At 41.9% G+C, this 72089-nt stretch overlaps 2 protein-coding genes across 2 annotated transcripts; one reads left to right on the top strand and one right to left on the bottom strand.

The window, feature by feature from the left end:
• Positions 1-23644: 23644 nt before the first annotated feature.
• On the bottom strand, positions 23645-35486 carry LOC149751431 (uncharacterized). Its single transcript, XM_089927032.1, has 3 exons — positions 33996-35486; positions 33089-33286; positions 23645-23662 (listed from the first exon to the last, which is right to left on the bottom strand). Exons 1-3 carry the CDS (start codon positions 35079-35081, stop codon positions 23645-23647), a joined length of 1302 nt encoding a protein of 433 aa, XP_089783158.1. The 5' UTR covers positions 35082-35486.
• Positions 35487-56996: 21510 nt separating this feature from the next.
• LOC103697856 (glycerophosphodiester phosphodiesterase GDPD1, chloroplastic-like) lies at positions 56997-60710 on the top strand. Its single transcript, XM_008779796.6, has 7 exons — positions 56997-57361; positions 57494-57675; positions 59292-59351; positions 59462-59743; positions 59860-59955; positions 60052-60248; positions 60336-60710. Exons 1-7 carry the CDS (start codon positions 57265-57267, stop codon positions 60571-60573), a joined length of 1152 nt encoding a protein of 383 aa, XP_008778018.4. The 5' UTR covers positions 56997-57264; the 3' UTR covers positions 60574-60710.
• The last annotated feature ends 11379 nt before the right edge of the window (positions 60711-72089 follow it).

Below are 72089 nucleotides of genomic sequence, written 5' to 3'. Positions count from 1 at the left end.
GACGCCGAGGAGGCGGCCGCCCACCGGAGCAAGGAGGCCACCGAGATCCCTCCAAAGCTTGGGAAGAAAAGGCGAAAAGAGGCACGCCAGAGGAGGAGCCCGACGCCCCAGCGTCGGCGCAGAAGCCCGTCGCCGGCGAGGAACCACGGCCCCCCACGCCCTCGTTCTCCGCCTCGACGTTTCAACCGGTACACCCCTCTCCTAACTCCCCGGGCCCAGATCCTTATGGAGATCAAGGGGCGGGAGGACCTCCCGTCCCCGAGACAGATGCGGAAGATCCCTGGGAGGAGGCCCTCCCGGGCGTACTGTGAGTACCACCGGGACCACGGCCACGACACCGAAGACTGCTTCCAGCTTCGGGATGAGATCGAGGCTCTCATCCGCCGGGGGCGTCTCGGACGATATGTGAACGACCGACGTCCCCCCGCGGACCCGCGTCCAGCCGACCCGGCTCCTCCGGAGCCTCGGGAGCAGAATCGACCCGTTGCGGGCGTGATCCACACTATCACTGGGGGCTGCTCACGGCCCGTGAGGAACGCAGGGGGCTCGGCGGAAGCGTCAGGGACGGCCATCGTAAAGAGGCAGAGGGTCGGTAATGTAATCACCTTTTCTGATGAGGACGTAAAGGGGGTTCAGACCCCCCACGATGACGCCATGGTGATCTCCCTCACTATGGCAAACTATGATGTAAGGCGTGTTCTTGTTGATAGTGGAAGCTCAGCTGATATTTTGTTTTACGAGGCCCCCCGGTCGTTCCGATGCGGGTGGCTCCAATAAAGGCGGGCGCACCGAATCCGGAGCCGTTCCGGCTCTCGAGGCGTATCCTCCCACGATCTCCTAAGCGTCGTTCTCCTTAATTGCATTCTTTGTGCAGGACACTCCGGGCGGCATGTATCCCTCGGTCCACGTATCTCCGCTCGCGCCCAGGCCGCATCCGCCTCGAAGAACGCGCGTATCGCGGCCGCTTAACTGACACTCCTTGCAAGCAGCAACTGGCGGTCCGATTTTCCAGGTAACGCTTCAATTAGCATTTAATGCCCTTCTGGTGTTCCCCAGGCGACGCTTGGAGAGGAGGAGAAACACGATCGTAGCTGGACACGGAGAAATCCTGTCGAGTGGCAAGCGACAGGCGCGTGGCCAACGAGCGAAATTTTCCGAGGCTCGGCCCTCGGACGCCAGGCTAACCCGATGATCATCTCGGGAGCAGACTAGCCTGAAGCCCCGACCGGTCGCCTCGGCTTGCGCCAGCCTTGGCCGACCAACGAGCGGAATTTCCCGAGGCTCGGCCCTCGGATGCCAGGCTAACCCGATGATCATCCCGGGAGCAGACTAGCCTGAAGCCCCGACCGGTCGCCTCGGCTTGCGCCAGCCTTGGCCGACCAACGAGCGGAATTTTTCGAGGCTCGGCCCTCGGATGCCAGGCTAACCCGATGACCATCCCGGGAGCAGACTAGCCTGAAGCCCCGACCGGTCGCCTCGGCTTGCGCCAGCCTTGGCCGACCAACGAGCGGAATTTCTCGAGGCTCGGCCCTCGGATGCCAGGCTAACCCGATGATCATCCCGGGAGCAGACTAGCCTGAAGCCCCGACCGGTCGCCTCGGCTTGCGCCAGCCTTGGCCGACCAACGAGCGGAATTTCCTGAGGCCTAACCCTCGGATGCCTGGCTTAGCGCCGGAAGAATTTCCTGAGGCCTAACCCTCGGATGCCTGGCCTAGCGCCGGACGAATTTCCTGAGGCCTAACCCTCGGATGCCTGGCTTAGCGCCGGAAGAATTTCCTGAGGCCTAACCCTTGGATGCCTGGCTTAGCGCCGGAAGAATTTTCTGAGGCCTAACCCTCGGATGCCTGGCCTAGCGTCGGAAGAATTTCCTGAGGCCTAACCCTCGGATGCCTGGCTTAGCGCCGGAAGAATTTCCTGAGGCCTAACCCTCGGATGCCTGGCTTAGCGCCGGAAGAATCTCCTGGGGCCTAACCCTCGGATGCCTGGCTTAGCGCCGGAAGAATTTCCTGAGGCCTAACCCTCGGATGCCTGGCCTAGCGCCGGACGAATTTCCTGTGGCCTAACCCTCGGATGCCTGGCTTAGCGCCGGAAGAATTTCCTGAGGCCTAACCCTCGGATGCCTGGCCTAGCGCCGGACGAATTTCCTGAGGCCTAACCCTCGGATGCCTGGCTTAGCGCCGGAAGAATTTCCTGAGGCCTAACCCTCGGATGCCTGGCTTAGCGCCGGAAGAATTTTCTGAGGCCTAACCCTCAGATGCCTGGCTTAGCGCCGGAAGAATTTCCTGAGGCCTAACCCTCGGATGCCTGGCCTAGCGCCGGACGAATTTTCTGAGGCCTAACCCTCGGATGCCTGGCTTAGCGCCGGAAGAATTTCCTGAGGCCTAACCCTCGGATGCCTGGCCTAGCGTCGGAAGAATTTCCTGAGGCCTAACCCTCGGATGCCTGGCTTAGCGCCGGAAGAATTTTCTGAGGCCTAACCCTCGGATGCCTGGCTTAGCGCCGAAAGAATCTCCTGGGGCCTAACCCTCGGATGCCTGGCTTAGCGTCGGAAGAATTTCCTGAGGCCTAACCCTCGGATGCCTGGCCTAGCGCCGGAAGAACTTCGAGAGTCAGGAGTCGGCGAGACGCTACCAAGAGTTAAAAAGAGGAAGGATGTCCGCCGAAATCCGCAGACTGCCAGATCAGCGACAACCGCTATACGCCATAAAGGAGGCGGGGAGCTCGAAGCGCGCGCACCTTTCCGAGGGATGGCGGCAATCTCGAAGCATCACTCCCTTCACCCGTTCCCCTCCTGGTTCCAGGCTCGGAAGTGGGGGGCTACTGTTACGGGGGAACTTAGCCGCCACGCCCCACGTGACCGGCACGCGCACCCAGGAAGACTACGGCAGTCCCTTGATCCAGTAATCCGACCCCGAGTCGGATATCTTCGGCTCCGCAGCCTGACCCCGAGTCGGCTGCCCCTAGATCCAGCTGTCCGACCCCAAGTCGGATATCTTCGGCTTCGCAGCCCGACCCCGAGTCGGCTGCCCCTAGATCCAGCTGTCCGACCCCGAGTCGGATATCTTCGGCTTCGCAGCCCGACCCCGAGTCGGCTTCCCCTAGATCCAGCTGTCCGACCCCGAGTCGGTAATCTCTCGACAACGACAGGCTGTTCCCCTGAAGCACGCCGCGGCCCTCTGCTCCACTACTCTCTGCAACGGTCGTATCCGGCGCTGCTCCACGATCCCCTATAACAGCCGTACAAAGCGGAGCTCCACTACGCCCTGTCATGGCCGTACCCAGCGCTGCCCCACGACGCCCTGTAACGGCCATGTCAGTGGCAGCTCCATCGTGCTACACGATGACCAACCCCCCAGAAGGACCCCCCAGCCTGGTATATATGCGGCTGGGGGGAGAAGGGGGGAGGTAAGAAAAGGTTTTCCAGAGCATCCTCTTACCTGCTACTGCTATCTCTCCTTCTCCTTCAATCCTCTCTGACTTGATCGTCGGAGGGCCCCCACTACCCCAGTGGTGGTGCGAGGCTTGCTTGCAGGTTTCCCAGTGGAAGGTGGAGCGCAACCAACCCAACTCCAAGGGAACCCCGTTCACACCGCTGTGCCAATCGTTCTCGGTTTGGACCACCAGCAACACCTGTCAAATCTTTTTTTTTCCTGGGTATTACATACTCTCCCCCTTAAAAAAATTTCGTCCTCGAAATTAACTTACTTGAAGCCTCAAACTTTAAAAAAATATACATCCATCATATTATCCCTGAGATCTCAAATAGTCTCCCTCTTGGAGTACCTACTCACAAGATTTTGACATACAAAAATCACAGCATCTCAAAACTTGATCCTTTCTATTTACCACACGTAGTAAGTTCTTTTGATGTCCTTCAAAAGAATTTCAAACTCCCAACCTTGGATTAAAATGCCATAATTATATCTCAAAGAAATTAATTTCTCTTGATTCTACACCGAGATCATAATTGGCTTGACCGAAATAGGAGAAATCTTTAGTGTCAAATGCTCTTAATATTCTATAATCATTTTTCTTTTCTTAACTTTGCCTGTGATTAAATGATCAATCTTTATCCTAGGAAAACCGCAAACCTGTTCAAATAGGTATATTAACAATGTCAGAGCTAGGAGTCGAACAACTATGTTAAATCATTCCAGGCCCAAGCTTAATCACAGAGCTATCAATCCGTTAACGCTAAATTTGAGATGCCCCAAAATTCTTCTTAGAATTATAAAAAATAGAAGAGCCCATAACTACTTCCAGTAGGCAAAGAATCAACGACATTCCCCTCTACTAGAAAACTAACTCAAGTCTTCTATAATAATACCTTTCAGATCAAGGTATTATCATTATTTTTTTTTCTAATCGGTTTCAAAATAACTCAAACCACTACACTTCTGCAGCGCACTCTGACCTAACTCATCAAATTCTTTAAAGTCACAAAATGATTTCTGACCAAAGCATCACTTTGCACCGAGACTAAGAAAATCCAAATTTTAAATTTTCAAGTAGAACTAGAGCAAAACCTCTAGACCTTTTTGTCCTCGGTTTATATAGAGTATACTTACCATAACTAACCCCCAATCCTTTAGTCAAGTTTAAGGTCACTACGTGATCTCCACACCTTTTTAGAATCCAGAATATCTAGGTTTAATTTAATGGGGGTAATTCTTGTATTCCTTTAGCAATTTAATTAGAAAATCTATATTGATTTTCCTTCCAACCGAATTTACTTCAGATTCAATGGGTTAGAACTGTTGAGCCAATATCACTATGAGTAGGAATTAACTCTATCGACCTCCAAATCCTTCTTCACCAAAATTCTTAATGTCTATGATCAATGCTACACATAATAACTTACATAAGCATCTCAAAATCGAAATCTCTACTCAATATTGTATTTTACAATGACAAAGATTTCTGGTTAGATCATAAACCTAGACTTGAGTTCAAGTTAACACATCCAATAGTCTCCAACAATTATAAGAAAAATTCAGTAGCCCAATCCAAATATACAAATTTAAATAATTAAAATACTCCACCAATTTGCATACCATATGGCCTTAAGAATTTAATCTACTAATAGAAATACGCCAATTTACAATATTCAAACATGTCAATTCCAAATATAATCCACATACAGATTTAACCTCGAAAAACATTCTGCACTAATACTACGAAAAATCTTTCTTAGCCCACTCCAATAATACGGAAGATGTATGTATAAATCACACTCTAATAATTAGTAACAAAACCAAAAGTACGATCATATCACAACCCATATCAAGTTTGAACTTCCAAGTCATTTAAATAATATCTGAACATGGTATAACCGGTATGCCATTGTTAATCTTCCTACACTTATCTTAGGTCAAACCTCTCTTATCATGATCAAAGACAATTTATACTTTTCTTCCACACTCATCGAAAATCAAACCTGATGCATACATTTTATCCCAATGCCCAGGTATCTTACACCGTAAGCACTGAATTTAATTATCACGTTTCAAGTAATCATAACCTTAAGCTATGATATATTTCTTTCACAATACCTAGTGATCTTAAACATATGCTCATATTCCAATTTTGTCACTATCCCCGGTGATCTTAAACCTCAAACTCTAATGCCACTAAGCCCACAGTCTCTAGTGGTCTTAAACCGTAGATTATAATATCATTCCTGTTACAATCTCAAGTGATTATAAACCAAGGCTCTGATAGTTTTTTTTTTCTATCATAATTTTCCACTCATACTCACCTGAACCTAAACCTTAGGATACCTTAACCTTAAGCTCTGATACCAAATCTGTCACGCCCCGAACCCATCACCCGGGTCCGGTACGTGACCGGCCGCATGAGCCCTAGAGTAGTGCCCTAAAGATCATGCAAGGCCTAAGATAAACAAATAATTTCAATAATTTCATAAATGCCAAAATTAATGATTAATGAAATTAAATCAAATCCAACCAAAATGTACGGAATTATTACATAATTTTCCAATGTCCATAAACAAAAGATAAATTAACTTCTATCTATCTAGGAGTCCGACTCCATGCTGATCTCATTTCTCGTCCCACCCAATGGACCCTACAAATCCAGTGCCTCTAAAAAAGAAAGTGTTGACCCCCGAATGGATTTTGATGAATACAAAACACTAGAGTATAATTCTCTTTATATTGACAAATTACTTGAGCATTTCAGGTGTTTAACTAAGAATATTGTTAAGTATTGTCAAGGCATGTTCCCGTATTTTTTGGTGGATTTATTGAAGATTTTTGAGATGAAGAAAATGGATCAGGGACAGCCGAGACGTCTCCGGCTTGTTCCAGAGACGTCTCCGGTACGCAGAGAAGAAGCTGGGACGTCTGGAGACGTCCCCAGCACTTGCCGAGGCGTCTCGCAGGGTCGGAGTCGACTCTCGGCTTTCCAGAGTCGACTCTCTCAAAGACGGCAGAAAGGCCGTTTTCAAGGGATGCGCGCGAGTCGTCTCCGAAGGACGCGGAGCCGACTCTCTCAGGGATTCCAGAGGACCCGTTTTTCTTTGAGAAAACGTCGGAGCCGTCTCCGACATCGCGGAGTCGTCCCCACGCATAAAGCACAAAAATCCCGAGACGTCCCCCGAGGAATGCGAGCCGACTCTCTCAGAAAAATAGAAAAACAAGAAATCGGGCTGTTCTTCTTCGGAGTCATCCCCAGAAAGCGCCGAGTCGACTCCGACATTGTCGAAAGATTTTTTATGCAGCCGAGACGTCTCTCGTTCAAGCGGAGACGTCTCCGGAATGCCTGGAATGCGACTGACACATTTTTGCAGGTTTTGTTTGAAATCCTAACGACTCTATTTTTGTTTCTAACGGATCTATTACTTGCAGAAGTATAAAAAGGAGTTTTTAAGTGCATGAAAATATCTTCTCACTGACCCAACACTAAAGCATTCAAGAGAGAAGAAAGAGAGAGAGTCTCAAGGGAGTTGGTGCTTTCAAGAGGAGAAATCAAGTATATTCAAGCCTTCTTCATCAGATTTCGTGCTCATCTACTCGCTCCCACTCGGCAATCAAAGCTCGCATTCAAGCCGACGTGATCCACATCGGAAGAACCACCATCATCTAAGCTTTCAACGGCAAAGAGGGTTCTTCCGATTTTGTTGTTCTTTATTGATTTATTTGCTTTCATAGAAGCTTTTAAATTCTTGTAAAACTCTTAAACATTGTGCTTGTTCCAGTCAAGGGACTTGAAACAAGGGTTAGGCGTCCCAAGCCTAGTTTAAATTGGGGGATTGTAGGGTTCGTTGTTAGCCCGGGTTAAAACAACGAGTTGGGTAGTTCACTCGAAAAACTACCGGACTGTAATCGCCGATTATAGTGGAAAATTTCCAAAGGTGTTTGGGGAGTGGATGTGGGAGCAGTGGAAGCTCCGAACCACTATAAACCTCTGTGTTTGCGATTGATTGTGCTTACCGCTTTATTTTCATTCTTGCACCTACACTTGTGTGTATTGTTTAATTAGACTAAAAATTTTAAGACACCCAATTCACCCCCCTCTTGGGTGACCATCTCTGGGCAACAAGTGGTATTAGAGCAGGTGCTCTGTGTATTCTTGAAGACCTAACCGTCTTTGCCAAAGATCAAGATGGCAACACCCTTCAACAATATTCCTGCTGAGGGGCAGGCTACCAATAGACCTCCACTTTTCAATGGGACAAATTATTCCTATTGGAAAACTAGAATGAGAATTTTTGTTCAAGCACAAGATTATGCCTTGTGGAGGGCTATAATCAAAGGACCACACGAACCATCTCACATAGTTAATGGCGTTCAGGTTCCCAAACCTGAGGAGGATTGGGATGAGAATGATAGCAAGATGGTTCAACTCAATGCTAGAGCCATGAATACATTGTTTTGTGCTCTAGATGTAAATGAGTTTAATAGAGTCTCCACCTGTAGTTCCGCCAAGGAAATATGGGATAGGCTTGAAGTTACCCACGAGGGTACTAATCAAGTCAAGGAGTCTAAAGTGAACATTCTAGTTCACAAATATGAATTATTTAAGATGGAACCCAATGAAACTATTTCATGCATGTTCACACGCTTCACTGATATAACTAATGGTCTAAAGAATTTGGGTAAATCTTACACTAATTCAGAACTTGTGAGAAAAATTCTCAGGTCCTTGCCAAAGACTTGGGAAGCGAAGGTCACGGCAATTGTAGAAGCCAAAGACCTCAACACCTTGGCACTTGAAGAACTATTGGGCTCATTGATGACGCATGAGCTCACAATGAAGCAACATGAAGAAGATGTGCCAAAGAAGAAGACAATCGCCCTCAAGGCCATTTCAAGTAATTGTGAAGAAGAAAGCAGTGGGAGTGAAGAGGGAAGTGAAGATGAAGACTTGGCCTTAATAGCAAGGAAGTTCAAAAAATTCATAAGAAGAAAGAAGGCCTTCCCAAGAAAGAAGTTTGGAGGGAGAAATGATTGGAAAAAGGAAAAAGAAAAAGAAAGAGACCCAATCATATGTTATGATTGCAAGAGACCGAGACACATCCGCTCTGAATGCCCTCAACAGAAGAAGCACTATGGAAAGAAGAAGAAGAAGGCGTTGAAAGCGACTTGGGATGATAGTGACACATCCTCCTCCGAGGAAGAGAAGGAAGAGACTGCCAACTTGTGCTTCATGGCATTCGACGACGATGAGGTATGTCAAAGCTCAATTACAGATTTTACTTTAGAAGAATTATATGAAGCTTTTCAAGAACTCATGAATGATTGTAGTATGTTAGGAGTAAAGAATAAAGAACTAAAGGCCTCCAATCAAAAACTGAAGGATGACATTAAAAACCTATTGATTGAAAAGGATAATTATGAAAATGATAGCATTATTGACCTAAAGGATAAAATTTCAGAACTTAGCATTGAGTATGAAACTGCAAATACACTCATTAGGGAATTAAATCTAAGAGTCAAATTCCTACTCAATAGTAATACTTCACTTGCACAAAATGTCAAATCCCTTAAAAATGATAAGGAAGTATTAGCTAAAGAAAATTTGGACCTTAAGGATGAGCTACACAAGTATAAACCAATTGTGCAGAAATTTACACATAGCTCGAAAAAATTAAATCTTATTCTATCCAATCAAAGAGCTGTTTTTAATAAAGCCGGATTAGGATACAAAACTAGTAAACAACAAAAATATCTAAAGAACTTTTTTGTAAAAGCAAAAGATGTTAAAACTGAAAAACCTACATGCTTTTGTTGTGAGAAAAATGGACATAAAGCTTATTCTTGCATTCAAAGAAAGATTCAAACTAATAAGAACACATTTGTAAAGGGTAAAAACACAACCAAAATATAGGTTCCTAAGGGAACCAACTACACTAACCAAGATGGACCCAAAAAAACTTGGGTACCTAAGAGCTTCACATGATTATTTTGTAGGTATGCCTTGCAGCCGGGAGCAAAAAGAGAATGTGGTATCTTGATAGCGGTTGCTCAAGGCATATGACCGGTGACAAGAGCCACTTCGTCACCTTAGAATCAAAAGAAGAAGGAGTAGTCACATTTGGAGACAATGCTAAAGGCCAAATCATTGGCGTTGGTAAAATCTCTATATCACCCTCCTCATTTATTGACAATGTATTGTTAGTTAATGGATTAAAACATAATTTACTAAGTATAAGTCAATTTTGTGACAAGGGCTTTAAAGTGTCATTTGAATCTTCCCTATGCATAATTAGTAGTCCAATTGACAATGGGATCATACTTATGGGACATAGGCTTGGAAATGTTTACATGGTAGATCTTGATGATCTCACCATGAAAGATGGCCAATGTCTTGTAGCCATGGATGCCAAGGTCAATGAGACTAGCTGGTTATGGCATCGTAGGTTAGGACATGCTAGCATGGATTTAATTTCTAAATTGATTAGAAAAGATCTAGTTAAAGGACTACCAAAAATAGATTTTGAAAAGAACAAAATTTGTGCTGCATGTCAACTAGGGAAACAAACAAGAAGCTCTTTCAAACCTAAGAACATAGTTTCAACATCAAAACCCTTAGAACTAATTCACATGGATTTATTTGAACCCACTAGAACTGCTAGTCTAGGGGGTAAGAAGTTTGGTCTTGTAATTGTTGATGATTTTTCACGTTTTATATGGGTTTCATTCCTTGCCCACAAAGATGAGTCCTTTTCCGCTTTTATCAAGTTTCATAATAGGATTTCAAATGAACTTAACCTTAAACTAAAAGCAATTAGGAGTGATCATGGTACCGAGTTTGAAAATCAGCATTTTGAAAAATTTTGTGAAGAAAACGGGATCAATTACAATTTTTCGGCCCCTATGACACCCCAACAAAATGGGGTGGTAGAAAGGAAGAATCGCGCACTAGCAGATATGGCTCATACCATGTTGTGCGAATCGGATCTACCAAAGTATTTTTGGGCTGAAGCAATCAATACTGCTTGCCATATTTTAAACCGTGCTTTAGTTAGATCTATTTTAAAGAAAACACCTTATGAGTTGTTGAAAAATAAGAAGCCCAATATAAGTTATTTTCATGTTTTCGGTTGTCGCTGCTTTATTTTAAACAATGGAAAGGACAATCTAAGTAAATTTAGTGCTAAATCAGATGAGGAGATCTTTTTAGGTTATTCCTCATCTAGTAGAGCATACAGAGTCTTCAACAAGAGAACTCTCATTGTTGAAGAATCCATTCATGTTGTTTTTGATGAAGCTAATGGAGATTCTTCTAGAAAAGAAGAAGATGGTAATGCAGGTATAATTGAAGACAGAATGAAGGAGTTCTCCATACAAGACAAACAACATGAGGATGAAATCAAGGAAGATACAATTCAGCAAGATGAAGAAGATCAACCCCAAGCAAGAAATCAAGATCTTCCGAGGGAATGGAGGTATGCACATGGTCATCCAAGAGATCTAATCCTTGGTGACCCTTCACAAGGGGTAAGGACAAGATCCTCTTTAAGAAATACTAATAATTATCTTGCATTCGTTTCACAAATAGAGCCTAAATCACTAGAAGAAGCCGAAAAAGATGAAAATTGAATAAATGCTATGCAAGAAGAATTAAACCAATTTGAAAGAAATCAAGTTTGGACTCTAATGAAAAGACCCCCTAATATTTCAAGTGGGTATATAGAAATAAACTAGATGAAGATGGAGTAGTAATAAGAAACAAAGCTAGGTTGGTAGCCAAAGGCTACAATCAGGAAGAAGGGATAGATTTTGATGAAACCTTCGCTCCTGTTGCTAGGTTAGAGGCTATTAGACTACTTTTGGCATATGCATGCTTCATGGATTTCAAACTCTATCAAATGGATGTAAAAAGTGCATTTTTAAATGGTTATATAATGGAGGAAGTTTATGTAGAACAACCTCCAAGTTTTGAAAACCACTTACATCTAGATTATGTTTTTAAATTGCATAAAGCATTGTACGGACTTAAGCAAATCCCTAGGGCTTGGTATGAAAGATTAAGCAATTTTCTAATTGAAAATGAGTTTAAAAGAGGAAACGTATATAAAACACTCTTCATTAAAAGAAAAGGGAATGACTTATTGCTTGTGCAAATTTATGTGGATGATATAATTTTTGGTGCTACTAATGATAATCTTTGTCAAGAGTTTGCTAAGCTTATGTAGGGAGAATTCGAAATGAGCATGATGGGTGAGCTCAACTTCTTCCTTGGGCTACAAATAAAACAATCAGAGGAAGGCATCTTCATCAGTCAGTCCAAGTACATCAAGGAAATGTTGGAGAAGTACAAGATGAAGGATGCAAAAGAAATCAGCACACCCATGGGCTCAAGTTGCAAGCTTGACAAAGATGAAAAAGGTAAATGTGTAGACTGCAAATTGTACAGAGGTATGATAGGGTCTTTACTTTACCTTACTGCTAGTAGACCAGACATATTATTCAGTGTTTGCATGTGTGCTAGATACCAAGCATATCCTAAGGAATCACACTTACAAGCTGTTAAAAGAATATTCAAATACCTAGTAGGGACATCTAATGCAGGTTTATGGTATTCTAAATAATCTGATTTAAATTTAATTGCTTATTCCGATGCTGATTTTGCCGGGTGCAAACTCGACAGAAAAAGCACAAGTGGCACCTGTCAATTCTTGGGTGCTAACTTGGTTTCTTGGTTTAGCAAGAAACAGAATTCAGTTGCCTTGTCCACAACTGAGGCTGAGTACATTGCAGCCGGAAGCTGTTGCGCCCAAGTTCTTTGGATTAAGCAACAACTTGAAGATTTTGGTATCAAAATGGACAATATTCCAATTAGATGTGATAATACAAGTGCAATCAATTTAACAAAAAATCCTATCCAACACTCTAAATCAAAATACATAGAGATTAGGCATCACTTTATAAGAGATTATGTGTTGAAAAATGATGTATTGATTGAGTATGTATGCACTGAAAATTAATTGGCTGACATCTTTACAAAGCCCCTTTGTAAAGATAGGTTTAATTTTTTAAGGAATGCCTTGTGCTTGTATGATCCTAGCAAGTAGATTGAATTTGTAATGCAAGCATGATTTGACTTCAATGCTATAGCTTAAATGATTTAACTCCTCAAACATATGCAATGCTTTGTATGCTCTAGAGGTACATATGAATGCTACTCAAACTCATAATACACTTCAAGGTCACATATAGCAAACCTAGTGCCTAATAAGTGAAAATATGAATCTATCAAATTAGATGACGAATTGTTTGACTTTCCGGAGGATAGTTATCCCCCTTGGACTCTTCATAGAGATATTTTCAGAGCCTATTCCATAGGCATTCGAAATTTGATCAAACATTCCTCATTTCAATATTGATAATTCAAAAATCATTGTCAAGCTTTTATAGGATGAATTATTAAGGGGGAGGATCACAAGCAAGCTCACTTAATAATCGCCAAAAGAAATTAAACTGATCATTGAGGTTGGATAAAACGAATTGGGAGAAGATTGGAAACGTTCTGAAATTTTTTCAGTACCGGAGACATCTCTGGCAAATCGCAGAGACGTCCCCCCGGCGAGACGTCTCGCATTAGTCGCGGAGACGTCTCGGGGACAGAATGAATTTTTTTTTAACAGGCCGAAATAGCACCAGCCGTCCCGAGCTGTTTTTCATCGTCCCCAACAAAATCCTAAACCCTCGCATCCATCTTCTCTCCACCACCAATCGAACCAAAATCACTGCCCATTTCCCTAGATTTCCGGTCGATGGCACCTAAGAAAGCTAGGCGTAGCGGTGGGAGGCATCCTAGGGTGGCGAACGACGAGGAACGGTGGAAAGAGCCCTCCGCGCCGTCTCCTCCAGTTGCTCCGCCAACCGTGACTCCCTCCTGTGTGAATCGCACAGTAACAACAGGTAGGCATATAGATTTTCAATTCTTAGCGGGTGAGGGGTTCTCTATTGGAGAGAGACTCCGTGCCCAAGGTTGGGAACACCTATGTTCCCTAAACGTGTCTACCTACCCTGGCTTAGTGAGAGAAGTTTTTGGTAATTTGGCCTTAGGGAGCTCGGGGTGCACAGGGTATGTCCGAGGCACATTTGTAGAAGTCAATGAGGATATCTTGTCTAGTTTATTGCAAATACCTAAGTACGGTGAGGCTCCGACCTCACATCCCCAAAGAGAGATTGCTCTAAACTTAATTCTAGGTAGAGAGAACTGCGGTCCTCTTGACATTGTTAAGTCCCAAGACCTCAATGCTGAAATGAGATTGTTTTTGAGCATAATCAACAGGGTCTTGTTCCCAAAAACCGGTCGCTTCGACTTCGTTTCGGAGCAAGATTTGGCCATTATGCACCACATCCTGTTAGGGATTCCCCTAAATCTTCCTAGGCTCATGTTAAACTATATTTTAATCTGTCATAGGTACTCTAGATTCAGCATCCCATATGGGATGGTCTTTACCCTACTTTTCAAGCATTTTAAGGTTCCTATCCCTGAAAATGAGCCGGAGAGACCCTTGAGAAACACTGACTTCTATAACGAGAGCACACTACATAGGATGGATTTTTACAAGAAAGACGGGTCTTGGGTTAAGGTTTGTAAAAGAAAATCCCAAACTGTAGAGCCTGAGATCCATCATCAGGAGCCTGTCCACCTCTCTCCTCCACATAGCCCTATACCCTTTACTGATTATATGGAGAGCTTTCCTTTTCCTGATGTACCTTCCAGCTTGGCTGGACCATCCACTTCCATGCCTCCTCCTCCAGTTGTTGGATCGACTCTCTTGTCGGATGAGCAGATGCACACCTTAGCATCCATGGTATGCCAGCAAATGAGGGAAGAAATTAGGTCAGTGGTTTCTGCTGAGATAGCTCCTATCCGTACTTTACATGAAGCACTTTTGGAAGAGTTGAAAGCAATTAGAACTCAAATGGAAGCTATAGGGTCAGAGTTGGTTTGTGTGGCATCAAACCAAACTAGAAGATCAATTGAGATACAAGCTGAATTAAAGATCATATCAGATAGTCTTCAAGAGCCGACGAGCCCTGAAGGCAATTTGGGCAGTGTGGCTGCCCAGCTTAGAGGGAGGATTGATAAAGCATCCCATGAAATTGAAGCATTAATGAAAGCGCTCAATCAGTCTCAGGGAGATAACTTTAGAAGATTAATGCTAGCAATTCATAAGTTTGTGGAAGCTGCTACTGGGGCTCTTGAGGGTGCTGGCCGGTGAGGCACATTTTGTAGACATCTAGGGTTCATCTTTTTGTAAAGCCCTAGGCTTATATGAAACTCTTTCTTTTGTGTTTGCAATCAATCCTTGTAATGGCATCAAATGTTGTAATGCTATATGAATGTCATATCCTCTCTTTTTGAATCTTGAAGTATGTTTTTTTTTAATATTGTGATGTGCTATGGATGTTAAAATGTCATAATATACCTTGAATGTTCAAACTTGACAATGTGCAACCATTTCATTATTTTGCCAACTTGACAATGCATATGAAACAGGGGGAGCACAACTTGTAATAATTGAATTTAAATGGTTTGAAATGAATTCCAAAACAAAGGGGGAGTAAAATTCACTTTCCCAAATCATTGAATGTTTCATCTTAATTAGATATAAATGCTGAATTCTAATCTAAAAAGCAACATGGATGCTGAAATCTTATTTGCAAATCTGAAAAAGGAAGTAGAACCATTCCAATAGGCATCCTGAAAATTGGCACTAATTTGTCCCCTTCATTGTTGATGACAAAAAGGGGGAGTAGAACCAATATGGAATGCAAAATGCAAAATTTTTATGTTTATCACACTCATACTTGAAAGTTTAATTAGAATCAACTAAATGAAAAGATAAAATTGAAGAATATTGGCTTAAAGACAATTGTCCTTCTGGAAAAGAAAGGGGGAGTCAAAAACATTTGGCTTTTGATTGTCTTTAGCATCAATATTTCATCAATTTACACTTTAATTCGATTCAAATCTAAAAGTGATAGATGATATGCCAAAATTGCTCAAAAGAGCTACTAAGATCAATGCTTATGCATAAGTATAGAACTGACAATTGACTATACTGAATTATGCATACTGTATCTAGCTCTAACCAAAACACAATACTTGTACATCTGATCAAATACTGTGTATATGTTTAATTTTAAAATTTTGCATATACTCAGTGTTTTGTCATCATCAAAAAGGGAGAGATTGTTGACCCCCTAATGGATTTTGATGAATACAAAACACTAGAGTATAATTCCCTTTATATTGACAAATTACTTGAGCATTTCAGGTGTTTAACTAAGAATATTGTTAAGTATTGTCAAGGCATGTTCCCGTATTTTTCGGTGGATTTATTGAAAATTTTTGAGATGAAGAAAACGGATCAGGGGCAGCCGAGACGTCTTCGGCTTGTTCCAGAGACGTCTCCGGTACGCAGAGAAGAAGCTGGGATGTCTGGAGACGTCCCCAGCACTTGCCGAGGCGTCTCGCAGGGTCGGAGTCGACTCCCGGCTTTCCAGAGTCGACTCTCTCAGAGACGGCAGAAAGGCCGTTTTCAAGGGATGCGCGCGAGTCGTCTCCGAAGGACGCGGAGCCGACTCTCTCAGGGATTCCAAAGGACCCGTTTTTCTTTGCGAAGACGTCGGAGCCGTCTCCGACATCACGGAGTCGTCCCCACGCATAAAGCACAAAAATCTCGAGACGTCCCCCGAGGCATGCGAGCCGGCTCTCTCAGAAAAACAGAAAAACAAGAAATCGGACTGTTCTTCTTCGGAGTCGTCCCCAGAAAGCGCCGAGTCGACTCCGACAGTGTCGAAAGATTTTTTATGCAGCCGAGACGTCTCTCGTTCAAGCGGAGACGTCTCCGAAATGCCTGGAATGCAACTGACATATTTTTGCAGGTTTTGTTTGAAATCCTAACGGCTCTATTTTTGTTTCTAACGGATCTATTACTTGCAGAAGTATAAAAAGGAGTTTTTAAGTGCATGAAAATATCTTCTCACTGACCCAACACTAAAGCATTCAAGAGAGAAGAAAGAGAGAGAGTCTCAAGGGAGTTGGTGCTTTCAAGAGGAGAAATCAAGTGTATTCAAGCCTTCTTCATCTGATTTCGTGCTCATCTACTCGCTCCCACTCGGCAATCAAAGCTCGCATCCAAGCCGATGTGATCCACATCGGAAGAACCACCATCATCCAAGCTTTCAACGGCAAAGAGGGTTCTTCCGGTTTTGTTGTTCTTTATTGATTTATTTGCTTTCATAGAAGCTTTTAAATTCTTGTAAAACTCTTAAACATTGTGCTTGTTCCAGTCAAGGAACTTGGAACAAGGGTTAGGCGTCCCAAGCTTAGTTTAAATTGGGGGATTGTAGGATTCGTTGTTAGCCCGGGTTAAAACAACGAGTTGGGTAGTTCACTCGAAAAACTACCGGACTGTAATCGCCGATTATAGTGAAAAATTCCCAAAGGTGTTTGGGGAGTGGATGTAGGAGCAGTGGAAGCTCCGAACCACTATAAACCTCTGTGTTTGCGATTGATTGTGCTTACCACTTTATTTTCATTCTTGCACCTACACTTGTGTGTATTGTTTAATTAGACTAAAAATTTTAAGACACCCAATTCACCCCCCTCTTGGGTGACCATCTCTGGGCAACAGAAAGTAAGAGTAGTATGAGCTTTTCCAGCCCAGTAAGAATCCCAATAGCCCCACACAGTAATAATAATAAAATAATCAAAGCATCAAATAAATGTCATTTCATCTTTTCAAAAGCTCAACAAACAACAAATATATATAACCATTTCATATACATAATTCCTTTTTCACATTATGTGATCCATTCACGTAATACTCTGATTCCCAAGTTTTCAGACTTTTCACTTCTGGCTTTGGACTAACCAAGTTCATGTCCCAGTCCAAGACTGCACAAATCCCATGCATAAGCTCGTGGCAGCTATCCCACACGTAAGCCCGTGGAGGCTATCCTACGCATAAGCTCGTAGAGGCTATCCCACGCATAAGCTCGTGGCAGCTATCCTACGCATAAGCTCGTAGAGGCTATCTCATGACAAGGTTAGTCCAACCCATTTTACATGTCTAGTTTTATATGTTTAATCACATTTCCATCACATCACATGTTTTCATAAATTCTCAAAAATGAGTACTCTTCCCAATTGAATTATTTTAAAATTTCCATAGCAATCAACATGCACATCTCATATGTGTCATATCAGCCCAAAAACTAAATAACCACATAATTATAAAAATAAACCCAACGGTAAATCAAATATATGCATAGAGGTGCTCAGATGTAGGGATTCTTACAGAAATTGTAGACTGACTCAAACACGGATCCGAATCACAACCTACGCGCTGGGGTGCTGAGTCCCCTGATCAAAATCTCCTAGCACCGCTGACTCTTCCCCTACAACATCAATTATAAATCACAACTAAATTATTTAATATTTAAATATTCTAAACTATAATTCACATCTACTATAGGGTCCATCACCAGGTCTCCAAACATCTCAATCCCTCCAGATCTAGGGCAGTCGGGGTGGCCCGACTCCCATCTTGTACCACCGGCCTATGTCGTCGCCAGCCATGGCCGCCGCCATGCCGGCGACGGTGGCCGGTCTCGGTGAAAATACCAAAAGAAAGGAAGGTCCATCTCTCTTCATGGTTGGGAGTACATCTCCCCTTCCTCCATTTCTTTGGTCCAAGGCAGCAGCCATGATAGCTGTGCCCTCTCCTTCCCTAACCCGACAACACCACTGGCCGAACCATCGCCGGCCGCCACTGTTGCAGTCGCTGGCGATGATGGCCGGCCAAGAGAGAGAGAAAGAGGTGGTCTCTTCCTCTTCTTCTCCCAAGAACCGGCATGACCTCTTTCCTCCCTTCCCCCCTCCTCCATCATCAACGGCAGACCACCCTGATGGTGGCTCGGCTCCCCCACCCGACGGCAGCCACAGTGGTTCTCACCGTCGTCACCGGCCGGCGGCCAACCGACGAGAGGAAGAGGGAAAGGGGATGGGATCATGAGGGAGAAAGCCTCGGATCCACACTTCCCATCTTCAGTTAACCCTAGAAATGCCTCACCAAAACCTCCCACAGTCCCGATTCAACCCAGCTTCCATGGATCCGGCCAACCCGGCGGCCGACGGCGGCGGCAAGATCCGAAAAAAAGAAGCCAAGGGGTTCCCTATTTCGAACTCTTCTCCGGCGATCTCACCGGCCAAACTCCTCCAACGTCTCCCCAAATCTAGGAAATGAAGCACAAGGGGCTTACCTCAGTCCAACGGGATGCTCCGGCGACCCTTCCGGCGAGAAATCGGTGGAGAAATTCGTGAGTAAACCCATGGATCCGATGCCTCTTCGTGCGATTGGTGGGGATCCTCGTTATCCTCCTTGACCGGCCGGCTCACGAGATCTGCCGCCTTCCCCCACGATCGCCCTCTTCTCCGGCGGTCAACCTCCCCCGTCGACCGGCCTCCCCTCACGCCACCCCCCTGCAACGCTCCTCTTCCACGATCGTGCCTAGGGCACGATCGTAAAAAGGGAATGGGCCCGATCTTTTCGGGCTAGCCTGTCAAATCTTTTTTTTTTCCTGGGTATTACACATATATATATACATATATATACATACATATATATATATACATATATATATATATATATACATACATACATATATATATACATACATATATATATACATATATATATATGCATACATATACATATATATATACGTACATATACATATCTATATACATACATATATATATACACACATACATACATACATACATACATACATATATATACATGCACATACATATACGTATATATATACACATATACATATATATATACATATACATATACATATATACACATATATATACATTTGCATACACACACACATACACACACACACACACACACACACACATATATATATATATATACACATATATATTGAAGCTCCTAGAAATGGCCTATGATGATGTTGCTAACTAATGGTGAAGCATTGCCACCATTCAAGAAGCTAAATATCTGTATGATTCTGCAGAATAATTTGTCTAGATTAGCTTGCTACCACATTTGAAAATAATTTTTACCTCTATATTTTAATTTCTGAAATTATCTCATCTTTGCGCATCATTTTCTTAGTTTTTGTTCTCAATCTTGATCAAACTTTTATCTTTACAATGATACACAAGAAATTATTGGTTGGACTGAATCCACCAGCTCGGTGGTGGACTCGTCCAACCATAAAGGGATGCGTTTGTATTGCTCTCTTTTTTTTTTTTTTTTTTTTTCTTTTTTTTTTTTTTTTTTTTTTTTTTTTTTTGTGTTCGTGTGTGTCTCTCTCTCTCTCTCTCTCTGCGGTTTGATTGGTTCACTACCAGCTGATAAATCTGGTACGATCAATAATATTCCGATAAAAGTGGTCCATTTAATCAGTCTTCTGGCGGACCCACAACTTGCCCTTCAAAGTACCAGTCATATTGAGTAGTACTTAGCATGCCTTCTTGCGATAACTTCTTTACTCCACACCATCACCGGCATATAAGGTCATTATGGCACGGGAATGTTGTCTACCTTCTTAAGGATGTACCATTTGGTGTTGGAAGAAGAATCGCACAAGTAGTATAATGAGCTAGGTAGCTTAGTAACTAAATATCACTTTAGCTAAATAAATTAGATAATCAAATAGATAATAATTTACAAAAAATTAAGCATATATGCAGTGGTAATATATGAATCAAATTCTTTTTAAAATATTAAATTCTATTCAAAAATTTAAATTTTTTTAAATATTCAATTCATCTTATCGAATCTGAGCTATGATCACATCATCTTATGGCAGGATCAAAACACCGACAAATCTTCTTGCGATGAACTGTGCATCATCTTGTAGCAAAGTTCTTCAAAACCGCTAGTTTGCTGGCAATATGTCACTAATCGTCTTGAGCACAACCTTCAGGATAAATTATGTGCCAATATATCAGCCCTTATTGGTACACTCCTCAATGTAGCCTGGTCGAACTTCAAATAATTATAGGTCTCATATTTAAGTTCTAAAATGATGAGGTGTCAAAATTAATCAATCAAATCCATAATAAGATCATATATTGTCATAATTTTTCAAATTAATATATTACATAATAATATACTATCCTTCAAATTCATGCATCATGAGTAATACCACTCAAAGTCATGAATATAATAATTTAATGAATGTTGATCAAAGTAAAATTCATCGAATCTTGCTTGGACTAGGTTATCGAGCGTTCAACATAGATTGGAGCGATCAATTCTAACAATATTTGGCAGGGGTCAGGGTAGAGGCTGACATATCGCCCGACAATCCTAAATCAGTACCCCTCACCAAAGTTGAACCAGGATCACACAGAAAGGTACCATTCTAGATCCAATATCTTTAGAGAGAGTAGAAAGAGAGAGAAGAACAAGAGAGAGAAAGGACGAAGAAGAGAGCAAATCTCAATCTGGGCTCAAATGGAGATCTAGGATTGGTTGTCGATGGCACGGGTCAACCTGGATCAATCAACATGTCTGGCCCCTGAGTCAAAAAAGAGAAGTTTTGCAGGGAGAGAAATAAGAAAGAGAATAAGAAAGAGAAAGTGGAGAAAGGAGAGAAAGAAAAGAGGAAGAGAGAACAAAGTCTCTCTCTTTAGCCAAGGGAAGAAGAAGGAAGAGAGAAAGCATGAATATTGTAGTGTCGGGGTTAGAGGACCCATGGTCACCATTGTGGATGGTGACCAATGATGGCCAGCGGCCAGCAACGAGGAAAAATAGACCGAAATAGGGCTCCTCTATTTCGGATGGTTTTTCGGCAATTTGCTGGCCCAAAATAAGGCGAATCCAAGCTACAACGATAGGTAAGAGAGAAGAAGAAGAAGAGCACATACCTCCGTCTAGTGAGGCGGTCCGTCGGCTCCCTCCGACGAGAAATTGAGAAAGAAGAAGAGCCGAAAGAGGAGTTTGGGATCGGTAGCTCGACCTCGGGTGAACTCAAAGGAGGAGGAGGAGATCTTTAAAAAAATGATCCCATCCTTATTCGGTTGGCAATGGTGGCTAGGGTTCTTTATGTATGGAAGGGACGAGGAAGAAGGCGGATTGCTGGTTGAATCAAATTGGGCTCAATGATGAATGGCCGAATGAATGAAATTGGACTTCAATTGGAGGTGGCGGCTGAATTTGGGTTGGACCCAAAGGCTGATTGGGTTGGACATGAGGTTTGTTAGAGTTTCAATAGGAGAATGACTCTAAGGAGGGCATGAAGGGTTTGGTGCGTGAGCTTTATGGATAAGGATGAGAAGTTAGAAGGGGTTAACGTGGCAAATCCAAAAGAGGCGTGAATATGGATAAGCGTGAAATATGGGAAGATAAATATGGAGTCGTTTGAGAGAATCTCACCCTCAAACAATCCAACAGACGGGAGAAGGGAAAATGGCGTCTCACCTGTCTTCCTTCAATCCCTCTTGGCGTCGCACCAAAGGAAGAAAAGGATTCTCTCCTTTTCATGGAAGAAAACTCAAGCTTGGGAAACAAATTCTGAACTCCTTTTTTTCCTTATGTTCACCTCCTTAAATAGATGAGGCGTTGGATTATAAGAGATGGTTTTTTTGTTATGACTAAATTCTAGGATTAAGGACTAAGTAAAACTCCTAAGCCGCCTAGGATTGGACCAAATCAAAACACACAAAGCCCCTCCACGGCATGAAGTCCTAAGGAGAATGGGATTTCTCCTTTGCAGATGGAACCTTGACCAAGACAAGGTTCTCATCCTCTCACATGTGAAGGAATTAAGCCCTGTTTTGACTAGGTCAATTCTCCTCATAACATGGACTCTATTGATGCCACTTCGCATTCAATTACATGGACTCAATTTAAGGACTCTATTCAGCGAATCTCGAACCAATTTAGGACTCAATCTAGAACCCAATGTGGATTAAACCACTTATCATATGGACTCAATCTCACACACATAGACTCAATCCTTTCACACATGGACTCAATCATCTCGCACAAGGACTCAATTCTCTCACACATGGACTCAATCACACAACTTCTAAATTAAATCAAGACCCTTCAATGCCTTAGACTTAATTAAATCAGGCGTTGGGACAACTAAACCCAATATGACTTGATGCTAAAAATTTTGAACCTACTGTAATTTGTTGCTAGAACTTTGTGGACTCAATGTGATTTGGTGCTCACTCAAGGAAGGAACTCAATCACCATGCGCGCCTCCAGCTTGGGCTAATGCTCCTGCATCAACATGCATTGCATGTGCAGCCCGAGGCAAAAATGGCTAGGCCTGTCAAGTAGACCGGGCCCAGTCCCTGGGTTTCACAAGTTGACACCTTGTAAACATCTTTTTCATAAATTTTTACTTCTATATAAGCTCTGCAACCAATCCTTTCATCCAACTGCTAATATTTTAGTGGGCTACGATGATTTGTTGTTCTTATAGTACCCTCCTTGTAATAAGAATAGATTCTACATATTAAAATATCTGAATTATTCTTTAAAAGCATATTTTTCAGAATACTAAAATCATCATCATATGATTAACTATTACAAAAGTTATATTCCTTGTGCTCACTCTCGAGTTCCACTCTAAACTCCTATAAAAATGTGGTAATTGAATCACTAATATGGAAAGCTGACAAATCTAACTGGGCTCTTAATTTAATTTTCTTCTTCTCCTAATCAGAACTGCGGCCTTTCCAATTTTAAACAAAAACAACACACAAAGAAGTGTCTAGATGCTTTATTGCTTAAGTGATGGATCTGCCCACAAAGCATACACTTAAGATGCTAATGTGCTATTCCTTTGTATTTTGATGGAGACCTTACATAGAGCAGGGAGATGAATAGGCTGATAAGGACCGGTTTGGATGCTTGTTGCCACATTCGATGGTTGAAATGTAGCTCCTTTTCTTCCATTGTGTCTCTGTGTCTCTGACATTATTCCATATGGTGATCACCATCTGAATTGTAAGAATGCTTGCACTTTGTTCGAAAGCTTTTTAAAGATTACATTTGTAACAAGATTATTTTACACCATAGATTGTTAGATAATAATTATTAGATCCATTCTATTATCATTATTTGTTATTATAATAGAAATAGCGGCCATCATTCACCCAGATATGCCTAGACAGAAAATAATTGAAACAGACAATTTACAACAATCATTTTTTTACTGTTGTAATGAAAAATAAAAAAAGATAATATCATTTACTTGAATCACCATTTGCAGCACAAAAAATATTTCTACTTGCTGGAAAAGAAATTTAAATTTACAAGTTATCTTATTTAGTTAATTATTAACTTGTAAAAATGATAAATAGTAAATTTGCTCTTCTTGTTATTTTACAGCCACTATAGTAAAATAATAATCATTTGTTAAAGTCCGATTATTGATATATGCTAAGATTAGGAGGAATCTATGGTATTTTAGTGGTCATCATTTTAAACCTTTACGCAATCCTCAAAATTTATTTTTTTACTTTTCTTGTATTATAGAGGTCCTTGTATGTCATTTTGTCATAGTTTAAAAATATTGGAGTAATACATATGCACTATAAGCTCGTGCAAAGCACGTTTGAAATAATAGTATTGTAACCATTATATCAGTTTCGACAACCCATCATTATATTATTAAGATAAATAATGTAAAAAATGTAATTATTTTATTTTTATTATAATGTACCATTACAATATAAATAATGACTCTTATTTTTAATTATACTTTTATTGAATAAAATAATAATATCAAAATTCAAATATTTATTTCCAAATTCTCCCTAAAAGTGAATGTATGGTTCAAAAAAATAATGTTATTTTATGTAACAAAAATGAAAGGAAAGATAACATGACTGTTCTGCTATTAACCATTATTTTGTATTATAATAATATTATTTTGTAACTATTTTAATATTAAAATTTAAAAGTTGATTTTGAGATAAATTTTAGTCACTATAACCATTGTAACAATCAATACAATTTTCAATGAGGTTCTATTATGATCGGATAAGTGTTATAAAATATCTGGGTCGTAGGAGTGTGCTTAGTCCTAGAAAGTGCTAGAGAGAACTTGAATATAATACAGGAATAAAAAATTAAAATAATATCTTATAACTAGCTTTATTAAATGTGATGCTAAGTTATTAAAATAGTATCAAAGTAAACTTAGTCTATGATCTTTGAGGACTAGGACAGAGCAGTGCAAGCTTATTGAGGCTAATCATGAACTAATTATAGTATTTATGATTGAATATGAATAGGTTTAGACTTTGAACCTATTGAGGATGCTAGGGGCTTAAACGAGGGTGTGTAAAAATCCGTATAGATGTGTGTTCAGTGCTACATTAATTATATGATCGGAAGATGTTACATGCTTTTATAGAACAAAAAAATCTAAATGAAGTTACTTTTAGAGCAGAAAATTAATTTATGAATAATTTTGATCCACTAATTTATTTATTATTTATAGAAATATTTTAATACTTTATATATGGGTCATTTAGGTCGGGTCGAGTCTGAATTCAGTAAATCCAGACCCGATCCGAAAATAGAACGTGTCAAATTTTAGGACCTGACTTGGTCCTGCGAGTCCTCCAATTCGGATCCGAGCCGGATCTAACCGGAGCAGGTCTGGTCGAGTCATAAGTCAATCCGACCCTTTTCAACCTTAGAAATTATGGATAATTTTGTTCCACTAACTAGTTAAAAAAAAAAAAAGTTGACTGAGATGACATTCTTTAAATTTTATCAATTTTATCATAAGAAAAGTCATATTGTTGCCCAGATAGACAACCCAAGAGGGGGGGGTGAATTGGGTTTTAAAATAATTTGAATAATTAAAACGATGTGGTTGACTAATTAAAAACTATTGCAAGTTATCTAATTAATGCTAAGTGCTGTGAGTGATGTGAGGGGAAGAAGAATAGAGACAATCCAACACAAACACAAGGTTTTATAGTGGTTCGGAGCTAACCCTTGCTCCTACGTCCACTCCCCAAGTCTCACTTGGGAATTCACTATAACCCCCTTGGATTACAGCCGGTTGTTTTCCAAGCTCACAACCAAACTTGTTATTTTACGAGCTCACAACGAACTCGGTCGGTTTTTCCAGGCTCACCGACTAAATCCGCCCCGATTGTTTTCCCGGGATCACAATCAAACCCTTACACACGTTGGTTTTAACTCGGCTCACCAACCAACCTCAATCCCCTTGATTCAATCCCCGATTGAACTAAGTAAATACAAGTTGTAGAAAGAAAATAGAAAATGAGCTTCTCAAAAAGCAGATGAAAACAATATGAACAATGAATGAAGTTAAGAAGCCTCAAACGCTTTTAGATTGGAGATGAGGAATGGCTTCTTAAACTTCTGGTCTCCTCTTGAAAGAGTAGTCGACTTGAATGCAGGAGAAGGAGGCTTTAATTGCTGGGAAGATGTAGTTGGAAGCAGTAAATGCAGATCTTCCTCTTTTTCGTTGAAGAGCACGTTGCAGAGCTTGAGTGATTGATTAGTTGGAGTGGAATGGTTGTTCTCTACTTTGCTACAGTCTTCTGTGGCTATTTAAATCAACCCCCACGGAAACTAGCCGTTAGACACCTTTTTCTGCCCGTTCTGCACACTCTGCACAGCCTGACAATGTATCCGTTGGTGGGTTGGAGTCGACTCGCGCGATCAGGAGTCGACTCGGCTGTAGCAGGAGTCGACTCGAGCTTTTCCGGAGTCGACTCGGCAACTGTTCCCAGTTTGAATTAAAGTTGCTGTCTTGACTGGGAGTCGACTCGTCTTGACCCGGAGTCGACTCGCCAACTTCTGGCGCTGACCTGGCAATTTTGGAGTCGGCTCATCCTCTGTAGTCCGTGGATCCAAATTTGAATTTTGTCCACTCGAGTCGACTCGACTGTCCTGGGAGTCGACTCGAATCTCAGAGCCCGAACTCCCGATTCTCTGTCTTTTGGCTCATCCAGTCTTGGAGTCGACTCGAACTTCCTTGGAGTCGACTCGGCTCTCAGTTTCCGAAAGTTGGTCTTCTGCCTTTTGACGTGAAGCTTGTCTTGGAGTCGACTCGAGCTGTCTGGGAGTCGACTCGAATCTCAGAGGCAGTAACTTGGTTTTCTGTCTGTCTTGGGGTCGCGGTGTCTTGGAGTCGACTCGCGTATTGCGGGAGTCGACTCGAATCTCAGAGTCCATAAAATGCTCTCTGACTTTTTCTTTGTGTACCGCTGAGAGTCGACTCTTGCTTTCTCTGGAGTCGACTTGCCACCTATCGGAGTCGACTCGCGTTCCACTGGAGTCGACTCGAATCTCAGACCCGAAAACTGTTCTCTGACTTTTCTGCCTGCGACTGCTTGGAGTCGACTCTTATTTCCTTGGAGTCGACTCGGTGAACATCGGAGTCGACTCGCGCACTTCGGGAGTCGACTCGCTGACAGGTTCTGAGTTAAAGCTTTCTTTTCTTCTGTCTGTTCTCAGTCGGAGTCGACTCGTACTTATCTGGAGTCGACTCGAGCTCGTGCCAGTGAACTTGATACGCTTGGAGTCGACTCGTGATACTCGGGAGTCGACTCGAGTCTCAGACATTGGTTCAAACAGACTCCTTAACTTATCCAAAAATTATGAACCAAGTCTTGGGACACTTAGACAGGATTTTCACTGAAACACTCAATTGAATTCATTAGTAATCAAAAGATATACTCAAATGCTTTGAGCTCATCAAAATCAAATGGGGTTTTAATCAATCACTCCACAATCTCCCCCTTTTTGATGATGACAAAACTTTGAGTATATGTAAAATGAATTGCTCAATAAATAATGAAATAAAATCCATAAATGAATTCAAATGTCTGGTAATTCAATTTATCCAAGCTTTGAAAGGAGTGAAACAATAAATTTCGGAGTTAAAGCTCCCCCTTTCATTTGGAATTCTATAAGCCTTTATATTATGCAATCAATTGTTTGGCTTATATGTCATTAATGATTTAGTTTGATTAAAATTCAGATTCTCCCCCTCAACATATGCATTCAACTATGTTTTGATTCTCTGAATTTCCTTTTAATGCTTTGAAGTTTTTGAACTGAATTTTTTGTATTTAGAGGGAAAATCTGTCAATTTGTTCTTGAGTAGGATTCAGCTAATCTCCGAATATCCCTTGAATAGATTCTGGAGATTACTCCATTAGGAGCCCCAAAAGAGAGATAATGAGCCTCGAGGTACCGAATCCACTTAGAACAAATTTGTGTGTTTTAAGAGTTTATCTTTCCATTGATTCCTTTTACATATTTTATGCATATTTCTCTCCCTTTTACATATTTTATACATATTTCTCCCCCTTTTTGTCATCATATCAAAAAGGAGGTAATCAGAACACACAATCAAACATAGATCAAAAGGCACAGTATTGAAGAAAAATGCGGCTACTCATTGTATTAATTTGTATGTAAGTACATTTCAGAATACAATAAGTAAAGCAAAACAATACATGTCAAAACAAAACACAAAAAGTAGCTATGGTCTCCTCGAGGATGTAGCTCCTCCTCTCGAGGATGTGGCTCCTCCTCTCGAGGATGTGGCTCCTCCTCTCGAGGATGTGTCTCCTCGAGACATGCGCTCCACGAGTGATTGGACCGCATTGGTGACGTTCTCGAGCTGGCGAATGATGGCCTGGATGGCCCTGCTCTGTGTCGTATCCAGCTCGAGCACCGACTTCTGCAGTTCGTCCAGTTTGTAGATGAGCACATTCGACAAGCGCTCGGCCCCTGCGGTGGTGGTGGACATGTCACGGCCGATGTCATCCCGCATCTGTCGAGTGGTGCTCGTGACCTCACTCATGCTGTGGAACTGGGCCTGTATCAAGGTCCTCATGTTGTATATCTCTTGCCGCACCTCAGCCGTCATGTCTGTCACGGCTGTCAGGGAAGGGACCAATGCGGAAGATGTGGGCGCAGGAGAGGGAGTAGGCACCGAACCTCGGAGCTCCCGAAGCAACTCATCCCTCAGATCTCGGACTATCTCCTGCCGCAGCTCCCGGAGCTGCTCAGGATCAATGCGGACCTCCATGGGTGGTGGAGCCGAGGAGGAAGGTCCAGCGGAGGTGGTAGGAGCAGGAGTGGATGGAAGATCTGGTAAGTCTGGAAAGTCAGAGTCTGGCTCAGGACTGGGGGAAGGTCTGGTGGTCTGTGTGGTGAGGGTAGACTTCCTAACCCAAATCCCCTCTCTCTTCCGAAACCCCATCCTGTGTAGGGTCCCCGGACGCATGCGATCAGTCCATCGCAATGCGCGAGAGGGTTCCCCCTCAGGGATAGGAATCTCGTACTCCCTAAATAATAATGTGAAGACCATGCCGTAGGGTAGGGTGAGCCTAGGTCTGTCTAGTGGCTCACACATGTATCGATATATGAGTTTGGGGAAGTTGATTGGGGTGTCATGAAGCATATAGAACATCAGAGCTAGGTCTCTCTCATTTACAAAATCAAATCTCCCTGTCTTAGGAAAGATGGACCTAGACAATATACTCAAGAGGATCCGCACCTCAATCGGTAGTGAGCTAGCGGATACCTCGTCTAGAGGTGACTGGGGTGGATGTCCTAGAACGGCCGTAAGGGCCTCAACCCTATCCTCAGGGTGTGCGGGAGCCACCCCTGCTAATGGAAGGTGGAGGATGTGGGCAATAAGATCCTCCGTGACACGCAAAGGAACACCGGCTACTGTGCCCTCGATACCCCCATCTCCCCGATGGACGGTACCGTAAAACTCTCTAACAAGGCCAGGGTAAGTGGGGAGATCTAAGGTGAGGAAATACTCTAAGCCCTGGGCCCTGAGTCTATCACCTATAGTGAACCCTTCCCGGGAGAGATAGTCGAAGTCGACATATCTCCCGGTGGTGACGGCCTTCCCGGCTAATGGCCTCGCGGGAACCGCCCTAGGCGGGGAACGAGCCGGAGGTGGTTGCCTCGCGGGATCGTGCCGCGCCTTGGAGCGCCGCTCGGGACCGGCCTCGGGTCGGGACCTCTTCCTAACTACGGTCTTACGCGGCATTTTGACCTAAACAGAGAGGAAAAACCTAGAGGACGGTGAAAGACCGACGGAAAAGACTCGGAACCGACCGGGAATGACCTAGGAAGGGAGGAGAACTCAATGTCCGGTGAAGAATCGACGGGAAAATGGCTTGGAGACGATCGGGGACGACCTAGGAGTCGGCTCTAGGGTTTTTTGAACAGTGGTGGCTTGAAAGAAAAGTGTTTTCGAAACGACAAATCTAGGGTTAAAAAGTCGGATCCCGACTGCGAGTCGACTCCACTGAGTCGCGAGTCGACTCGACCTCGAGTCGACTCCAGAATATGCGCGAGTCGACTCTCCTTATGCCCCTGTAGACCTCGAGTCGACTCCCGACAGTATGCGAGTCGACTCCCCCTCTGCTGCCATCTTTGCGAGTCGACTCCCGCCAATGCGCGAGTCGACTCCCCCTTAGGAGCCGGCTCTGAAACTTACTCGAGTCGTCTCTAACTTTGGCACGCACCTAAAAATCATGCTACATTCGTGCCAAATGAGGGAAAAACACTAAAGTATGATCTGATTTGATGATCAGGGAAAAGAAACTCTATTTTAACCACAATCTAATCATCAAAATCAATGAATCTAGTGGAAACTTACCACTAGGATGGATCAATCACTCCTAATCCCCTCCTAAGCACACTAAACCTCTCTTCACTTAGAGGTTTTGTAAAAATATCTGCTAATTGATCATCAGTACAAACAAATTGGAGTGTCACATCACCATTCAATACATGGTCTCTTATGAAGTGATGTCTTATCTCAATGTGTTTAGTTCTTGAATGCTGAATTGGATTTTTAGTTAGATTAATGGCACTTGTATTATCACAATTAATGGGAATTTTATCTTGCTTAATGCCATAATCTTCTAGTTGTTGTTTAATCCACAAGATTTGAGCACAACAACTCCCGGCTGCAACATATTCAGCTTCAGCAGTAGATAATGCAACCGAATTTTGTTTCTTGCTAAACCATGAGATTAAGTTTTCTCCTAGGAATTGACATGACCCGCTGGTGCTTTTTCTATCAAGTTTACATCCAGCAAAGTCTGAATCTGTGTATCCTATTAAGTTTAGGCTAGATTCTTTAGAGTACCATAATCCTATATTCTTAGTTTCTATTAAGTATTTAAAAATTCTCTTAACTGCAACTAGATGTGATTCCTTAGGATTAGCCTGATATCTAGCACACATGCAGACACTAAACATAATATCAGGTCTACTTGCAGTAAGATACAATAAAGATCCTATCATACCTCTATACAGTTTCTGATCTACAGATTTACCTGATTCATCTTGGTCTAATTTGCATGATGAGCTCATGGGGGTGCTGATTGACTTGTTTCCCTCCATTTCAAACTTCTTGAGCATCTCCTTGATATATTTGGCTTGATTGATGAAGATGCCTCCTTCAGACTGTTTGATTTGAAGCCCAAGGAAGTAGTTCAGCTCTCCCATCATGCTCATCTCAAATTCACTCTGCATCAAATCAGCAAATTCTTCGCAGAGGCGATTGTTAGTAGCACCGAAAATGATATCATCAACATAAATCTGTACTAGTAGCATATCTTGGTTTTTCTTTTTCAGAAATAGTGTTGTATCTACATTATCCCTAGAGAACTCATGTTCTAGTAGGAATTTGCTAAGCCTCTCATACCATGCTCTAGGTGCTTGTTTTAAACCATAAAGTGCTTTGTTCAGTTTATATACATGATTAGGGTATTGATGATTTTCAAAACCAGGAGGTTGTTCTACATATACCTCCTCATTTATATACCCATTTAAAAATGCACTTTTTACATCCATTTGAAATAGTTTGAAGTCCTTAGAGCATGCATATGCTAATAATAATCTAATAGCCTCAAGTCTAGCTACAGGAGCAAAGGTTTCATCAAAATCTATACCTTCTTCTTGATTATAACCCTTTGCTACTAGTCTAGCCTTATTCCTTATAACAATTCCATTTTCATCAAGTTTATTTTTATAAATCCATTTAGTACCTATAATCGGATATTCAGACGGTCTCTCTACTAGATTCCATACCTTGTTTCTAGTAAATTGGTTTAATTCTTCTTGCATTGCATTTATCCAATTTACATCTTTTTCAGCTTCTTCTATGTGTTTGGGCTCGAAATGAGAAACAAAGGCTAGATGATTATTTAAGTTCCTAAGGGATGCCCTAGTCCTAATAGGTTGAGATGGATCATCTAGAATTAATTCCTTAGGATGCCCGTGAGCATACCTCCAAGCTTTAGTTAGTCCATGATCCACAATAGCCTCTTGGCTTGAAGATGCATCTTCAATTAATTTTTGATTATCATCTTGTAATGTCATCTCATCTATCTTTTCTTCAAGAATTTCAGCATCATCATCAAAATTAACTCTCTTGCTAGAAGTGATGTCACTAGAATCATCAAATACAACATGTATAGATTCTTCTATAACTAGAGTTCTTTTATTAAAGACTCTATAGGCTTTGCTAGTTGTAGAGTACCCCAAGAATATAGCCTCATCAGATTTTGAGTCAAATTTTCCTAGATTATCTTTTCCATTATTATGAACAAAACATCTACATCCAAAAACATGAAAGTAGTTTACCTTTGGTTTTCTATTTTTCCAAAGTTCATAAGGTGTTTTCTTTATAATGGGTCTCAATAAAACTCTATTTAATATATGACAAGAAGTATTAATGGCTTCTCCCCAAAAGTACTTAGGGAGGTTACTTTCACATAACATAGTTCTAGCCATTTCCTCTAGAGTTCTATTTTTCCTTTCCACAACTCCATTTTGTTGTGGTGTCCTAGGTGCAGAAAAATTATGAGTTATCCCCTTTTTACTACAAAACTCATCAAATAAATGATTCTCAAATTCGGTTCCATGGTCACTTCTAATAGCTATGACTGAAGTATCTCTAGCATTTGTTACTTCTTTGTGAAATTTCTTGAAGACTGAAAATGCTTGATCCTTATGATTTAAGAACATGACCCAAGTGTATCTAGAATAATCATCTACAATAACTAGACCATATTTATTTCCACCTAGACTTGTGGTTCTAGTTGGTCCGAATAGGTCCATGTGTAGTAGTTCTAGAGGTCTAGAGGTAGAGACACAATTGATAGATTTAAAGGAGTTCCTTGATTGTTTGCCAAATTGACATGCTTCACATATTTTATTCTTTTCAAACTTTAGTTTTGGCAAACCTATTACGGAATCTCTCTTAACTAGTTTTGATATTGTGTCCATGCTTGCATGACCTAACTTACGGTGCCATAACCAACTAGCATCATTGTCCTTAGTTTCATTAACAACTAAGCATGGGTTGTGTTTGGCAAGATCCTCAAGATCTATAACATACACATTCCCACGTCTTATTCCTTTAGAAACTAAACTATTGTCATTTGAGTTGGTTATGATGCATAGTGATGGTTTGAACAAAACATCAAAACCTCTATCACACAATTGACTAATGCTAAGTAAATTATGCTTAAGACTATCAACATATCTAACATTATCAATAAAAGTAGAAGGGGTGATTTGAACTTTACCAATACCAATGATGTGACCTTGGTTGTTGTCTCCAAAAGTCACAGCACCTCCCTTCTTAGCTTCAAGGGTGAAAAATTGATCTTTGTCACCCGTCATGTGCCTTGAGCAGCCACTATCCAAGTACCAGCAGTTTTTGTTGACCTTGGCTGCAAGACACTCCTACACAAGCAAATCATGTCATCTTAGGTACCCAAGTTTTCTTGGGTCCTTCATGGTTAGTCAAGTTGGTTCCTTTTGGAACCCATACCCTTTTAATTTTTCTTTTTGTTTTATTTTTCCTAAAATTACACACATTCGCTTTATGACCTATAGTACCACAGCAAAAGCAAGTTATTTTCTTAGTTTTAGTTTCCCCAGCTTTAACAAAGAAGTTACTAAGAAGTTTTTGTTTATTTCTTGGTTTGTACCCTAAACCCGCTTTATTAAATACGGCTCGTTGACTATTAAGTATCATGTTTAATTTTTCAGAACTATATGTAAATTTTTCAACTAAGGGTTTGTATTTGTTAAGTTCTTTAGTTAGAGTTTGATTTTCTGCTTTTAGGTCATTAAGTTCTTTTGTGAGATCCTTATTTAAGATTTGTTTATGATTTTTAAGTTCTGACAGTTCCTTAGTTAGTTTTTCATTATCTTTAGTTAAGGTACTAGTCTTTTGAGTTAAAAGTTGGTTGCTTGTCTTAAGTTCTATATTTTCTTTGATGATTAAATCCTTATCCTTAACTAATTTATCGTATTTATGTAGGTATGATTGATTAGCTATTTTTAGTTCTTTATTCTTAAGATTTATGGCCTTATATTCTACCATTAATTCATTAAATGCATCATAAAGTTCATCAAAAGAAAAATCAGGATGCGTATCGAAAGTTACCTCGTTTTCATTGGCCATGAAGCAGAAATTGGCCTTCTCTTCTTGTTCATCATCTGATGAGGAGGATGATGAGTCGGAGTCGGATAGTGTTGTGACAAGAGCCTTCTTCTTCTTGTACTTACTCCCCTTCTTCAGTAAGGGGCACTCAGCTCTTATGTGACCCGGCTTCTTGCACTCGTAACACCCAATCCCCTCATTTTCCCTTTCCTTACCTTTGTCCTTGCGGTAGGAATTTGAGGGGCCTCTCCTTTGATGATAGGACTTCTTGTGGTTGATGAATTTCTTGAACTTGCGCACAAGAAGAGCCTCACCATCATCTTCCTCATTCTCTTCTTCGTCACTGCTGCTACTGCAAGACAAGTCCTTGTTAGATGAAGTAGACTTAAGAGCTATTACCTTTTTCTTGTGGGAGGACTCCTCCTCGTTGTGTTGCTTCATGGTTAGCTCGTGCGTCATTAGGGATCCAAGAAGCTCCTCAAGTGGTAACTTGTTCAAGTCCTTGGCTTCTTGGATTGCCGTCACTTTAGCTTCCCATGACCTTGGTAGACAACGAAGGATTTTCCTGACAAGCTCACTGTTAGTATAGTTCTTGCCAAGGCTTTTTAGGCCATTGACAATGTCAGTAAACCTAGTGAACATGCATGTGATTGTTTCATTAGAATCCATTTTAAATAGTTCATACTTATGAACCAAAATATTTATTTTGGATTCTTTGACTTGATTCGTGCCCTCATGGGTCACTTCAAGTCTGTCCCAAATCTCTTTTGCAGAATTGCAAGTTGAGATCCTATTGAATTCATTTCTATCTAAGGCACAATAAAGCACATTCATAGCTTTAGAGTTTAGTTGTGCCTTTCTCATGTCATGTTCATCCCAATCCTTTTCTAGTTTAGGTACCGTGACATCCTCTACATATATGGATGGGATGTATGGCCCATTTACTACAATGGTCCACATCTCATAGTCTTGGGCTTGGATGAATATTCTCATCCTAGCCTTCCAATATGAGTAGTCGGATCCATTAAAGAATGGGGGTCTTTGGGTGTACTGACCCTCAATGTGGGAAGATCCAAATGGGGTTGTCATTTCGATCTTTTACTCTTGGGTAGAAGAGTTTAGGCTCTGATACCACTTGTTGCCCAGATAGACAACCCAAGAGGGGGGGGGGGGGTGAATTGGGTTTTAAAATAATTTGAATAATTAAAACGATGTGGTTGACTAATTAAAAACTATTGCAAGTTATCTAATTAATGCTAAGTGCTGTGAGTGATGTGAGGGGAAGAAGAATAGAGACAATCCAACACAAACACAAGGTTTTATAGTGGTTCGGAGCTAACCCTTGCTCCTACGTCCACTCCCCAAGTCTCACTTGGGAATTCACTATAACCCCCTTGGATTACAGCCGGTTGTTTTTCAAGCTCACAACCAAACTTGTTGTTTTACGAGCTCACAACGAACTCGGTCGGTTTTCCCAGGCTCACCGACGAAAACCGCCCCGATTGTTTTCCCGGGATCACAATCAAACCCTTACACACGTTGGTTTTAACTCGGCTCACCAACCAACCTCAATCCCCTTGATTCAATCCCCGATTGAACTAAGTAAATACAAGTTGTAGAAAGAAAACAGAAAATGAGCTTCTCAAAAAGCAGATGAAAACAATATGAACAATGAATGAAGTTAAGAAGCCTCAAACGCTTTTAGATTGGAGATGAGGAATGGCTTCTTAAACTTCTGGTCTCCTCTTGAAAGAGTAGTCGACTTGAATGCAGGAGAAGGAGGCTTTAATTGCTGGGAAGATGTAGTTGGAAGCAGTAAATGCAGATCTTCCTCTTTTTCGTTGAAGAGCACGTTGCAGAGCTTGAGTGATTGATTAGTTGGAGTGGAATGGTTGTTCTCTACTTTGCTACAGTCTTCTGTGGCTATTTAAATCAACCCCCACGGAAACTAGCCGTTAGACACCTTTTTCTGCCCGTTCTGCACACTCTGCACAGCCTGACAATGTGTCCGTTGGTGGGTTGGAGTCGACTCGCGCGATCAGGAGTCGACTCGGCTGTAGCAGGAGTCGACTCGAGCTTTTCCGGAGTCGACTCGGCAACTGTTCCCAGTTTGAATTAAAGTTGCTGTCTTGACTGGGAGTCGACTCGTCTTGACCCGGAGTCGACTCGCCAACTTCTGGCGCTGACCTGGCAATTTTGGAGTCGGCTCATCCTCTGTAGTCCGTGGATCCAAATTTGAATTTTGTCCACTCGAGTCGACTCGACTGTCCTGGGAGTCGACTCGAATCTCAGAGCCCGAACTTCCGATTCTCTGTCTTTTGGCTCATCCAGTCTTGGAGTCGACTCGAACTTCCTTGGAGTCGACTCGGCTCTCAGTTTCCGAAAGTTGGTCTTCTGCCTTTTGACGTGAAGCTTGTCTTGGAGTCGACTCGAGCTGTCTGGGAGTCGACTCGAATCTCAGAGGCAGTAACTTGGTTTTCTGTCTGTCTTGGGGTCGCGGTGTCTTGGAGTCGACTCGCGTATTGCGGGAGTCGACTCGAATCTCAGAGTCCATAAAATGCTCTCTGACTTTTTCTTTGTGTACCGCTGAGAGTCGACTCTTGCTTTCTCTGGAGTCGACTTGCCACCTATCGGAGTCGACTCGCGTTCCACTGGAGTCGACTCGAATCTCAGACCCGAAAACTGTTCTCTGACTTTTCTGCCTGCGACTGCTTGGAGTCGACTCTTATTTCCTTGGAGTCGACTCGGTGAACATCGGAGTCGACTCGCGCACTTCGGGAGTCGACTCGCTGACAGGTTCTGAGTTAAAGCTTTCTGTTCTTCTGTCTGTTCTCAGTCGGAGTCGACTCGTACTTATCTGGAGTCGACTCGAGCTCGTGCCAGTGAACTTGATACGCTTGGAGTCGACTCGTGATACTCGGGAGTCGACTCGAGTCTCAGACATTGGTTCAAACAGACTCCTTAACTTATCCAAAAATTATGAACCAAGTCTTGGGACACTTAGACAGGATTTTCACTGAAACACTCAATTGAATTCATTAGTAATCAAAAGATATACTCAAATGCTTTGAGCTCATCAAAATCAAATGGGGTTTTAATCAATCACTCCACACATATTTATTTGAAAATTGACTTGATTATGTGCTCTTGATATATTTTTATTTTTTTTTCATTTTATACATGGCAGCGAGATGCACTGAATATTTCACATTTGACAGGGACTTTTTGCCAAAGAGTTAGCTTTATATGCAGTATAAGTTTATAGATTATCTTGCTCCTCTCAAGTGCCTGTCATGTCCGTCGGAGATGATTGAGGCGGGGCGGTCGTGGGCAAACGTGGGGGAAATGGTGGTCCATCAAATCAATCTTCCGGACCCTAGATTTGTGAGATGGATCCCATTCTTTTTCTAAAATAATCAAATTTAGTTTCATGGACCTTCCCAAACTTCTAACTTGCTATTAAAATTAAATGATAATTACTATTATTAATTACTTTTATTGAATAAAATATTTTTTCGAAATTCAATTTTTTGTTTCAAAATTTTTTCTAAAAGTGGTTAATGGTTCAGATAAGTAATATTATTTTATACAATAAAATCAATTAAAAAGATAACACCATTTTTTGTTATTAACCATTATTTTTTGCTATAATACTATTATTTTGATAATTATTTTAATATTAAAATTTAAAAGTTGCTTTTTGAGATAAATAATGATTATTATAATTGTTACAACAACTAATCCTGTTTTGACCCGGGGTTTGTTGTAATGGGACAATGTGTTATGAAAGACATGAGGATCTATGCAAGAATATATCTAGTTTTTTTAAATAAGATTCTAAATTTTTAAAATGGCACCGGATTGGATACAACCTATACTAATGAGCATTGCAATATATATCTATTAAGGCTGAGCATGAATTAATCATGGTATTTATGATTAGATTTGAATATATTTGAATTTTTTTAATAAAAATGCTAAGATTTAAATAGGAAAAATATACGAAGATCTATGTATGTACTTGGTCCCATATTAATTATTCTATAGAAAAATCTTAAATATGTATATAGGATTTAAAAATTATTTAATACCTTTTGGCTTGTTTGTTTTTGGATTTGATCGGAGTTGTGATAAGATTGGAATCGTGCTCTTAGATAAATAAAAATAGAGTTATTTTTAGAGAGTAAAATTATGGATAATGTGATCCCTTAAAAGAAAGGAATAGTTAACTGAGATGACATTCTTTATTTATCAAAAAAAAATAGAGTTATTTAAAAATTGACTTGTTACGTACTCTTGATGTTTTGTGTATTTTGGCCCCGTGAACGTGGCAATGAGATGTGTTTTTTTTAATCAAAATAATAAATTATATATGTTGCCCAAGGTGACAACCCAAGAGGAGGGATGAATTGGATTTTCTAAAAATTATGTCTCCTAATTTTTACTTTGAATAGAATGCAGCGGAATGATAAGATGTTATTTACTTAAGCTCAAGGCAATTACAAGTAAAGCAGTGGAAAATTAAGCTAGAGCAATTATACTATGGCTTTAGGGTGCAATTGATCTAAAATTAACTTATAGTTGTATGATCAATTTTAATCTATGTGTATGGTAAGAATGGAGTGGAAGCTAAGCAAATTATAAACAATCACTTGTAACTCTATAGAAAACAAAGCTAGAGATATTACACAATCAAGCATGAATGTAAGGCATGAGATACAAGAGATAAGGCATCACAAACACAAAGATGTATAGTGGTTCGGTGCATCCCAGCACCTACATCCACTCCCCAAGACCTCTTGGGAATTTCACTATAATCCCTCAGATTACAGTCGGTTGTTTTACAAGCTCACAACCCAACTTGTTGTTTTGCGAGATCACAACGAACTCGGTCGGTTTTCACAGGCTCACCGACTAGAACCAACCGATTATTTTCACGGGCTCACAATCCAACCCAGTTGGTTTTTCCAAAGGCTCACCAACCACAACCTTACAACGATTGTTTTCCGGATTCACAATCAACCCAGTTGGTTTTCCCAAAGGCTCACCAACCACAACCTCACAACGTTGGTTTTTTCTTTGGCTCACCAACAAACCTTAACCCCTTGATTCAATCCCTTGATTGAATCAAGTTACAAGATATTAGAACAAGAATTTAAAACAAATACAAGCTTCTTAAACAAGCAAATATAGCAATGTAAACAAGTAGAGTAAAGAGAAGAAGCCCTCAAACAAATTTGTAGATGAAGGAACTCGGCTTCTTCTTTACTTGACCCTCTTCTGATTTAGCACGAGGTAGAAGATCACTGAGGCAGCACACAGTTGAAGAGGAAGCTTTGGGATTCACTTGGATGCTCTTCTTCTCTCTATTTTGCTTTGTATGGCCCTTTTGTGCTTTTGGGAGATTTTTCTTTGAGATCTCTTTCCTAAGTGTTCTCTCCCACTTCCATATCCTCTTTCCTAGCTCTCTCCTTGATTTTATAGCTTTGGATGGCGTGGGAACAAAGATCTAGCCGTTAGAGACAAAAATAGAGCCGTTGGAGTTGAGAAAAAACTAGCCGTTATGCCTCCCAGCGTGTTAGAGTCGACTCGGCTGAAGCAAGAGTCGACTCGGCTGAAGCAGGAGTCGACTCGGCTGAAATAGGAGTCGACTCGTGAATAGTAGTCTGCCGGCACTGTAGCTGGGAGTCGACTCCGCACTGTAGCGCTGAAGTTGGAGTCGACTCGAGCACTGTAGCGCTGAAAAACAACTCTCTGTCTTTTTGCCTGTTCTCAGTCGGAGTCGACTCGTAGAGTCCCGGAGTCGACTCGAGCACTGTTCCTTGAAACTCCAGAGTGCCAGAGTCGACTCTAAACTTTCAGGAGTCGACTCGAGGACTATTCTTTTGAATCTTTCTTTAAATTTGCTCCTCCAACTTGAATTCTTTGAACTTGAAACTTGGGCCAATAAAGTGTAGCTTTCTTCCAACTTTTCTTGAGAGCTTTTGAGGCCTTCTTGTATTTTTCCAACTTGCTATGTTCCTTGCAAAACAAATTATCTTTCTTCTTGCAACACAAACATTAGTATTTATACTTCAAGGTTTTGTGATCATCAAAATCAATCTTTGGGTCATCAATATAGCTCTAAAGTGAGTACATCCTGCCAAATCACGATAAAGTAAAGAGTACAGAGCTGAAGAAATATCTCCTATAGATGTCCAAAGAAACTCTCCGGAGTGCCGTGCGACGAAGGAAGTGACCCAGTCTGCTGCCCTGTTCGCCTTCCGAAGAGTACAGAGCTGAAGAAATATCTCCTGAGCCAGTCTCTGAATCTCTCTAATGAGTACTATCCACACATCGGATCCAATCAACCACCACAGAGAAATCCCCCTCAAGAAGCACCCACTCGGCACCGAGGACTCTCCTCGCAAAAGACAATCCCTCCTATGCAGCTCGAAGCTCTGGCCCAACAACTGTAAGTCCCGTCATGCGCTGACTTCCTGCTGCCACCATCCTGCCCCAGGAATCTCTGATCATAAATCCAACCTCTCCAAATCCACCATCCACCAACATGCTCCCGTCGAAATTTACTTTGAGATGACCAAGGGGTGGAAGCACGAAAGAGTTGAATTTATATGAAAATGATAAAAAAATTTAAGTAAAAATTCATTGGTTGATTGTATCATTAACCTTTTTTTTTGGTGTGAGGAACTTACCATGAATCCACTGATTTCTGCCACTTCCGTTATTGCTGCTAGATTGGCCGTAGGGCTTGCTTCTATTGGATCTGGAGTTGGTCAAGGTACTCTTGCAGGCCAAGCTGTAGAAGGTATTGCGAGACAACCAGAAACAGAGAGTAAAATACGAGATATTTTATTGCTTAGTCTAGCTTTTATGGAAGCTTTAACAATTTATGGGCTAAGCTTTTTTTTTTTTTTTTTTTTTTTCTCTCCCAAGGGCCTATCATGTTTATGGGATGTGACTATGAGATTGGAGATGATTGAGGGGGACACGGTGGTGAGGAGAAAGGGACAAAAATATTAGGACAAAATTTTTTTGAGCGTTATATCATTCTTCTTTTAAAATACAAATGTCGTTTCATGGACCACCCAAAGCTTTTATTATTTTTCTTAAACAGAAGAGGCTCTTATCCGTTATATATATCTTTTCTACATCAAATCGAAGCTCACAAAATTAGGACTATGATCAAAATTTTGATAATGCTTTTCAATTATTTTTTTTATAAAATTTTAAGGTATTATAAATATTATTAAAACAGACTCAACTTATGAACTATATGTAAAAGGACATTGCAACACTATCTCATTTTATAGAATGGTAAGTTAGGTCAAAGCTGCCGGTCTAGGATCCAAAACAAACAACAAATATAAAAATTATTTGTAGAGAATTATGAGAAGCTAATAATATTAAAAAGAATAAATTTGATGAGAGAACTAAAACAAAATTTTACTAAGAAAATAATAACTCAAAGATGTTGTGTTGTATAGCCAAAGACTTACAAGGTCCTTGATACACCTCTTTTCATTAACACTGCCATGTCCTTGGTCCGAGGCCAACACCAACTCTAAGCTATTTCGTCTTATTTTAGACCTTGCAACACTTCATCTCAGCATTGATTCCATGATTACCATGTCGAGATTCCATAACATTCTAGCTCACGCCACTAAACATCAAAATGCCAGTCACAATCATAGCTCAATAGAGCATTGGGCATTACCTATGGATAAATAAAATTAGGAACAAAACTTTAGCCATATCCACAAGCTTCTAATTGAGCAACTCTAGGTATCTATATAAAATTTGCATATAGAATCAAATCCTCATACATAGGTTGTCCTAAATGTTCAAACTTTGAAATAGCTTCAAAATTAACTTGCAGGCCAAAAACTTTATGGAATACTGAGGGACAATATGAATTATCGATGCCAAGCATATCTCTCGTTGCTTGATCTTTGAAACTATTTCAAAATTAGTGAGCTCTTAATTCTCATGATTGACTGAATTTTTAAAAGAAACATCCATTTCTTGGATAACTTCAACACATGACTCTTCCACATGATTGACTAAATCTTTAAATGTTCACACTTTGAAATAGCTTCAAAATTAACTTGCGCACCAAAAACTTTGTAGAATACTTAGGGACAATATGAATTATCGATGCCAAGCATATCTCTTGTTGCTTGATTTCTAAAACTATTTCAAAATTAGTGAACTCTTAAGCCTCATGATTGACTAAATCTCTAAAAGAAACATCCATTTTTTGGATAACTTCAACACATAACTCTTCTACATGATTTATCTCCTTAGCACGGATCTTTATGATCAAATCAACCGGAGCATCCTTTGGCTCTTTATAACTTATGGCACTTCAAACACCAAAGAAAAAATAGAAAAGAGATGCTATAAGAAAAATTTAGAGAGAGAAGAAAAAAAATCTTGAGAGAGAATAAAATTTTTAATTAGAAAATAGAAACCCAAAGTTTCTCTCTACTACAAGGATGTCATAAAGATGTCTCCCGCTCTCCCTCTCTCTATCCCTTTCTCTCTCATGCCACACGAGTATCATAAGCACGGCTTGAACCTTTTCCGGTGAAAGAGATTCATACACACAGACCTCCCCTGAAAAGATAGGGTGTGCTGATTTCCCACAAGTTTGAGGCGCAACCACCCTATGAGGATCCAATTTGGCCAACCATTTTAAACCTTCCACAAGCTTGGGAAGGTCAAATGCAATCTTGAATTGAATTGCTACATGTATGATAGAAGAAATAGAAAATTTCATAGCTTTTATTTGACAGCCATCAACTTCCTTCTCATTTGCCAAAGTTGCAGTCTTGGTTATAAAGTAATCTAGCCCAACCATGGCAACCAAGTTTCCACAGGGCATACCTTCCATAGGCACTTGTTTCTCACCCATCGAGACAGCACTTCTTTGCAAGCTCTTCACAAATAAGTCTTTCTTCTAACCTGAGACATAGCTTGATCCTTCAAAGATAGTAGTAGCATCAATTATAATGATTCACCTCATAAATTATCAAGATAAAAGTCTACAGGCTTGCATTATCATACAATAAATTACTGGAAGCTCATCAACAACGCCGAGCTATAAATATACAATCCACCAATCTCTAAACCATTTGCTCTAATATCATATAGAGCCACGAATACACGAACCACCAACTATCAAATCGCCACTCCAAAGGCTACGCTCCAAATAAATTTAATCAAAGCTACGAAAGAAACCGTTTGTCAATACTTCAACCTCCATATAGAATGGCATACTATCCATGGTAGATTAAAAATACCGGCATAGGATCCAAATAGATACCAAATATAAAAAATATTTGCTGAGAATTTGTGAAAAAAAATAATATTGAAGAGAGAATAAATTTGTAGAAGAACTAAAACAAAATTTAGTTAATAAAATAATAATAAAATTTCCAACTAGAGGCTGAAAGCAATTTTTTCTCTCTCCTTAGAACTAAGAAATTCAGCTTTCTTACCACAATCTCTCTCTCTCCCTTAACACAATCAAAGATGTCAGGTTGTAGAGCCCTCAAGGAAGAATACTAATTTAGGTGGAGTCAGGCAAACAATGTTTCTCCATAAATTCGGCAAACAATGTTTCTCCATAAATGTCCTGTACAATCAGGATGTTCTTGTCCTAGTTATCATTTGTTAGCTAATTTTATGGTTTCCTATAAACTAGAAATTAACACATGCGATGCACATTGATCATGCACATTAGCTATGTTTTATTAGTTAGATATATATTTATTAAAACATACTCTCATTTTTTGATGAATTATATTTTGTAAAATCATGTTTCTGAAAGCAGGAGAAACTACGATAGTTTAATTTTAAGATGAGCTTCTATTAAAAAAAATGAAGATGAGTTCATTTAGCAAAAGAAGTATATATTTGTAAATATGCCTTCTAAATGGTTGGAAAAGTTAGACATCAGAGACAACTCAGTGGCTCAATGACAATGATGATAAATTATGAGAAAAATATAAGGGCCATAAAATATTTGCTATACTTTAAGCTGCATGTTTCAGTATGCAAATCTCTCAGTTAAGCAGGGTAGCTTGCCTTTAGCTTTTCTTGCAAGAAATGCAACAAACCTAGCCCCAGTTTTGGCCCTAATCCCATCCAACCCTTGCATAGGATCAGCAATCCACAAACCACAATGCATGTATAAACTCATCCCATCCACCTGATATGCTGTCTTGTGGCTGGGAATGATGTCCCCGAATATCCAAGAATTAAGGACAGCGTGGGTGGTCAAATCTGACCTAAATGCTTTCATAAGTGGATGGAAATGAAAAATCTTTCAACAATAATCTTAGACCTTAGACCAAAATTAAAGAGTGTCAAACTAATCCTCCTAATACAAATATTTTCCTTTGGTATTGGATATATTTTATTCATAGCACTGACCATGAACAAAATCGTCATGTCTAACGTCTTGTTCTGGTCAAATATTCCAATCCCCGACAGAAGTGTGTATTATATTCTATCTACATCCAACTTTGTCCTTGTCACCATGTTCCGGTGTGTTGAATCCAGAGTGGAATCCATTTTGAAGTGCCTTTAATTAACAAAGTCCTCATCTCCCGTGGATCACATGCTAGGTCAGTTCATATCTAGATCCCACCAGAAGCCCCATTTGGGAACGGTCAAAAGTAATAAATGTTCTTCTCTAGGCTTTTCTGGACAAAAGAAAAAAATATGGGAGAATATTTCTAAGTATATTAGTTTTCATAGGTTTATTTTGAAAATTCTTCTGCTCATTTGTGTTGGCAAAGGAAATTCTTAAGAGATTATAAGCATTTTGATGTCTCCAATCAAAATTGTATACTAATCTTAGATAAATAATGCATGAGGGTAAAAGCTCAAACTACTGTGATTTCCTATCTTATAAATTTTTATCCTTTATGTATTTGAAAATTCTTCCATTTTTGAATAGTTCATCTTTCTTATTAATGACATTCTTTTCTTCTTTCTTTTCATGAGAATTAGATGATATTCATATAATTAACAACATAATGTGTACTTAGAGAAGATTGTTGCATAGGGAGACATAAACTAGCAAAGATGCTTAATATATTAATATACATAGGTGAATAAAAATGATGAGAATTGCATGTAATGTTAAGATTTATCTATACTATTATAATATTATCTCTTAGGGAGAACTCCATTCTTTTAGATTTTACATTTATCATAAGTTTCAAAGCAATTTTTCATTAATCTAAGAATCTTCTGTAAAGGGTTTAGAAGATCCAGGTGAAGTAGAGTATTATTGGGGATATTCTAGATTCCAGAAGCCAGGAAAATCACATCTTTAAAGTCTAGTTTAGAAGATAGGATTGTAGAACAAGCATCATCCAGATTTCTAACCTCTCGGTTGAATTTAGAAGGACGTTAGGTTGAAGATTACCAAGTAGTATACCATCAAATTCACAATTCCTGAGAAGTATATTGGCGAGGTAACATACAAAGTAGTTTCTTTGAATCTTCATCAAGTTATCATTGGAGCCCATACATTTGGGATTGAGATACAATCTTCTACAAGTGACAATCGTCTCATAAAGGATAGAAAGCAGTTCATGATCAATACCTCCAGAATACAATATAACATTGACTTTGCAATCGCAACCAAGGCAAAGAAATTTGTTAATGCCTGCAACAAGTTTGTATTGATGGTATGAAAAGTTGATACTACTCATAAGAGGTTAAGCTCTCATCTCTTGATTCCACCAACCGATCAATTAAGATTGAGATTAAGAGAAAGTTGTCATCATCGTCGTCGATGGGGAATGATGGAAAGATGCATTCGGACCACGAAGTCTAGAAACGGAAGTGGGACAAGTGTTTTGATGAGATTCGAGAACAAAAAGGAGCAAGGCTAGAAACCACCTCTAAGCAAAGTCAAATGGTTTAGTCATAAGGTGAAAAAGTAGGTGTTGCCCGATCTTCAATACTGGTTTAGCAGTTGCTAAATCCCCTAAATAGGGGGAGTCCTGATATAGAAGGATCATCGAAATCAATATAGACCACTTTTGGCCACTATTGAGAGAGTTAGACATAGTCCAAAAGCGAGATTTTCCATATCGAAAAGCCAAGTCACAAGCCAAACATTTAGAAATAATAACTTAGTCATATGACACCCAATTGAGATGATCAATTTTTTTTTCCAAATTGGGTAGCTTTTTGAGATCTATGACTTAGGACCAAACGTCTAGAAGGTTGATATAATTAGAAATTCCATATTTGGGCTATGAAACGGGCACGTTAAACCTTTTTTTTTTTTAAGAAAGATTTTAATCAAGTGTGTCTCCTAATCTGTGAGGAATTAGATAGAGCAATAGATGGCAAAGTTGATGTAGAAGTTGTGGTCTACTTGATTTTAATTTTTTTTTATATTTATTTCTAATATTCATATTTATTTTTAGAAACTTAGTCCAATTCGAACTAGAAGAAAAATTCGACCTAAATTGTAAAAGAAAGGATACCACTATTGTCATAAATAGGGGCTATGTACCTCAGTTTATAGTGTGTGGATTACTAATTAAAGAAAAAGAGATGTTAATCCTACCTTCGTAATTTTTTTATTTTTTTCTATTTTTTTTGGAGAGATTCGAGTTGAACGGATTGAGAAAATTCTTTCATATCCTCAATTGGATCAATTAGTTGCCAGAATTGTTAGAAGTAGAGGTCAGATATAGATATCAACTGTAAGTGAGCAATTATCATGTTTTATTATGTTTGACAATCAATCTAATGTATCCTTTTATTTTAACTTAATTTTACTCTACGAATAATTCTATTATAAGAGTAGCTATAACTTAGATTTCTACCATAACCTAATGCTATATCCTTACCATAGCCTAGTGTTGCATCTCTATCATAGCGTAGCTCTATACCTCTACTGTAGCTTAGAGCCACACTCCTATCCAATCCATCTTCTTTGAATGATAGTGCCACACCCCTCTTTATCCTTTCTTTAATCCAAATCATCATCTATTTGGCTGATTGAGTATCAGTGGCATGCCCATGCATATCAACTTCATTGCCATTGATAATCAACATCTTTCTCCACTGACCGAGTTTTCTAGAACCCCGAGTTCCCTAACGCTTGCTCGAACAAGATTGAAAAATGGGGAACATTATATATATGTCTGTATATGCATAAATAAGTATGTATGTACATATGTACATATATATATATATATATATGTATATATATGTACATATATATATATATATATATATATATATATATATATATATATATATATATATATATATATATATATGTATGTGGATGTACTTATATCAATCTTAAATGTTAGATGTACTCTAGCACATATTAGTCCAAGTATGATTCCATTCTACTCGACATAGATTGAATTTTGAAGATCAAATGACTTTCATTGCTTTTGACATTGACTAAGGTTTTCGCTTGAATCATCTCAACTGGAGCTTGGATAAAAAAGTTATGGTCAAAATACTGAAACACTAATAGTATAGCCTAGGATCTGAAATCTAATGGCAAGGTTTTTGTTGCTAGACATCTGACAATATTAACTATGTTGTGAGATCTATTTCTAAAAGTAATGTATTACCAGAAGCCACAAAATCATCAAATTCGAGTTTTAGTCAAATTAGGAGGTATCTGATATCAATTAATGTATCATTAGACTAAATTAGACAACATGACCCCAGCCATTAGATTAATTTTTGCATCCAATCTGAGAATTTGTTCTAGATTGTTTAGTTTGGGAAGTTATTTGAGTTCTAGACAAACTCTATAGACACCCATTTGTTCCAACCAATATAAGGGACCCTAAAGCTTATAAATACCCTATTATATAACTTTTTCTATATTAATGAAAGTTTGATTCTCTTGAGTACATGTTGACTCGTGGTTGTTCTTAAACTTTCGTACAGCTTTGGTGGATTCCCAAGAAAATTTTGGTGGATTCTATGAATTGACAATGTTGTGTTGGTAGATTCTAATAGGTTGCAGTCTTCATCAAAGGACTCTCCATGGATTCTAGACAATGCTGAGGGCCTTTGGTAGCAAGGTAAGCTAGCGAATGATGGTATATTAGAATAATGTTATGGTTATGTATTAAAATGATAGCTTGCCTTTCCCGCGATTGTAGAAATGAAAAAGGAAAAACCGATTAAATCTATCAAAAAGTTCTCGAGATACCTTATCATCATTAACACCCATCAAATTGCTCCTCTACTCTTGCCCATTATTCAGTACTAACCTCTCCGATTGGCTATCTAATTGCTGCTTTAGTCCTCCATTCAACAAAATTGGAGAATAATCCCATTAGATGCATGTTCTACCCATCAAATTGCTCCTCTACCTATGAACCATTATTCAACACTAACCACTCTTATGTCTATCTAATTGCTCCTTTAGTCTTCTGTTCAACAAAATTGGAGAATAATTCAATTGATGGTAAAATCTTCCTCATCCTCCTAATCTCCATGCCTTCACATCTTTTGCTTCCACCATGCACAAGGCTCTCCTTCTAATCATCTCATGTTTGCTCCTCTCTTGCCCTAGCATTGGAGCCCTTCTAATAGGCATAGAGGCGTCCCTCTAGCCCCTCCTTTGCTTGATTACTATCCCATTTCCACCATCAGTATCCTCCATTGCATACTTCTCCACTGTTCATTGGCTAGAGGAACCTTTGCAGTTAGGAGAGACGTAGTTGGCATGATCTTCCGTCCTCTTAAGTTAGGCATAGATATTCCCAAGATAGTGATAATTTTTCCTATTTCAAGTTAATTATCCTTCCACATTTGCTTAATTATACCTTACCTACCGTACATACTTCAATTTACTACCACATTATTTTCAATTAGTTTGTTTATCATCATAGCCATCCCATTTTTAATTATTTTTTAGCATATATAATGCAATAAAATGAATAGAATTTGGGATCTGCCAAAAAAATTCTCAAGGATAATTTCTAGGTTGCAATTTAATAATAATGCCAGTTGCATCATTATTCTTTATTTGCACATATGAAGTACATATGTAGAAACAATCACAACCTACAAAATGATAGTTATAGAAAAACAACTCTATAATATTGGACTTCGCATCAACAAAGAAATTGCCACTAGACTACAACATTTGTATATTACTAGACTTCACAAGATTGTATCGTGTTCTAAAATAAGAAGAATCCATGTTATGTCTCTTCTTTAGTTATCAGTATTATTATTCACAAAAAAAATGATTATTAATGTATAAAAATATATATTTTAACTAAGGATATCAATGAGAAAAAATACCCAATTTTTTTATCAGTCTTTGAACCAAACATGGCAGATTTACTCGAAATTGAATGGAGATAGTTACAATGATGGGTTAAAAAAAACTACTCGATTTTAGTTTTAGTTACAGATTTGGTATTCTCTTATCAAAACCGAATCTAAAATTGAATCCAAAACCAAACATACCCAATATTAGTATCCTCAATACCCTTTATATTTAGTGTAAATACAAATTATTAACACCATCAGAATAGCCATCAGATAATCTTATCCCCATATCCCACTCAATCTGGACCGTCTATAGCCACATTGTCACAAACCCTAGCATGAAGAGAGATGGTTTTTAGTTTTTTGGTTTTGGTTTTAGTTTTACATTTTTTTTTTATGGCAGTTACAATTGTTTATTCAAAAACTTTTCAGTTTTGGTTTCAATTTCAGTTTTAAGGGGTGATAGTGGATTTCAATTTTGGTTATAGTTTTTTTACCAATTATACCAAATCTATATCATTGACATAACTAATTTTAAAATTATTCATATTCTTATTTTTATTATTTGCAAGCAAAAAACACTTTATTTTTGTTTTTGCCAAAATGAATCATTTTTATACTTGATCTGCCTTGAAACTGACTTCAAACACAGAGCCGACCAACTAAAGCTTGCCACGAAGCCTTTAAGTCTGCAACTAGAGTCCGCCGCATGGCAAGCCAACAAGCTCGCGGGCGGCTCTTCAAATTTTAAAATCCCCACAGCTAGCAACACCTCGGCCATGATCTCTAGTGGTTTTTGAAATTATGTCTGTGTGTAAAACACCTACTTCTAATTTTTGAATCATGCAGAGTTTTTCTAATCATAGCTAACCCATGTGCTCAAATTTATAAATAATAGATGCTTGCCTTCGCCTATACCATCTACTCTATGGGGAACCTTCCAAGTATGTGCTCTGGTGCCCTAAGAGAGTATTACGTTGTCATCCACTAAGAACCTCCTCTGTTCTCTAAATATTATTCTAACTTAGGCATCAGAGGTCCTTCATCGAACACCCTCTAGCAAGAGAATTTTTTTATCTTTGTTGTTTTAAGTCAGAGCTCGGTTGTGGACTAAGACTTTGAACACAACCATCCATTCCAAACCATGTCTTCGTACGATTCAAGCAACTCATCGTTGAGCTCTCTAGCATCTCTCCCGCTCGGTGCCTAGGACAAACTGGTCCTCATGACATCAAATTGGGGCTAGAGGAAAGGGCCCTACTTCGTATGGCCACCCACAATAGTGAGTAGCCCAATATTATAATTCGGGTGAAAACTAAGTTCTTTCGGCCTAGGGACCTAGTACTCAGAAGGGCCAAAGTCTCGTAACCAGTTGAATGAGGTAAGATCTTTCCAAACTAGGAAGGCCTATATAGGGTATCTAGAGTAGTGCGCCCTTAGACCTACCATCTTGAGCACCTAAATGAGACGCCCATACCTCAAATATGGAACTCTGCTAATCTTTAGATGTATCATCAGCAGGGCAAATCAATGAGCTCTGTAAGTCCGGTCCATTAAAAGAAATTATCTTCTTTTAGCAAGAAATTCAGTGTTTCAAGCCAAGCTTTAAACTCGTGGTTCAGCGCACTTTCTAGCCACTATTGGCCTGGGTGTCCTCAAACATGATAGGTTGAGATAGCCCAAGCAGAACTACTAGTCTCTATGACAAAGGCTTGGTTAGCTAACTAACCTCCACAGGTCGAGACAACCCGAGTGGAGCTACCAGCCCCTGCACCGAAAGCTTAGTGAGCTAATTGACATCCACAGGTCGAGATAACCCAAGCGAAGCTAGCAACTCCTGCGCCAAAGGCTTGGAAATCTAATTGACCTCCACAGGTCAAGATAGCCTCGAGTGGAGCTATCGACCTTCGAGTCAAAAGCTTGGCGAGCTAATCGACCTCCACTAGTTAGAATAGCCTGAACGAAGCTACTGGCCCTCGTGCCAAAGGTTTGGCGAGCTAGTCGACCTTCACAAATTGATACAGTCCAAGAGGAGGTATCGGCCCTTGCGTCGAAGGCTTCGCAAGCTAACCGACCTCTACAAGCCAGAACAGTCTAAGCGGAGCTACCAACCCTTGCATTGAACGCTTAGCGAGCTAATCAACCTCCATAAGTCAGGACGACCTAAGTGGAGGTTCCAGCCCTCATGTTGAAGACTTGACAAGCTAACTGACTTTTTTAGATTAGGACAGTTCAAGTGGAGGTTCAGACTCCTACACCCCAAGTAAAGATGATGAAGCGGCCTAAGCTAAAGCACTAGCTTCTCAAAGAATTGACCCTCATTAGCATATCAGTTGTACATTTTGGTGAACATGGCCCACGGGCATTGCTAGCAACCACTAATAATAAGGGGAATGTCCCTCACCATCTTCAATGTCGAGTTCGAGATTTAACCCTCAATAGAGGATGAGAGCTCCATGCACCATAAAAACAAGAGAGAAATAAAAGGAGTAGAGGAAGTGGGATAAAAAAGAAGGCCTTTATTTACCCATGGGTCTAATTACAATGGTACCAACTTATTAGCGGGGTACATGCTTAAAGAAGAAAATATGATGTACACGTTATGTATGAGACTTCCATTTTCAGAAAAAAAAAAGAGAAGAAAATATGAAAGACTACAAAAATGACAACATATGTAGGTGATTCAGAGGTAGCCAAGACCTTGTTGACTACAATATCCAAAAAGAGTGCGACGGTCACCTTCCATTGCGGCCCCATTATGGGGCGATACAAAAATCCTCGACTGAATGTTCCCTGGCAATGACTCAACTTCATCATGTTCAGCAATGGTTGAAGGTTCACGCCCTACCACAGGAGCAACCTTACACCCATCCTTTGCAACGTGTAGAGGTGTGACTTGCATGCCAACTGCTAGTTTGTTAATTTTGAGGTCTGCATCTTCCACCTGGATCACTCTCATCCTCAGCTTTGCCTCTACCTCTATTGACCAGATACCACTACTGCAGCAAGTAGCTCACTTTGGAAAACGATGAGTTTGCCTTCAACTTTGGCAGATCACTCCTTGGCCTGATAAAGATTTTATCACAGAGGGTCGAAACGAATCTAGCGATCGAACAATCGCTCATGCCCAAGCAAAGAAGAGAGAAAGCAATACATGTTGCAAAAATCGACCCCTCGTCCTGAAAGGTGGATTCCTACTCTATTTGTAGAAAGCATGCACGACTGAGATAATATATCCTTAGCCCGATCACGGCCATGTGTTCAGTTTCTAAGTCGTAGGCGACGCACTTTCAATCCAAGAAACATTCCCCATGAGTTGGTTGCTAAGATGGCATCAACCAAGGTCATTGTTTAAATAAAGCTCAATAAATTCGCACTTGATGAGAGTGTCTTGGGCTTCGAAAATTGGTTAGCATGATGACACTTGCAGCTCGTCGAGAAACGGATAGAACCTAGCTATATGATGATTAGGGGGTAGACCATTATTGCGCCTACCACAATGCCCTTGTTAACCAACCTTATGTAGCCACACCTTGGGTTGAAAGTGGATGACATGATGATCAAAATATCGAGCAACCTCACCTCAAATTGAGTAAACAGTCGGGGAAAAGTCTATCAATCAAGCCGGACACTTGGAGAAAATCAAATGAACAGATGAAAAATGAAAAGAGAACTTCATTCATCCAATGCAAAGGAGGATTACAAAAATGATGGAGGCAAAAGAAAATTATAAAATTATAGCTCGTAAACACTAAGCTAGATAATAACTCTATTCCTCTACCCTCTATTCTTCTTCTTCTTCTTCTTCCTCCTCCTCTTCAGCTTCACTCTCAATCATCTGGAAGAAGACTCCCCCATCGGAACACTCCCCTAAGAAAGTGATTGAACAGAGATCAATCTTGGGAAGTAGTTTGCTAACCTTCCCTTAGCAAATGGTGAATCCCTTTTTGAAGAAATCTCTAGTGGCCTCCAATGTCTCATTGTGGATACTATTTAGAAGCCTTGTACTCCACAATAGCACGTTGGACCTTCTCCTTAGCACGAAAAGCCTCCTCTTTAGCCTGCATGGCCTCCCTCTCGGCAAGGTCAGCCCTCTCCTCAAATTGGCATCTTTGCCTCATGTCAAGGTGAACCTCTCCTCAGCCTAATAGGTTCGAAACTCGACCGCAATGATTGCATCCTTCAGGTGAGTCCTTCTTGGCCTCCCTCCTGACATAGACCCTTTTCTCATCGATGGTCCCCTACATTCCTTAGAGCTTTGCCGCCACCCAACTCAGCTCGGCCTTGGAAGTCTTTACTCTAGCACCAAGGAGGCGAACATGTGCCTCTGCCTCCTTTCTCTCTTCTGCCGCCGTCTGCTCCTCAGCATAGGCCCTCTCACTCTCGACCTCCTAGAGGTGGCAGTTGGTGCCCTCCGATCTCCACTGGCAGAAGTGAATGTCCTCAATAAGCACCCTAGTGGCATACATCACCTGTAAATAAGAAAAGAAAAATAGTTACTCTCCTCAAAAAAAAAAAGAAAAAAGAAAGGAGAGGAAAAAGAGAGAACTCAGAAGGGACAGGGTCGGCCCTATTACCTCGATGGTAGTGCAGCACGTCGAGGTGAGCATGTTCTCCAACGGCTTTCTTCGAAGTTCCTCTTCATCCTTAAGGAGTATAAATCTTTGGACCATGTCCTACATGACCAGGGGGTCACCCCTGTGAAGCACTAAATTGAAGATCCTTATGGACAAATTTGGCCACAAGACCCTTGACTCCGCGCTCCATGAAACAGGCTGGGATTAAGATGTAGACACGGGAGCACCCCCAATGTCTAGAGAGGAAATTGGTTCAAATGTCACTGTCGGAGGTGCAGTAGTATCTAGGATAGGTGCAGAAGTATGAGGCCCCCCAAGATGGGCCATTGAAGATGGGTTTGAGTTTGACACAGCTGATATGGTAGAAACGACTTCTAGAGCCATCACAAAAACTGTAATTGCTGCAAAACCGACCACTGGATGAACTTAGAGGCATCGACTAGGAGTGGTCTCGGGTCGGCCTCCATGGCAGGTGGATGTATAGAGAGGGGAGGAGTCATGATCACCTCCACCTCCAGTGATTCTCCTCTAAGAGGCCTCTCCTCGACCCTGACAACGAAACCTAATGCAGTAAAAGGCCCGACCTTGATGGCAATTGAGCCTATCATCGCTTTCTTCCTCCTCCTAGTTGAGGAGGAACTAGCCTCTCCAAATCTCCTCTTCCTTGAAGAGCTGAATAACTCAGTTACTTCGAACTTCATCACTACAGACACAAAGGAAGACTAAATCAATCAAAGGAGAAATATCAATAAAAGACAAGGTGAGTCAAGAAAACATACTAATGGCGGAAGTAGGGCTCAAGCTGGTATTTACCAAAGCTGACTTTCAGAGCAGCTCGATCATAGCTGGGGCCAAATCTAGTGAATTATCCTCCACCATGTTGAGACACCCCAAGAATTCGTCTAGGTCATAAAAAAAAAAAATTGGCCCTTCCAACTCTAGATAGACGAAGGACCAGGAGGAAGAATATTGTAACCCTTTATTCTAAGGATGAGCTTTCACTTGACAAAAGGCTCAGAACATCCCCGCCGTAGGGACGATCCCTTGGAGCCAAACAACATAAAAAAAACTGACTATCATTCTCCAACTATTGGGGATGAGTTGAGCCGGGACGAATTGATATTAAGCCAACAAGTCAGCGATGACCATGGAGATTGGAAGCCTCAGCCTCACCTTTAGAGATTCCTTGTACAAGGCGACTTGGTTCTCCCCAGAAAAAATCACCCGATTCAAAGGACCAGGCAACTCAAGGGTGAATTCTGAGGAATAGAGAACACAATCTGAATTCAGTCAAGATCAGATTCCTCCAAGATATTTCTTTCGGTCTCTGGACCCAAATTTATATTAGGGTGGATTTCTCTCGAAGCCATGTAGGCCCGATGAGGAGAACTCTAATCTACCCCTTCAGCATTGGTAGACGAGCCTCTAATAGGTAAACCCATAAGAAACAAGCGAAAGAAGAACAAAAACGAGGCAAGAGGAAGGGAGAAGAATCAAAATGAGCTAAAAGTGCAGAAACTACCTATCGAGAACCCAGAAAAAGGCCCTAGCAAAGGATGGATAGGTCGAATCCTAGTACAGAGGCACAAAAGGGGTGACCGCATAACCCTATGACTGCCTTCTTTCTCTCGAAGTTTCAAAAAAGAAAGGGACAAGGTAGAAGGATCGTGGCAGCCATCCACTCTATTTGTAGAGACTTGGGTGACCTATGCCGATACGATGCCTCAGCTACCTCGCCCATGTGTCACTTGAATGCTCGTCCTTAAGCGATCTTTCGAATTATTGTCAGACTCCAAGAATCTATCAGCATGTTGAAACCCTTCTGTAATCACGATGCTTCGAAAATGGCAAGGACAGCCACTCCCCCTCAAAAATATAATATCTAAAAAATCTCCGCACTAGTACCGAAAAGGACCAATGATGATCACCTAGCTTCACGGGCAACCTTCGCTTGTTGGCCTTATCAATGATACTACTTCTGTTATTCAAGCCAGAAGGCTTAGCACAACTATGAAAGTGGGGGGCAAGTGATATGCACCGAAACCAACCACAACCCATACAGAAGGCCGACCAACCAAAGCTTGCAATGAGGCCTCAGAATCGACAACCAAAGTCTGCATGGAAAGCCTAGAAGTGCACAGATGGCTTTTTAAATTTCAAGACACCCATAATCTCAAGCAATTTTTGAAATCATGCTAGTGATACTAGCGAGCCGGGATATGCATGCGAAAAGCCTGCACCTAATTTTGGAAGCGTGCGGAGGCTGCTGATCACAGTGACCCACATGCTTGAATTCTTAGGTGACAGACACGCGCTTTCTTCTATAGAATCCATTCTTCGAAGGACCTTTCAAGTAAGTACTCTAGCACCTTTACAAACATTTACATTATTACTCAGTGAGAATGCTTGTCTATTCTCTAAGTATCGTCTTGACTTAGGTATCGGAGAGTCCTCCGTCGCCCGTCGGACATACTCTAACAAGGAGACTTTTTTGCTTTTTAAGATCGGATCTCGGTCCCATACTAGAACTTCAGTGACAGCCATCTATTCCAAACTGCAGAGCCCTCCAGCATCTCTTCCGCTCGGTGCTTGGGTCAAGCCGATCCTTGGCGGCAATAATACTAAATCATTATTTTTCTATTTTCAAACATTCTATAATAATAGATATGCCATGGTGCATGCTGATGCATATTAGAAAAACAATCTTATAGCAATTAGGAGCATGGAGGTATTAAGTTTTCTAATAAATATAAAATAAATTGATTGCACTAAAAAAAATATACACTCGTTGAATACAATTTTCGTAAAAAGGATAGATCCAAAATAATATATTTCAAAAATAAAAATAAAATGAATTGGTGTTGCGAAATCCTCTTAAAATTCTAAAACGTAAGTACGTAACCGTTTTCCTTTCCTAAATTTAGCAAGATCTGTACGTCCCTGGTGGGCACGTAGATTTGACGTGTAAAAGACCGGAGAAAAGAATAGAATACTTCAACGGCATATTCCATCCCACCGCCACCTTCCTCCCACCCTCCGGCCCTTTTCAACGAGTGGGACGAAGGAACCTTTGAGAAGGTCCTCCCTGGCCATGACCATTATAAATAGCCCTTGCCACCTCCAAATCTTTATTCCAGTCCCCAACCTAACACTGCATAACCCAAACGGAATAACCCGGTCTTACGTCTCCCATCAAGCTTCGGAACCCGAGCTGTCCACCGTAGGTCCCACTGAATATCTCACGGCATAAACCCTCCTTTCCCCCGACGGTATAGCGAATATTCCTTCCCTACTTCCCTTCGCTCCTCTTTAAAATCCTCCCGTCCTCTCTCGACTCCTCGCCTGCACCTCCAAATCCCCCCAAAACCTAACTTTCTGATCCAAGTTTGATAGCATCAATGGCTCTCAAGGCCGTTCACGTCTCCGAAGTCCCCAGTCTCGACCAGGTCCCCAAGGGCCCCACCCTCGCCCTCTCCTCCTCCTGTCTCCCCAAAGGTATCAAAAGCTAATTAAAAACAGAGAAAGATCAATCTTTTCTTTTTGTAATCTCTCTCTTGATTGTTTTGAACAATTGGGCACATTCGATTTTGGGTTGGATTTAGCTGAGGTATTGGATGCTGTGAACAGGGACGGAGGGGGTGAAGTCGGCGTTCAAACCGGCGAAGTTCGTCGTCATCGGGCACCGGGGGAAGGGGATGAACGCTTTGGCGTCGCCAGACCGCCGGATGAAGGAGATTAAAGAGAACTCCATCCTCTCCTTCAACGTCGCCGGTCGTTTTCCAGTCGACTTCGTCGAGTTCGACGTCCAGGTATATAAACACACGCCGTCATCCATTTCCCGTTAATTCTCCGATCTTCCTCTTCGCCGTCGTTAGTTTCTAGTTGCCGTGTTCTTTTATCTTTTGAATTCTTTTTATCAACGCGTGGCTTCGCCGGTGAATCGCCGCGGCTCCTCGTCAATCGTGAATCAGCGGTTTGATGAGGCGACGTGGTTGTGTCTCGAGTTGCCTCATCCGTGATGCGATCTGGACCGTTGGATAGCGTTTTGGACCAATCTTCTATGGTAGTTTAGCTATCCACGGAGCTAAGGCATTTTATTCTTTATTTCATTCTATTTTTAACTTTTAGAAAGGGTTGAGTATGCGGTTATAGTGGTTTGTGGGTAGGACGTTTTGCTGTCCTTCCTCCTGAACAGCGTGACAGCTGTATCTTGTCGTGGCCGGAAAAGCTTCTTGTGCCGCTTAGCTTTTACGTCGGGACAGGGAGTAACCAGGGGAGTTGCATGAGGCCAAGATCGAAACAAAAATTTCGTCTGCATTTGTTAGAGAAAAAGTTGCAAATGGGGTTGGGAGTGTGTTTGTGGCGCAAAGGAAGTTGTTCTGAATCTGCTGAATGAAGAAATTTGAAGGGGGTATTGTATATTTCAGCAGTGTGCGTGTTTTATGAGACGAACAAAACTGCCGATTGGATCGTCTCTTTTGCTACCTATCATTCTGGGGAGATCCTCTCAATTGGGCATGCTTCTATTTTTCTATCATTTTTTAGTATTCTTTCTATTGATTCAGCAAGTGGGGGATCAGCATATAGATCCGTTGTAAAATAAAAAATGAAGTACATAGAAATACGTGCAGGATTCAATTCAACAATCCACATGGCAACCAAATATCAACTATTTTTTTTGCGCAAAAGATATACAAGGTGATGTCACATTTGTTTTTCTGAAAAAGGGGAACTCCGTTGGATGGTTTTTGATTGAACGGCAAGCTTGACGTGAGTCTTTGTCGTCGAGCATTCGGTTTTGGTAACCACCGTTTTCAAAAGGATAACTTTTGATGACCTCTGGCCCACATCTGGGATGCAGGTGGAGCGAGGGACCATATGATTCTGTGGGGTGTGACTTCAATAATAAGTAGTCTTGTTGTAGATAGATATCGCTTCTGTTAGTTGTACTAGTATTAGATCTTCATTAGAAGAAAGATGTGAAAATCCTCAGGTTCTCCATGGCCTAGTCTCAACAACTTGAGGCTGCTATAGTTAGAAAAATCTTCTATAATTTTGCACCAAAAAGTTTTTTTTTTCTGCTATTAATAACTTGGTTATTTTAGATAGTAATTCACTAATTGGGGCAGCCTACTCTTGGGGAAAATGTATTAACTTGTTGCCCCTGGTAACCTTTGAGGAGGTTTCATTGTGTGAGAGAGAGACAGAGAGAGAGAGAGTATTGCTCTTGGTCCATACCTGTAACATCATTATTTTCATTGCCATGTAGTATTTTCTTTGCTTTTATTCGCCAATTTTTACATCACACCAAATCAAGGCACTGATTTCTTTATCTTTGTGGGTTTTCTCCTTTTCTTCTTTTCTTAAAAAAATTATTGGGTGCGCGAAGAACCTTAGAAGAGAACCATGAATGTGATTTTTGTAGGTGACCAAAGATGATTGCCCAATTATCTTCCACGACAACTTTATACTCACAGAAGGGGATGTAAGATTCTCTCTCTTTACTTTTTTTTTTTCCATCCATAATCACATTTAAGTATTGTTTCTTAATCTTTTCTGTTAATTAATCTTTCTTTTTGGCTTCTGATCATCCAGGGCGATATATCTGAGAAGCGTGTGACTGATCTTACGTTGGATGAATTCCTCTCTTATGGGCCCCAGAGAGAGTCTGGGAAGGTGGGAAAACCATTACTCAGAAAAACCAAGGATGGGACGGTGTTTCATTGGAATGTGGAAGTCGATGACCCTCTCTGCACTTTGGAAGAAGTATTTCAGGGGGTTGATTCGCATCTCGGGTTCAACATTGAGCTGAAATTTGATGACAGTCTTGTCTACCAAGAAGAACAGCTTACTCACATTCTCCAAGTAATTTTACAAGTGTGTACATTTCATCCCTATGAACTTCTAATCAAATTTATTTCTTCTTATTTTTTTTAAAAAAATTGTTCTTGTGAATATGGTTGTTCTTAATTTTAGTATATTATTGTCGGCAGGTGGTCTACAACTACGCTAACGAAAGACCAATAATCTTCTCAAGCTTCCAACCTGATGCAGCACAATTGATAAGGAAATTGCAGGGCACTTACCCTGTAAGTGGATCTTCCATTCCTCCAAACTTATAATTAGAACTTGGAAAGACTTAGAGTTAAGTAATTGACCTTTTGATTTCCTGAATTTTCAAACAGGTGTTTTTCCTTACAAATGGTGGATCAGAGATCTACAGTGATGTGAGGAGGAATTCTTTGGATGAGGCCATTAAGTTGTGCTTGGCAGGCGGCCTGCAAGGGATAGTATCTGAAGTTAAAGCCATCTTTAGAAATCCATCGTTGATTCCTAGAATAAAAGAATCCAATCTGGCACTCTTAACCTATGGTCAACTAAAGTAAGCATTTACTGACATTACTCTGATCGAGAAAAATTTCGGGTTTTGTTAGTTTGGTGTCACCAATCCAATTTTGTTTGTCTGCAGCAATGTTCCAGAGGCAGTATATATGCAGCATTTGATGGGAATCAATGGTGCTATTGTTGATTTGGTTCAAGAGATCACTGAAGCTGTTTCAGATTTCATTAACCCGGAGAAGACGGGAGATGAAAGCCTGTCTAATTCAGTCAGGGAGGGAAAGGCAAAGGTGGCAACAAAGCCAGAGTTCTCGCAGCGCGAGCTTTCGTTTTTGATGCGGCTCATACCTGAATTGGTGCAACATTAGTCAAGCAATGTTGTTGTTGCCACTAGTCTAAGCCTTTCTCGGTACTTACGTTGTTGTATAGAATTCTATCGTACTCGTATGCATCGAAGATGAGATCTCCTCCTACTCTTAATAGAATGAACACCACGGCTTTTGTATGCTGAGCCTCTTATTTTTTCCTCTCTTTCTGGGTATCATGGTCATAGTGTTCTAAAGCTGAAAAGGTGAGCATATTGGAGTGATGTGGATGGAGCTGTTAATAGTGGATTGATGATTTGAACAAATTATTTTTGATAGAGTTATCCAATACGGTCAATGTATTTTAGTTTGCTATTGGAATTGAGAGCCAAGAGAACTGTCATGCCCCGACGCGAAGGCTCGAGCCAAGCACGGGACAACCAGCTGCACATCTTTAGGGTTAACCCTATAGGACATGCAAGGGCAGCCTTTCAATTCATACACATATATGTCATTCCAAATCCAAGCAGTACTAGGAACATATAATCTAATGTATTTATTTAATAATCCACAATCACTAATAATAAGAATACATCAAATTATTCTAAAAAACACTAATCAAATATTTTCTAAACTCTAAGCTCCTCATTGTTCAGTTCTCGGCTCTATTTATTCTGCTGCATCTGTAAAAAAGAAAAGAGATAATGAGTTTTACGGCCTAGTAAGCTTCCAAAATCTCTAGTAAGATCGAGCACAAAGTAATTTTTTCAAAATATAAGCAATTTAACAATGCTAAGATGCATTTATCAGCATAATTTTTTTTTTTCAAAATATGCCATATATAACTATAAATCATACACTCTCTCTTATTATTTGATAACTATGGCAATCTATCAGCATGTGCTAGTGATCAGAACCCATTAGCTAAGTCTGAAAGGGAACTAACTTTGAATCACATGATCACATTTAAGCTTATGATAGGCAAAGAGACTAGTTCTGAAAATAAAACACAAGATCTATTAGCATGTGCTAGCAATTAGCACCGATTGGCTAGGCCCGAAAGGATTAGCCCTACTAGTGACCAGCGCCCCCTAGCTAGGCCCGAAAGAAACTAGTTTCTAATATATAGCCAAAGATCAGTCCTATTTGGCTAGACCTGAATTATAATCAAACTATAAACTTTTTCAAATTATCCATAACAACTAGTTTCTCGTAAACATACTTGTTTTTAACAACATAAAAGGTATCAACGAGAATTTTCACATCTTATTTCCAAAAATAAGAAAACTAATTCCTCTCATGCAAAATTAAAACACAAGTAATAATCTCTTTACAAATATTATGCAGTATCAAAACAGGGATATCACCTCCTATCAAAATTTTGAATTATGCAAATAATTCATTATTTTTTAATCATTCTAAAATAATTTATGCTTAATCCATAATTTTTGAATTACCCTTTTTATCCATAATATTCATAATCATGCATATTTTCCAAAATTTTCAATTTTTAAATATTTAAATATTTTTCTCAATTTTTCATTCAACATCAATAAATATGAATTTTAAATTAATACATGCATGCATTAGAAAATCACCGAGAGTAGAGGAAACTTGTTGTCAAGATTTAATCAGATTTAAAAATCGTTCTAGTAGACTAATCACAGCTTTTGATACATGGCCCAGTCGCTAGACCCAATGTACCTCTGCAATTATAGCTCTGATCAAAATAAATTATCCAGTTAGCCTTCAAATTAGTGAGAGACAAAGAGACTAAAGTATTCGGGTGGTCTGGTCGACTGTCAAGGAAAGGTCTAAATCTAGCTGTAATGTGGACCCGATCAGGAGATGGGTGCTTTTTTTTTGGGGAAAATAATAAATAAGAAAAAAATATAGGAAGAAAAGAAAGAATCTAAAGGAGGAAGAAGAAGAAGAAAAGGAAGAGGAAGAGAGGGAAGAAGGAAAGGAAGAGGAAGAGAGGGAAGAAGGAAAGCTAGAGGAAGAGAGGGAAGAGTAGAAGGATGGTAGTCCAGCGGTGGCGCGAGGGAGCGGTAAGAGGGTGGGGAACTCACCGGCAAGCGACAGTGGCAGTGGATGAAATTAGCGGCCGCTATGCTCGGAGCATGGGAAAAACAGGGTAATAGGGGATTTTGAGGGAAAATGAGAGGGTTTTGGGGACGACGGAGCTCAGCTATGGCGACACGGCGAGGAAGAAAAGAGAAGAAATTTAGGCCGTCATGCATCATAACAAAAGCTTGATATTGTGAAAACAGTGAAAATGTTTGTTAAATCATTTAAAGTTCTTATTTCTCTTTATTCTGGTAGATAAAGACTGAAGCCCAAGTAAATATGATAGAAGAAGACACCCCTGGCACCACAGCAAATGCACTGAAAGGGCCAGGAGGAAATGATCAGACCTTCTATAGAATTACTGAAATTCGCAAGCAAGTTGGCTGGTTGATAATGGTGCACAGAGTCTTCCATGTTCCAAATCTCTCGTAGACAAAGATGTACTGAAGCTGTCCATCGCCGATCCTTGATCGAAATGACAATGATCTAGGAATCATCTTCAATTCACACTGCTGACAACATGCCATGTTTCCCAAGGAAGGGGAGGTTTTGGCAATCTCAAGGGTGCAACTCGGTTCGGACATGTATCTGCAGTTTAGACTCATATGCTGTGGACCCTGGACTTCAATCGGATCTTAAGGAATTTGATCTGAGCGGATCACACATGCATATTGCAGAACAGTTCTAAGTTCGGCAATATGGGCAAGCCCAATTGGGTTCTGATCAGTTTGGATTCAAATTGGTTAAAAATTGCTCAATCTGAAATCCTATTTGATTGTCTCAGAAAATAAAGACCATTAATTAGGTGACTTTTGTAAGCATGGGTTGGATTTTAGCCAACCTGCCTAACATAGAGGAAAATATTAATAATAACAAATAAATTATATTTGTGAAAAAAATAAGATTTTAAGAAGGAAGAATCCAACTATCATTTGGTTAGTTGGTTGGCACCTCTCTCTCCTTTGCCAGTGGCCAATTATTGCAGGGTTAAAGACCTAACTGATTCCAGCCCAACAGAAATGACTTAATTGGACATGAAAGTTTTAGATCAGAAGTTCAGATCAAATCAAGTCCCTTCTTTTTGATTCAACCAGTTAAATGGATTGGGCTTGCAAAGCAAAAGGGATGGATGTAGGATAATCTCATAGCTGAAGCCAATCCATGTCGAACCTGTAATAAGATAAACCCTTGGGTCCTCATTTTGAGTGATGTTAAACCTGTAATAAGATAATCCCTTGGGTCCTTATTTTTGAGTGAGAGAGAGAAAGAGACAGAGTAACACGTTCTACAGATGATCACCGCTTGTTGGGTCCTCGTGGAAAGCATGGGACTTTTATTTAGGTGGGTGGAGGCCTAATAATTAAAGTGTATTGGCTATCGAAACGCATGGTGGCCCAATAATTCAGCTTTAGAGGGACAACCCAAGTATCTCTTTTTCATCCTTCTTTACAAGAGAAAAGCCTCTACGATTCAGCCATTGAGCGACAACCAGGTATAAAATGATTGAATGTGACTTTTCACACTACTTGAGGCAAAAGAAACCTCCGATTTTAGTGTACTCTGACCCACAAACCATCCATAGTGGATTAGTTTCTAGATGTGCCCCGAAGTGTGCAGCCACCGAGAGGACTCATGGCAGACTCTTTTGAAATGATTAAGATGCAATGTTTTATGTCAATGACATGCGACTAAATGATGGACTATGGTGCATGATTGCTACTCTCACTTCTAATATTGCTCGATTATATGTTGCAGTCATAAAGTATTGCAACATAACATAATATTAGAAGTGGTAGTTGCTCTTATATTGAAGGCTATTGAATGTTAGGCTCTCACGAGTTACTCTTGTTAGAAGTATGCTTTATAAGCCAATTTGGCAGACGCATTATAATTATTCTAGGACATAAAATTTGTACTTGACCTTTTTTTATTGATTAATAAGATTGGGCAATTTGTTCATTCATGTTGTTATGTGTCCATGAATCGTTCTAGAAATTAATAAGATGATAACACATATTCTTAAGAATTGAGAATTTAAGACGTCTATTATTAGGTAGTTAATTTCTGAATTGCTTATGAGCGATGGATCATCACGAAGGATGGTGATCAATCTGATAAGATTAGTGCACAGATCACTTTTCTTGTTGGATGAGTCTTGAGTTTACAGTGTAGGGATATTGGAGTGATTGTGTAAGTGCTTGTTAGAGAACAAGGATACTGAGCGTGACCAAAGCAAGAAGTCACTTGCATGTCTATCCACTCGTCAGTGACTTACTTGATGCTGCAGTTGTATGACTAGTACTTAGACCTGTGATGCCTCAACTAATCACGGTGAGGTTGCTGTAGTTTGACGAGCACATAAATATGGGCCCTAAGGATCCTTGTGATGCAAATTAGTTGTAGTAGGTTCAGTGTCGGATTAGGATTGTATCTAGATGAGATTTATCGATCTTGATACTTAGAGTGATCCTATGTGATTTATGAGACTAAGTTCGAAAGACCTTGGCCAGGGCAGTTTTGAAAAAAGAGTTTTCCAATCTCGAACTTGAATCAAATAAATTTGACATATGACATACGATGAGATTTGACGAATTATCCATAATCTTCATCTTGTCGGAATCCACGATAGAGGTACTGTATCATACGTGTTGCTGGAATATGGACCCGGGGGCGACCACTGGGCCAAGAAGGTGGGGCTCCGGCGAGAATCGGCGGGCTGCAGGTGGCGGCGGTCCGTCGGCGGGCGGCGTCCTCCAGGGGACCTGCAAGAAACCGGTGGCCGGGGTTTCCGGCGCCGACCCTCCGATGCGTAAGTCAGTGGGGACGAAATATAAGTAGAAGCAATCATCTGTCCAGAGTTTCCGCCTCTCCCCACTTTATGGTAGAGGGGTTCCCCTTTTATAGTGGGGTGCTGGGTTACCTGTGATGCGACGGGACCAGGCTGTCATATGGCTGGGCACGTCGCATGAATTAGCACACGATCATGTGAATTAATGTCTTGCCGTAGAGGATGAGGCCGAGGTCAGGAAGTTGTTGCGGCTGACTAAACGCGGCCGAGCTGACTTACCGTGGAGGATTGGAGATCCGCAGACAGCGGGAGCCATGCACATTAATTGTTGAGTAAGCCGGAGGTCTGCAGAGACCATGCGTATTAATTATTGAGTAAGCTAGAGGTCTGCAGAGACCATGCGCATTAATTGTTGCGTAAGCCGCTCAAGGCGTGGTTCCGAACTGGGCCGTAGGAGGATGTGACAGTAGCGGGCAGTTGGTGAGGTCTGACTTCTAGGGATCGGATGCCTTCCAAGATCGGGCGCTTTCTAGGTCGGGCGTTCCGAGGTTGAGGGTCCAGGGTTGGGCGCCTGGTAGGGCGTCAGGTGGTCCGAGGTCGGGCGCTAGGTCGGTCGTCTGAGGTCGGGCGCCAGGCCGGTCGTCTGAGGTCGGATATCCGAGCTTGGGCGACCAGGTTGGTCGCCCGAGGTCAGTCGTTCGGATTAGGGCGCTTCCGATCACATGCTAGCGACGCGCCCACGTACTTGAGGGGACTTGTATTTTTCCCAACACTACCCCCCGACTTCCGAGTTCGGGCTGCTTGCGAGCTTGGACGTGGGAAGTAGTTTGCTTTTATTGCGGTGATGGGGGCCAGAGAGACTTAAATTATGCCGGCGCTCCGCGCGCTTCGGGGTGCTTTTAATGGGGGGAAAGGAGGCGACGCCCTTTCGCCCTTCGAGGTTGGTTCGAGTAGCGGGCTCATAATAGGGCTCCGAAATCTGATGGGACGGCGCCTTGGTCCCGTATCCGAGGCGTCCGTCCAGAATAAATGCACCGCTTCGGTTCTCGAGGCTGACACGTGGCGCAATCCGGACGGGAGGCGGGCTTTAGCCTTGCCGATCTGAGCCGTCGGGAGGGGCTATATAAACCCTCGACTTCGCCCTAGAAAGGTCTCGCTTGTATGGTACCACCGGCGTCCTTCCTCTTTTCTTCTTTCCTGACTGCGACTGAGCCTTCCCGACGACGTTCAGAGGCGATTTCCGGCGATACCCTGGGACGGTCTCTGGCGGCCTTACAATAGGTCGTTCTCCCACATTGGCTTGGAAGCCCCTTTTCTTTCTTTTCTTTAAATACCTGCTTTCTTCTCTTTCTTCATCTTCGTTTCTCGCTGTTTCCTTCGTCCCCCCTTTTTTCCCTCGAGATGGGTCTTGGTCCTGGTAAGGTTGGGTCTACTTTGACCGAGGAGGAACTGGAGTTGGTCCGTTCCCGGTTTTTCTTCCGATCCGGATTTCGTCTCGAACTCGCAGGGTCGAGAGATCGGGTAACGAGACCTCCGCTAGGTCGGGTCGGGGTGTACGTCGATGCACTCTGGGCCGGCCTGCGGTTCCCCTTGCATGAGTTCGTAAATGATTTGCTGGTAGAGTACCAGCTCGCCCCGGCTCAGCTCACTCCGAACTCGTGGAGGACCATTGTCGGGTTCGCGTCCCTCTGCCTTGCGCATGGGATCCCGACCTCAGTGAGTGTATTCCGCTGGTGTTTTATGTTAAAAACGAACCCGACGGATGTAGAGTGGTTATGCTTTGCCTGGATGAGTGGCCTGTCACTCTTCCGAGGTGCCCCTTCCTCTATTCATGAGTGGAAGGAAAAATTTTTCTTTCTTTCTTCCGAGCTCTCGTGGGGGTTCGATCCGAGGTGGGGGCGTCCCGGGCTGAAGGCCCTGAACAGGCTTAGTGGTCTTTCGGTGGAGGAGCAGAGGGCCTTTGACGCTCTGCGGAGTCTCAGGAGGGACATCCTTCTGACCGAGTTCTTGACCGAGGAAGCTCTGGTTCACGTCGGCCTGAGCTCGGCGTGCCCCGAGGGTAAGGGCAGTTGTACTGCTCCTTCATTTTTCAGTTCTCGCCCCATCTGTTTCTTTCCTTTGCTTTCTTGACATTAGTCCGATACTTAACAAAAATCTTCCTTTCTTTGTTTTAGATATTCCTCACATGCCGACCAGCAATGCGTCCCTCTTCGCCCGACTAAAGAGGAGGTCGGACGAAGCCGGCGGGGCTATACCCAAGCCCCGCAAGAAGGCCAGGCTGGCTGCCACTTCTGCCCCTGCCGAGGCGAGGGGCTCGGGGGCTGGGGCCCCGGGGTCTTCCCGGGGCAGAGCTCCAGTTCTCGAGCGCGCGAGCTCGGGCTCCGGGGCGTCGGGCTCGGCTTCTCCGACCCGCCCTGCTCTCACGCCCCAGCGGGCGAGCCGGCCAGTCATCCGTCTGTGGCGCTCGGGACCTGAGCCGAGCAGGGGCCCCGAGGTTCCGGGCCCGTCCCGTCCCATTACCATGGGCTTGGGCGGGGCGAGCTCCTCAGGGGCCGGAGGGTGCTCTGAAGGGGGATCAGATGAGCCAGAGTCCCCAATCCCGGAGGGCAGCTCGGCCTTCCGGGATGGCGATGTCGCACGGGCTGTATTTCGCCGCGCGATGCTCCCAGCTGACCGGGCCGAGTTCGGAGCTCTCAGCCCCGAAGAGATTGTCGACCAGACGTATTGTAACACTACTCGGGTAAGATGCCTTCTTATCTTGGTCTTATTCGTCGGTATTTCCTTCATTCTTACTCATTGCTATTTTTCCTGCAGCATATTCATGAAGTAGACACTCTGGTATTCATTGCCTCGGAATGCTAGAACGAGTCTCGGCGATTTCAAAAATAATTGGAGTCAGCCGAGAAGAGGCTTGCCGAGTTGGAGGCCGCGCTGGCGGAAGCTGTAGCGCGGAGGGAGGCCACAGAGGTGGGTCGGCAAGCCATTGTTGATGAACTCGAAGAGGAGAGGGCCGCCCACTCCTTGACGAGATCAGCACTGCGCGCCTTCGAGGCGCGCTTGGCCGAGGCCCGTTCTGAATCCGCCGGCCACAAGTACGAGGGCGGGGTCCTCCGCCTGAAGGTTGAGCAGCTCGAGGCTCGGGAGAAGAGGGCGCTCGAGCGAGCTGAGAATGCCGTGGATCTCTTCAAGGAGTCGGAAGAGTTTCGCGACATGCTGGAGGAGGAAATCGTGGACGGGTTCCTCCGGAGCTTCGAGAACTTCTGAAGGCAGATGGCTCGATATTGCCCCCAGCTCGACCTTTTGGGGATCCGTCCGAGGATGGGCCTAAGTGACGAGACCGAGGATGAGGTCCCCACAAGCATTGCAGCCGAGGAGGAGCTCGCCGAGATCGAGGCCGGTATGGCCGATCGGGCGGCATCGGAGGCTCCTCCCGAGGAGGCTCGTGGGGCCGCTGACGAGGCCCCGACTGAGGTCGCCACGGAGGGTTCGGTGCCAGCGCCTGCCGAAGGCCCTCAGGTTATCGCTATAGATGACCTTGAGGGTGATACTGGTGTAGCCACCGTTCTCTAGGACTTAGCTTCTCCTTTTGCTTTTCTTTTTATTGTAAACGAGGTCGGCCTTCTAACTCGTTGTTCGGCCGACCCTCAATTTTGTACTTCAGCCTTTGGGCATTTTATTAATGAAAGAATATCCTTTGCCAATTTGTATTCGCCCTCCTTTCTTTCTTTCGCGTGATGATTTCTTCTAAGTTTCCGAGTTCGGCTAATCTCTCAGGCTCGAACTCTGTAGACTTGGGTTCGAGACATTCTCACTAAGCTATTAGGCTTAGCCCCGATAAGGATAGCATTCTAGGCGTTGAGCTGAAGCCTTAAGAGCTAGGTCCTTGAGCTCGGCCAGGTTCGCAAACCTTAGTCTCGTGGGGCTAGGTTCCGACTGCGTTTTCTAGGGAAAGCTCCAAGCTTAGATTTTTAGAAAAATTCATCGAGTCTTCGAGCTCGGATGCGAATCTTACTGAGCCCTTAAGTTCGGCTTTTGGACCCCGAAGGGGTTTCGTCAAGCCCTTTGGTTTGCCTTTCGAGAAACTCAGCTAAGCCTTTGAATTTGGCTATCCGGTCGCAAGCTTATGAAAGGTCTCAGGGTCAGTCTCCGAGGAGACTGTAAATCGAAACTGCGTTGTAGTTAGGGCCCTCATGATGGTTGGCCTCAAACTTAGTTGAGGTACCAACAAATGGGGCAAAGATTTATGATGGGTGCCTTGGCACTGCCGAACTCAACCAGAGTATTAAAGGTCGAGGCCGTCGCTGTGGGCCGGCGCCGATCTTTCGATATTTGGGCTTAGCCGGCCCCCCACTCGGAGGGGTCTATATAGATCAACATGGAGATCATCAACAAAAAGAGCATGCACGAGGTCGGTGGGACCTCGGCCTTAGATTTACCTAGAGAAGGATCCCGACTTTGGTCGGGGGAAGTCTCGGGTTTACTCGGGATCTTGCCAGCGGTACGTGAGTAAACAAATGAAATGGAGTAGGTGCCGAGTGGGATGTACCTCTTGCACCTTCGAGAGCGAGCGCTCCGTGTTGAAGCGGGCCGCTTTGTTTCTTGGTTAGCTTTCAGATGCGTCTTTTGGCTTGGGGTCCGTTTCGGGAACGCCGGCGAACCGGGAGATGCTGCCATTGTTGGAGATTTTAGCGGGTGTTGTTTCGTTGTCGCTGTCAAGTATCCCGGAGGGCCGCGAAGGCACTATCCGCGATCTTCCGAGGTCGAGGGAGCTCGGGCTTGCTGTCGAATTGGGGGTACTTCCCGAGGTCGAGGAAGTTTGGGACTCTACGGTCGACACACAGGGCATCCCGACCTTAGTCGAGGTATCGAGCACGAGGTCGAGGAAGCTTAGGCTCGCTGTCGACCTGGTGACGCTTCTCGAGGTCGAGGGAGTTTGGGACTCTATGGTCGACACACGGGGCATCCCGACCTTAGTCGATGTATCGAGCACGAGGTCGAGGAAGCTTGGGCTCGCTGTCGACCTGGTGACACTTTCCGAGGTTGAGGGAGTTTGGAACTCTACGGTCGACACACGGGGCATCCCGATCTTAGTCGAGGTTTTTGAGGGAGATCGAGGCCGAGCTCGTTGTTGATGTAGCATGGCGTTAATCCTTTAACTGGGGGATCCGAGCTTGGTCGGGCATCCGAGCTTGGCCGGGCATCCGATCTTGGTCGGGCATCCGATCTTGGCCGGGCATCCGAGCTTGGTCGGGCATCCGAACTTAGTCGAATTTTCTGAAGTTCACAAATGTTTTACCGTTAGGAAAGGCGTAGAATAATCAAAGGAGAACTATGAATAGATTAGCACAGAGAGGAGGAGGGCGAGAGTCGCGTTTCCAGGTGTCGAAGATCCCTAGGGGTTCTATTGGTAATACATCCGAAAGTTCTCGGAGTTCCAGCTCCATGGAATGAGGGTCCCTTCAAGAGACTCCAACTTGTATGCTCCGGGCCGCTGAACTCGTGCGATCCGGTAGGGTCCCTCCCAGTTCGGGGCTAGCTTCTCCTGCTCGGTTGGCTGAGAGGCTTCAGCTCTTCTGAGGACGAGGTCCCCCACTTTGAAAAGCTTGGGCTTGACTTTGGAGTTGTAGGATCGGGCCGTTTTCTGCTGGTATCTTGCCATGCGGACTCGGGCGACCTCTCTTGTTTCTTCAATGAGGTCCAGATTGTTCCTGAGTTGAGAAGAATTGGAGTCGGCGTCGTAATGCTCCACCCTCGGGGAGGGGAGGCCAATTTCCAAGGGGATAACAGCTTCCGTCTTATATGCCAGGTTGAATGGGGTCTCGCCTGTGGGTAGTCGGAACGTAGTCCGATAGGCCCAGAGAACATTGTACAAGTCCTCGACCCACTGTCCTTTGGACCGATCGAGCCTGGCCTTGAGCCCCTGCAAAATGGTGCGATTTGTTACCTCGGTTTCTCCATTTGTTTGAGGATGGGCGACCGAGGTAAAGCGGTGGTCGATGCCGAGCTCGGAGCAGAATTCTCTGAAGCGGATGTTGTCGAATTGGCGGCCGTTGTCGGATATGAGGATGCGAGGGAGTCCAAATCTGCATATGATCGACTTTCAAACAAAGTCCCGCATTTTCTGCTCGGTGATCCGAGCCACTGGTTCAGCTTCGACCTACTTGGTGAAGTAGTCGATGGAGACAACCAGAAATTTTTTCTGCCCGGTTGCCAGAGGAAATGACCCCAGAATGTCAATTCCCCACTGGGCAAATGGCCAGGGGGCACCGATCGAGGTCAGCGGGGCCAAGGGTCGGCGCTGGATGTTGGCATTTCGCTGACATCGGTCGCATTTTCGGACGAAGTCCGTTGCGTCCTTTTGGAGTTTGGGCCAAAAGTATCCCTGGCGCAAAATTTTATGAGCCAGCGCTCGGCCTCCCAGATGGTTCCCACATACCCCTTCATGGACCTCTCGCATAGCATAGTTTGCCTCTGATGGGCGGAGGCATATGAGGAGAGAAGAGGTGAAGGATTTTCGGTAGAGCCTGCCTTCGTATAATATGAATCGGGAGGCTAGACGTCCGACTCGGCGAGCCTCGAGCTCATCATTGGGGAGGACTTCACTTTGGAGGTAGCTGACGAGCTCGTCCATCCAGCTCGGCTTGGTGTCTATGCACATGGTTGGCTCGGGCTCTTCTATGCTAGATGTTTGGAGATATTCAAGCGCCGTCGTCTTGGGGAG

The sequence above is a fragment of the Phoenix dactylifera genome, chromosome 13 (genome assembly GCF_051530095.1).
Source record: "Phoenix dactylifera cultivar Ajwa chromosome 13, Ajwa_hap1_PhDact_Kaust_v1.1, whole genome shotgun sequence".
NCBI classification, from domain to species: domain Eukaryota; kingdom Viridiplantae; phylum Streptophyta; class Magnoliopsida; order Arecales; family Arecaceae; genus Phoenix; species Phoenix dactylifera.
Note: the sequence above shows the minus strand (reverse complement) of the source record. Positions and strands in the feature narration are given on the sequence as shown.

Excerpts from the sequence above, each read along its gene's own strand:
- LOC149751431 (XM_089927032.1), bottom strand. The coding sequence starts at position 35,081 with ATGACAACCCCATTTGGATCTTCCCACATTGAGGGTCAGTACACCCAA. Across the intron at positions 33,287-33,995 it reads TCATGGCCAATGAAAACGAG|GAGTGTCTTGCAGCCAAGGT; the intron begins GTAACTTTCGAT and ends TTGCTTGTGTAG.
- LOC103697856 (XM_008779796.6), top strand. The coding sequence starts at position 57,265 with ATGGCTCTCAAGGCCGTTCACGTCTCCGAAGTCCCCAGTCTCGACCAG. Across the intron at positions 57,676-59,291 it reads TCGTCGAGTTCGACGTCCAG|GTGACCAAAGATGATTGCCC; the intron begins GTATATAAACAC and ends TGATTTTTGTAG. Across the intron at positions 59,744-59,859 it reads TTCTCCAAGTAATTTTACAA|GTGGTCTACAACTACGCTAA; the intron begins GTGTGTACATTT and ends TATTGTCGGCAG.